Source organism: Lepisosteus platostomus, chromosome 3 (genome assembly GCF_059453375.1).
Source record: "Lepisosteus platostomus isolate fLepPlt1 chromosome 3, fLepPlt1.hap1, whole genome shotgun sequence".
In the NCBI taxonomy this organism is placed as follows: Eukaryota; Metazoa; Chordata; class Actinopteri; order Semionotiformes; family Lepisosteidae; genus Lepisosteus; species Lepisosteus platostomus.
The window spans coordinates 62,242,176-62,314,264 of record NC_142613.1 but is presented as its reverse complement, the minus strand read 5'-3'; the positions used below and the strand labels follow the sequence as shown (position 1 = coordinate 62,314,264).

General features: G+C 40.6%; 1 protein-coding gene across 2 annotated transcripts; it reads right to left on the bottom strand.

Annotated features, from left to right (window-relative positions):
• Positions 1-35,149: 35,149 nt before the first annotated feature.
• Positions 35,150-68,818, bottom strand: vash2 (vasohibin 2). Of its 2 annotated transcripts, XM_088626338.1 has the most exons (8): positions 68,687-68,818; positions 67,730-67,847; positions 57,101-57,189; positions 55,855-55,911; positions 54,897-54,971; positions 49,066-49,447; positions 46,699-46,817; positions 35,150-39,036 (listed from the first exon to the last, which is right to left on the bottom strand). In XM_088626338.1, the coding sequence occupies exons 1-8, from the start codon at positions 68,752-68,754 to the stop codon at positions 38,964-38,966; spliced, it is 981 nt and encodes a 326-aa protein (XP_088482464.1). In that variant the 5' UTR covers positions 68,755-68,818; the 3' UTR covers positions 35,150-38,963. The 2 variants fall into 2 exon arrangements, with proteins under 2 accessions (XP_088482464.1, XP_088482463.1); XM_088626337.1 differs by having other exon boundaries at positions 67,730-68,816.
• Between the last annotated feature and the right edge of the window lie 3,271 nt (positions 68,819-72,089).

The window sequence follows — 72,089 nt, the reverse complement described above, 5'->3', positions numbered from 1 at the left end:
AGGATCAGCATATCCACACTACTCAGAGAAATTTTATTTTCAGGGATGGATTTTTAACCCAATTCAAGTTGAAGAAAAGTGGTTTCGTGAAAATCGCAGAATTTTTTTTTTCAGAAACTCCGGGGTGCCTGGATGTCACGGTTCACCACGCGACAGTTGTATTCCAAATCTGAGTCACTCAGATTACACGAGTACCCAAGCAGGCTTGAAACTCATTCAAATGCAAGTGCTTCTATCCGTTGTTTTGATTGTTTCCCACTCATTCCATTTGGTTTGGCTAACATGTCAAAATCCCATGCCCAGAGAACTTCAGATAGAGTTTGCGGAAATGCTCAGTGGACACCCCAGCTAGGGTAAGGATCAGCATTTCCACACTACTCAGAGAATTTTTATATTCAGGGATGGATTTTTAGCCCAATTCAAGTTTAAGAAAAGTGGTTTCGTGAAAATCGCAGAAATTTTTTTTTCAGAAACTCTCTGGTGCCTGGATGTCGCGGTTCACCACGCGACAGTTGTATTCCAAAACTGAGTCACTGAGATTACACGAGTTCCCAAGCAGGCTTGAAACTCATTCAAATGCAAGTGCTTCTATCCGTTGTCTTGATTGTTTCCCACTCATTCCATTTGGTTTGGGGAACATGTCAAAATCCCATGCCGAGAGAATTTCAGATAGCGTTTGCGGAAATGCCCAGTGGACAGCCCAGGTAGGGTAAGGATCAGCATTTCCACACTACTCAGAGAATTTTTATTTTCAGGGATGGATTTTTTGCCCAATTCAAGTTGAAGAAAAGTGGTTTCGTGAAAATTACTGAAAATTTTTTTTCAGAAACTCCGGGGTGCCTGGATGTTGCGGTTCACCACGCGACAGTTGTATTCCAAAACTGAGTCACTCAGATCTCATGAGTATCCAAGCATGCTTGTAACTCATTAAAATGCAAATGTTTCTATCCGTTGTCTTGATTGTTTCCCACTCATTCCATTTGGTTTGGCTAACATGTCAAAATCCCACGCCCAGAGAACTTCAGATAGAGTTTGCGGAAATGCTCAGTGGACACCCCAGGTAGGGTAAGGATCATCATTTCCACACTACTCAGAGAATTTTTATTTTCAGGGATGGATTTTTAGCCCAATTCAAGTTGAAGAAAAGTGGTTTCGTGAAAATCGCTGAAAATTTTTTTTCAGAAACTCCGGGGTGCCTGGATGTCGTGATTCACCACGCGACAGTTGCATTCCAAAACTGAGTCACTCAGATCAGACGAGTACCCAAGCAGGCTTGAAACTCATTCAAATGCAAGTGCTTCTATCCGTTGTCTTGATTGTTTCCCACTCATTCCATTTGGTTTGGGGAACATGTCAAAATCCCATGCCAAGAGAATTTCAGATAGAGTTTGCAGAAATGCCCAGTTGACAGCCCAGGTAGGGTAAGGATCAGCATTTCCAAACTACTCAGAGAATTTTTATTTTCAGGGATGGATTTTTAGCCCAATTCAAGTTTAAGAAAAGTGGTTTCGTGAAAATCGCAGAAAATTTTTTTTCAGATTCTCTCGGGTGCCTGGATGTCGCGGTTCACCAAGCGACAGTTGTATTCCAAAACTGAGTCACTGAGATTACACGAGTTCCCAAGCAGGCTTGAAACTCATTCAAATGCAAGTGCTTCTATCCGTTGTCTTGATTGTTTCCCACTCATTCCATTTGGTTTGGGGAACATGTCAAAATCCCATGCCGAGAGAATTTCAGATAGCGTTTGCGGAAATGCCCAGTGGACAGCCCAGGTAGGGTAAGGATCAGCATTTCCACACTACTCAGAGAATTTTTATTTTCAGGGATGGATTTTTTGCCCAATTCAAGTTGAAGAAAAGTGGTTTCGTGAAAATTGCTGAAAAATTTTTTTCAGAAACTCCGGGGTGCCTGGATGTTGCGGTTCACCACGCGACAGTTGTATTCCAAAACTGAGTCACTCAGATCACATGAGTACCCAAGCATGCTTGTAACTCATTAAAATGCAAATGCTTCTATCCGTTGTCTTGATTGTTTCCCACTCATTCCATTTGGTTTGGCTAACATGTCAAAATCCCACGCCCAGAGAACTTCAGATAGAGCTTGCGGAAATGCTCAGTGGACACCCCAGGTAGGGTAAGGATCATCATTTCCACACTACTCAGAGAATTTTTATTTTCAGGGATGGATTTTTTGCCCAATTCAAGTTGAAGAAAAGTGGTTTCGTGAAAATCGCTGAAAATTTTTTTTCAGACACTCCGGGGTGCCTGGATGTCGTGATTCACCACGCGACAGTTGCATTCCAAAACTGAGTCACTCAGATCAGACGAGTACCCAAGCAGGCTTGAAACTCATTCAAATGCAAGTGCTTCTATCCGTTGTCTTGATTGTTTCCCACTCATTCCATTTGGTTTGGGGAACATGTCAAAATCCCATGCCAAGAGAATTTCAGATAGAGTTTGCAGAAATGCCCAGTTGACAGCCCAGGTAGGGTAAGGATCAGCATTTCCAAACTACTCAGAGAATTTTTATTTTCAGGGATGGATTTTTAGCCCAATTAAAGTTGAAGAAAAGTGGTTTCGTGAAAATCGCAGAAAATTTTTTTTCAGAAACTCCGGGGTGCCTGGATGTCGCGGTTCACCACGCCACAGTTGTATTCCAAAACTGAGTCACTCAGATTCCACGAGTACCCAAGCAGGCTTAAAACTCATTCAAATGCAAGTGCTTCTATCCGTTGTCTTGATTGTTTCCCACTCATTCCATTTGGTTTGGCTAACATGTCAAAATCCCATGCCCAGAGAACTTCAGATAGAGTTTGCGGAAATGCCCAATGGACACCCCAGGTAGGGTAAGGATCAGTTTTTCCACACTACTCAGAGAATTTTTATTTTCAGGGATTGCTTTTTAGCCCAATTCAAGTTGAAGAAAAGTGGTTTCGTGAAAATCGCTGAAAATTTTTTTTCAGAAACTTCGGGGTGCCTGGATGTCGCGGTTCACCACGCGACAGTTGTATTCCAAAACTGAGTCACTCAGATTACACGAGTACCCAAGCAGGCTTGAAACTCATTAAAATGCAAGTGCTTCTATCCATTGTCTTGATTGTTTCCCACTCATTCCATTTGGTTTGGCTAACATGTCAAAATCCCATGCCCAGAGAACTTCAGATAGCGTTTGCAGAAATGCCCAGTGGACAGCCCAGGTAGGGTAAGGATCAGCATTTCCACACTACTCAGAGAATTTTTATTTTCAGGGATGGATTTTTAACCCAATTCAAGTTGAAGAAAAGTGGTTTCGTGAAAATCGCAGAATTTTTTTTTTCAGAAACTCCGGGGTGCCTGGATGTCGCGGTTTACCACGGGACAGTTGTATTCCAAAACTGAGTCATTCAGATCACACGAGTACCCAAACATGCTTGAAACTCATTCAAATGCAAGTGCTTCTATCCGTTGTCTTGATTGTTTCCCACTCATTCCATTTGGTTTGGGGAACATGTCAAAATCCCATGCCAAGAGAATTTCAGATAGAGTTTGCAGAAATGCCCAGTTGACAGCCCATGTAGGATAAGGATCAGCATTTCCAAACTACTCAGAGAATTTTTATTTTCAGGGATGGATTTTTAGCCCAATTCAAGTTGAAGAAAAGTGGTTTCGTGAAAATCGCTGAAAATTTTTTTTCAGAAACTCCGGGGTGCCTGGATGTCGCGGTGTACCACGCGACAGTTGTATTTCAAAACTGAGTCACTCAGATCACACGAGTACCCAAGCATGCTTGAAACTCATTCAAATGCAAGTGCTTCTATCCGTTGTCTTGATTGTTTCCCACTCATTCCATTTGGTTTGGGGAACATGTCAAAATCCCATGCTAAGAGAATTTCAGATAGAGTTTGCAGAAATGCTCAGTGGACACCCCAGGTAGGGTAAGGATCAGCATTTCCACACTACTCAGAGAATTTTTATTTTCAGGGATGGATTTTTAGCCCAATTCAAGTTGAAGAAAAGTGGTTTCGTGAAAATCGCTGAAAATTTTTTTTCAGAAACTCCGGGGTGCCTGGATGTAACGGTGTACCACGCGACAGTTGTATTCCAAAACTGAGTCACTCAGATCACACGAGTACCCAAACAGGCTTGAAACTCATTCAAATGCAAGTGCTTCTATCCGTTGTCTTGATTGTTTCCCACTCATTCCATTTGGTTTGGGGAACATGTCAAAATCCCATGCCGAGAGAATTTCAGATAGCGTTTGCGGAAATGCCCAGTGGACAGCCCAGGTAGGGTAAGGATCAGCATTTCCACACTACTCAGAGAATTTTTATTTTCAGGGATGGATTTTTAACCCAATTCAAGTTGATGAAAAGTGGTTTCGTGAAAATCGCAGAATTTTTTTTTTCAGAAACTCCGGGGTGCCTGGATGTCGCGGTTCACCACGCGACAGTTGTATTCCAAATCTGAGTCACTCAGATTACACGAGTACCCAAGCAGGCTTTAAACTCATTCAAATGCAAGTGCTTCTATCCGTTGTCTTGATTGTTTCCTACTCATTCCATTTGGTTTGGGGAACCTGTCAAAATCCCATGCCGAGAGAATTTCAGATAGAGTTTGCAGAAATGCCCAGTGGAGCCCCCGGTAGGGTAAGGATCAGCATTTCCACACTACTCAGAGAATTTTTTATTTTCAGGGATGGATTTTTAGCCCAATTCAAGTTGAAGAAAAGTGGTTTCGTGAAAATCGCTGAAAATTTTTTTTCAGAAACTCCGGGGTGCCTGGATGTCGCGGTTCACCATGCGACAGTTGTATTCCAAAACTCAGTCACTCAGATCACACGAGTACCCAAGCATGCTTGTAACTCATTAAAATGCAAGTGCTTCTATCCGTTGTCTTGATTGTTTCCCACTCATTCCATTTGGTTTGGCTAACATGTCAAAATCCCATGCCCAGAGAACTTCAGATAGAGTTTGCGGAAATGCTCAGTGGACACCCCAGGTAGGGTAAGGATCAGCATTTCCACACTACTCAGAGAATTTTTATTTTCAGGGATGGATTTTTAGCCCAATTCAAGTTGAAGAAAAGTTGTTTCGTGAAAATCGATGAAAATTTTTTTTCAGAAACTCCGGGGTGCCTGGATGTTGCGGTTCACCACTTGACAGTTATATTCCAAAACTGAGTCACTCAGATCACACGAGTACCCAAGCATGCTTGAAACTCATTCAAATGCAAGTGCTTCTATCTGTTGTCTTGATTGTTTCCCACGCATTCCATTTCGGTTGGGGAACATGTCAAAATCCCATGCCGAGAGAATTTCAGATAGAGTTTGCAGAAATGCCCAGTGGACAGCCCAGGTAGGGTAAGGATCAGCATTTCCACACTACTCAGAGAATTTTTATTTTCAGGGATGGATTTTTAGCCCAATTCAAGTTGAAGAAAAGTGGTTTCGTGAAAATCGCTGAAATTTTTTTTTCAGAAACTCTTTGGTGCCTGGATGTCGCGGTTCACCACGCCACAGTTGTATTCCAATACTGAGTCACTCAGATTACACGAGTACCCAAGCAGGCTTGAAACTCATTCAAATGCAAGTGCTTCTATCCGTTGTCTTGATTGTTTCCCACTCATTCCATTTGGTTTGGGGAACATGTCAAAATCCCATGCCGAGAGAATTTCAGATAGAGTTTGCGGAAATGCCCAGTGGACAGCCCAGGTAGGGTAAGGATCACCATTTCCACACTTCTCAGAGAATTTTAATTTTCAGGGATGGATTTTTAGCCCAATTCAAGTTGAAGAAAAGTGGTTTCGTGAAAATCGCTGAAAATTTTTTTTCAGAAACTCCGGGGTGCCTGGATGTCGCGGTGTACCACGCGACAGTTGTATTCCAAAACTGAGTCACTCAGATCACACGAGTACCCAAACATGCTTGAAACTCATTCAAATGCAAGTGCCTCTATCCGTTGTCTTGATTGTTTCCCACTCATTCCATTTGCTTTCTTGAACTTGTCAAAATCCCATACCGAGAGAATTTCAGATAGAGTTTGCGGAAATGCCCAGTGGACAGCCCAGGTAGGGTAAGTTTCAGCATTTCCACGCTACTCAGATAATTTTTATTTTCAGGGATGGATTTTTAGCCCAATTCAAGTTGAAGAAAAGTGGTTTCGTGAAAATCGCAGAATTTTTTTTTTCAGAAACTCCGGGGTGCCTGGATGTCGCGGTTCACCACGCGACAGTTGTATTCCAAATCTGAGTCACTCAGATTACACGAGTACCAAAGCAGGCTTGAAACTCATTCAAATGCAAGTGCTTCTATCCGTTGTCTTGATTGTTTCCCACGCATTCCATTTGGTTTGGGGAACATGTCAAAATCCCATGCCGAGAGAATTTCAGATAGCGTTTGCGGAAATGCCCAGTGGACAGCCCAGGTAGGGTAAGGATCAGCATTTCCACACTACTCAGAGAATTTTTATTTTCAGGGATGGATTTTTAGCCGAATTCAAGTTGAAGAAAAGTGGTTTCGTGAAAATTGCTGAAAATTTTTTTTCAGAAACTCCGGGGTGCCTGGATGTCGCGGTTCACCACGCGACAGTTGTATTCCAAAACTGAGTCATTCAGATCACACGAGTACCCAAACATGCTTGAAACTCATTCAAATGCAAGTGCTTCTATCCGTTGTCTTGATTGTTTCCCACTCATTCCATTTGGTTTGGGGAACATGTCAAACTCCCATGCCGAGAGAACTTCAGATAGAGTTTGCGGAAATGATCAGTGGACACCCCAGGTAGGGTAAGGATCAGCATTTCCACACTACTCAGAGAATTTCTATTTTCAGGGATTGCTTTTTAGCCCAATTCAAGTTGAAGAAAAGTGGTTTCGTGAAAATCGCTGAAAATTTTTTTTTCAGAAACTCCGGGGTGCCTGGATGTCGCGGTTCACCACGCGACAGTTGTATTCCAAATCTGAGTCACTGAGATTACACGAGTACCCAAGCAGGCTTGAAACTCATTCAAATGCAAGTGCTTCTATCCGTTGTCTTGATTGTTTCCCACTCATTCCATTTGGTTTGGGGAACATGTCAAAATCCCATGCCGAGAGAATTTCAGATAGAGTTTGCGGAAATGCCCAGTGGACAGCCCAGGTAGGGTAAGGATCACCATTTCCACACTACTCAGAGAATTTTTATTTTCAGGGATGGATTTTTAGCCCAATTCAAGTTGAAGAAAAGTGGTTTCGTGAAAGTCGATGAAAATTTTTTTTCAGAAACTCCGGGGTGCCTTGATGTCGCGGTGTACCACGCGACAGTTGTATTCCAAAACTGAGTCACTCAGATCACACGAGTACCCAAACATGCTTGAAACTCATTCAAATGCAAGTGCCTCTATCCGTTGTCTTGATTGTTTCCCACTCATTCCATTTGGTTTGGGGAACATGTCAAAATCCCATGCCGAGAGAATTTCAGATAGCGTTTGCGGAAATGCCCAGTGGACAGCCCAGGTAGGGTAAGGATCAGCATTTCCACACTACTCAGAGAATTTTTATTTTCAGGGATGGATTTTTAGCCCAATTCAAGTTGAAGAAAAGTGGTTTCGTGAAAATCGCAGAACATTTTTTTTCAGAAACTCCGGGGTGCCTGGATGTCGCGGTTCACCACGCCACAGTTATATTCCAAAACTGAGTCACTCAGATTACACGAGTACCCAAGCAGGCTTGAAACTCATTCAAATGCAAGTGCTTCTAACCGTTGTCTTGATTGTTTCCCACTCATTCCATTTGGTTTGGGGAACATGTCAAAATCCCATGCCGAGAGAATTTCAGATAGAGTTTGCGAAAATGCCCAATGGACACCCCAGGTAGGGTAAGGATCAGCATTTCCACACTACTCAGAGAATTTTTATTTTCAGGGATGGATTTTTAGCCCAATTCAAGTTGAAGAAAAGTGGTTTCGTGAAAATCGCTGAAAATTTTTTTTCAGAAACTCCGGGGTGCCTGGATGTCGCGGTGTACCACGCGACAGTTGTATTCCAAAACTGAGTCACTCAGATCACACGAGTACCCAAACATGCTTGAAACTCATTCAAATGCAAGTGCCTCTATCCGTTGTCTTGATTGTTTCCCACTCATTCCATTTGCTTTCTTGAACTTGTCAAAATCCCATGCCGAGAGAATTTCAGATAGAGTTTGCGGAAATGCCCAGTGGACAGCCCAGGTAGGGTAAGTTTCAGCATTTCCACGCTACTCAGAGAATTTTTATTTTCAGGGATGGATTTTTAGCCCAATTCAAGTTGAAGAAAAGTGGTTTCGTGAAAATCGCAGAATTTTTTTTTTCAGAAACTCCGGGGTGCCTGGATGTCGCGGTTCACCACGCGACAGTTGTATTCCAAATCTGAGTCACTCAGATTACACGAGTACCAAAGCAGGCTTGAAACTCATTCAAATGCAAGTGCTTCTATCCGTTGTCTTGATTGTTTCCCACGCATTCCATTTGGTTTGGGGAACATGTCAAAATCCCATGCCGAGAGAATTTCAGATAGCGTTTGCGGAAATGCCCAGTGGACAGCCCAGGTAGGGTAAGGATCAGCATTTCCACACTACTCAGAGAATTTTTATTTTCAGGGATGGATTTTTAGCCCAATTCAAGTTGAAGAAAAGTGGTTTCGTGAAAATTGCTGAAAATTTTTTTTCAGAAACTCCGGGGTGCCTGGATGTCGCGGTTCACCACGCGACAGTTGTATTCCAAAACTGAGTCATTCAGATCACACGAGTACCCAAACATGCTTGAAACTCATTCAAATTCAAGTGCTTCTATCCGTTGTCTTGATTGTTTCCCACTCATTCCATTTGGTTTGGGGAACATGTCAAACTCCCATGCCGAGAGAACTTCAGATAGAGTTTGCGGAAATGCTCAGTGGACACCCCAGGTAGGTTAAGGATCAGCATTTCCACACTACTCAGAGAATTTTCTTTTTCAGGGATTGCTTTTTAGCCCAATTCAAGTTGAAGAAAAGTGGTTTCGTGAAAATCGCTGAAAATTTTTTTTCAGAAACTCCGGGGTGCCTGGATGTCGCGGTTCACCACGCGACAGTTGTATTCCAAATCTGAGTCACTGAGATTACACGAGTACCCAAGCAGGCTTGAAACTCATTCAAATGCAAGTGCTTCTATCCGTTGTCTTGATTGTTTCCCACTCATTCCATTTGGTTTGGGGAACATGTCAAAATCCCATGCCGAGAGAATTTCATATAGAGTTTGCGGAAATGCCCAGTGGCCAGCCCAGGTAGGGTAAGGATCACCATTTCCACACTACTCAGAGAATTTTTATTTTCAGGGATGGATTTTTAGCCCAATTCAAGTTGAAGAAAAGTGGTTTCGTGAAAATTGCTGAAAAATTTTTTTCAGAAACTCCGGGGTGCCTGGATGTCGCGGTGTACCACGCGACAGTTGTATTCCAAAACTGAGTCACTCAGATCACACGAGTACCCAAGCATGCTTGTAACTCATTAAAATGCAAGTGCTTCTATCCGTTGTCTTGATTGTTTCCCACTCATTCCATTTGGTTTGGCTAACATGTCAAAATCCCATGCCCAGAGAACTTCAGATAGAGTTTGCGGAAATGCTCAGTGGACACCCCAGGTAGGGTAAGGATCAGCATTTCCACACTACTCAGAGAATTTTTATTTTCAGGGATTGCTTTTTAGCCCAATTGAAGTTGAAGAAAAGTGGCTTCGTGAAAATCGCTGAAAATTTTTTTTCAGAAACTCCGGGGTGCCTGGATGTCGCGGTTCACCACGCGACAGTTGTATTCCAAAACTGAGTCACTCAGATCACACGAGTACCCAAGCAGGCTTGAAACTCATTCAAATGCAAGTGCTTCTATCCGTTGTCTTGATTGTTTCCCACTCATTCCATTTGCTTTGGGGAACGTGTCAAAATCCCATGCCGAGAGAATTTCAGATAGAGTTTGCGGAAATGCCCAGTGGACAGCCCAGGTAGGGTAAGGATCAGCATTTCCACACTACTCAGAGAATTTTTATTTTCAGGGATGGATTTTTAGACCAATTCAAGTTGAAGAAAAGTGGTTTCGTGAAAATCGCAGAATTATTTTTTTAGAAACTCCGGGGTGCCTGGATGTTGCGGTTCACCACGCGACAGTTGTATTCCAAATCTGAGTCACTCAGATTACACGTTTACCCAAGCAGGCTTGAAACTCATTCAAATGCAAGTGCTTCTATCCGTTTTCTTGATTGTTTCCCACTCATTCCATTTGGTTTGGGGAACATGTCAAAATCCCATGCCGAGAGAATTTCAGATAGCGTTTGCGGAAATGCCCAGTGGACAGCCCAGGTAGGGTAAGGATCAGCATTTCCACACTACTCAGAGAATTTTTATTTTCAGGGATGGATTTTTAGCCCAATTCAAGAAGAAGAAAAGTGGTTTCGTGAAAATTGCTGAAAAATTTTTTTCAGAAACTCCGGGGTGCCTGGATGTCGCGTTTCACCACGCGACAGTTGTATTCCAAAACTGAGTCACTCAGATCACACGAGTACCCAAGCATGCTTGTAACTCATTAAAATGCAAGTGCTTCTATCCGTTGTCTTGATTGTTTCCCACTCATTCCATTTGGTTTGGCTAACATGTCAAAATCCCATGCCCAGAGAACTTCAGATAGAGTTTGCGGAAATGCTCAGTGGACACCCCAGGTAGGGTAAGGATCAGCATTTCCACACTACTCAGAGAATTTTTATTTTCAGGGATGGATTTTTAGCCCAATTCAAGTTGAAGAAAATTGGTTTCGTGAAAATCGCTGAAAATTTTTTTTCAGAAACTCCGGGGTGCCTGGATGTCGCGGTGTACCACGCGACAGTTGTATTCCAAAACTGAGTCACTCAGATCACACGAGTACCCAAGCAGGCTTGAAACTCATTCAAATGCAAGTGCTTCTATCCGTTGTCTTGATTGTTTCCCACTTATTCCATTTGGTTTGGGGAACATGTCAAAATCCCATGCCAAGAGAATTTCAGATAGAGTTTGCAGAAATGCCCAGTGGACAGCCCAGGTAGGGTAAAGATCAGCATTTCCAAAGTACTCAGAGAATTTTTATTTTCAGGGATGGATTTTTAGCCCAATTCAAGTTGAAGAAAAGTGGTTTCGTGAAAATCGCAGAACATTTTTTTTCAGAAACTCCGGGGTGCCTGGATGTCGCGGTTCACCACGCCACAGTTGTATTCCAAAACTGAGTCACTCAGATTACACGAGTACCCAAGCAGGCTTGAAACTCATTCAAATGCAAGTGCTTCTAACCGTTGTCTTGATTGTTTCCCTCTCATTCCATTTGGTTTGGGGAACATGTCAAAATCCCATGCCGAGAGAACTTCAGATAGAGTTTGCGGAAATGCCCAGCGGACAGCCCAGGTAGGGTAAGGATCAGCATTTCCACACTACTCAGAGAATTTTTATTTTCAGGGATGGATTTTTAGCCCAATTCAAGTTGAAGAAAAGTGGTTTCGTGAAAATCGCTGAAAATTTTTTTTCAGAAACTCCGGGGTGCCTGGATGTCGCGGTGTACCACGCGACAGTTGTATTCCAAAACTGAGTCACTCAGATCACACGAGTACCCAAACATGCTTGAAACTCATTCAAATGCAAGTGCCTCTATCCGTTGTCTTGATTGTTTCCCACTCATTCCATTTGGTTTGGGGAACATGTCAAAATCCCATGCCGAGAGAATTTCAGATAGCGTTTGCGGAAATGCCCAGTGGACAGCCCAGGTAGGGTAAGGATCAGCATTTCCACACTACTCAGAGAATTTTTATTTTCAGGGATGGATTTTTAGCCCAATTCAAGTTGAAGAAAAGTGGTTTCGTGAAAATCGCTGAAAATTTTTTTTCAGAAACTCCGGGGTGCCTGGATGTCGCGGTGTACCACGCGACAGTTGTATTCCAAATATGAGTCACTCAGATCACACGAGTACCCTAACATGCTTGAAACTCATTCAAATGCAAGTGCCTCTATCCGTTGTCTTGATTGTTTCCCACTCATTCCATTTGGTTTGGGGAACATGTCAAAATCCCATGCCGAGAGAATTTCAGATAGACTTTGCGGAAATGCCCAGTGGACAGCCCAGGTAGGGTAAGGATCAGCATTTCCACACTACTCAGAGAATTTTTATTTTCAGGGATGGATTTTTAGCCCAATTCAAGAAGAAGAAAAGTGGTTTCGTGAAAATTGCTGAAAAATTTTTTTCAGAAACTCCGGGGTGCCTGGATGTCGCGTTTCACCACGCGACAGTTGTATTCCAAAACTGAGTCACTCAGATCACACGAGTACCCAAGCAGGCTTGAAACTCATTCAAATGCAAGTGCTTCTATCCGTTGTCTTGATTGTTTCCCACTCATTCCATTTGCTTTGGGGAACGTGTCAAAATCCCATGCCGAGAGAATTTCAGATAGAGTTTGCAGACATGCCCAGTGGACAGCCCAGGTAGGGTAAGGATCAGCATTTCCACACTACTCAGAGAATTTTTCATTTCAGGGATGGATTTTTAGCCCAATTCAAGTTGAAGAAAAGTGGTTTCGTGAAAATCGCTGAAAATTTTTTTTCAGAAACTCCGGGGTACCTTGATGTCGCGGTTCACCACGCGACAGTTGTATTCCAAAACTGAGTCACTCAGATTACACGAGTACCCAAGCAGGCTTGAAACTCATTCAAATGCAAGTGCTTCTATCCGTTGTCTTGATTGTTTCCCACTCATTCCACTTGCTTTGGGGAACGTGTCAAAATCCCATGCCGAGAGAATTTCAGATAGAGTTTGCGGAAATGTCCAGTGGACAGCCCAGGTAGGGTAAGGATCAGCATTTCCACACTACTCAGAGAATTTTTATTTTCAGGGATGGATTTTTAGCCCAATTCAAGTTGAAGAAAAGTGGTTTCGTGAAAATCGCAGAACATTTTTTTTCAGAAACTCCGGGGTGCCTGGATGTCGCGGTTCACCACGCCACAGTTGTATTCCAAAACTGAGTCACTTAGATCACACGAGTACCCAAGCATGCTTGTAACTCATTAAAATGCAAGTGCTTCTATCCGTTGTCTTGATTGTTTCCCACTCATTCCATTTGGTTTGGCTAACATGTCAAAATCCCATGCCCAGAGAACTTCAGATAGAGTTTGCGGAAATGCTCAGTGGACACCCCAGGTAGGGTAAGGATCAGCATTTCCACACTACTCAAAGAATTTTTATTTTCAGGGATTGCTTTTTAGCCCAATTCAAGTTGAAGAAAAGTGGTTTCATGAAAATCGCTGAAAATTTTTTTTCAGAAACTCCGGGGTGCCTGGATGTCGCGGTTCACCACGCGACAGTTGTATTCCAAATCTGAGTCACTCAGATCACACGAGTACCCAAGCAGGCTTGAAACTCATTCAAATGCAAGTGCTTCTATCCGTTGTCTTGATTGTTTCCCACTCATTCCATTTGGTTTGGGGAACATGTCAAAATCCCATGCCAAGAGAATTTCAGATAGAGTTTGCAGAAATCCCAAGTGGACAGCCCAGGTAGGGAAAAGATCAGCATTTCCAAACTACTCAGAGAATTTTTATTTTCAGGGATGGATTTTTAGCCCAATTCAAGTTGAAGAAAAGTGGTTTAGTGAAAATCGCTGAAAATTTTTTTTCAGAATCTCCGGGGTGCCTGGATGTTGCGGTTCACCACGCGACAGTTATATTCCAAAACTGAGTCACTCAGATCACACGAGTACCCAAGCATGCTTGAAACTCATTCAAATGCAAGTGCTTCTATCCGTTGTCTTGATTGTTTCCCACGCTTTCCATTTGGTTTGGGGAACATGTCAAAATCCCATGCCGAGAGAATTTCAGATAGAGTTTGCGGAAATGCTCAGTGGACACCCCAGGTAGGGTAAGGATCAGCATTTCCACACTACTCAGAGAATTTTTATTTTCAGGGATGGATTTTTAGCCCAATTCAAGTTGAAGAAAATTGGTTTCGTGAAAATCGCTGAAAATTTTTTTTCAGAAACTCCGGGGTGCCTGGATGTCGCGGTGTACCACGCGACAGTTGTATTCCAAAACTGAGTCACTCAGATCACACGAGTACCCAAGCAGGCTTGAAACTCATTCAAATGCAAGTGCTTCTATCCGTTGTCTTGATTGTTTCCCACTTATTCCATTTGGTTTGGGGAACATGTCAAAATCCCATGCCAAGAGAATTTCAGATAGAGTTTGCAGAAATGCCCAGTGGACAGCCCAGGTAGGGTAAAGATCAGCATTTCCAAAGTACTCAGAGAATTTTTATTTTCAGGGATGGATTTTTAGCCCAATTCAAGTTGAAGAAAAGTGGTTTCGTGAAAATCGCAGAACATTTTTTTTCAGAAACTCCGGGGTGCCTGGATGTCGCGGTTCACCACGCCACAGTTGTATTCCAAAACTGAGTCACTCAGATTACACGAGTACCCAAGCAGGCTTGAAACTCATTCAAATGCAAGTGCTTCTAACCGTTGTCTTGATTGTTTCCCTCTCATTCCATTTGGTTTGGGGAACATGTCAAAATCCCATGCCGAGAGAACTTCAGATAGAGTTTGCGGAAATGCCCAGCGGACAGCCCAGGTAGGGTAAGGATCAGCATTTCCACACTACTCAGAGAATTTTTATTTTCAGGGATGGATTTTTAGCCCAATTCAAGTTGAAGAAAAGTGGTTTCGTGAAAATCGCTGAAAATTTTTTTTCAGAAACTCCGGGGTGCCTGGATGTCGCGGTGTACCACGCGACAGTTGTATTCCAAAACTGAGTCACTCAGATCACACGAGTACCCAAACATGCTTGAAACTCATTCAAATGCAAGTGCCTCTATCCGTTGTCTTGATTGTTTCCCACTCATTCCATTTGGTTTGGGGAACATGTCAAAATCCCATGCCGAGAGAATTTCAGATAGCGTTTGCGGAAATGCCCAGTGGACAGCCCAGGTAGGGTAAGGATCAGCATTTCCACACTACTCAGAGAATTTTTATTTTCAGGGATGGATTTTTAGCCCAATTCAAGTTGAAGAAAAGTGGTTTCGTGAAAATCGCTGAAAATTTTTTTTCAGAAACTCCGGGGTGCCTGGATGTCGCGGTGTACCACGCGACAGTTGTATTCCAAATATGAGTCACTCAGATCACACGAGTACCCTAACATGCTTGAAACTCATTCAAATGCAAGTGCCTCTATCCGTTGTCTTGATTGTTTCCCACTCATTCCATTTGGTTTGGGGAACATGTCAAAATCCCATGCCGAGAGAATTTCAGATAGACTTTGCGGAAATGCCCAGTGGACAGCCCAGGTAGGGTAAGGATCAGCATTTCCACACTACTCAGAGAATTTTTATTTTCAGGGATGGATTTTTAGCCCAATTCAAGAAGAAGAAAAGTGGTTTCGTGAAAATTGCTGAAAAATTTTTTTCAGAAACTCCGGGGTGCCTGGATGTCGCGTTTCACCACGCGACAGTTGTATTCCAAAACTGAGTCACTCAGATCACACGAGTACCCAAGCAGGCTTGAAACTCATTCAAATGCAAGTGCTTCTATCCGTTGTCTTGATTGTTTCCCACTCATTCCATTTGCTTTGGGGAACGTGTCAAAATCCCATGCCGAGAGAATTTCAGATAGAGTTTGCAGACATGCCCAGTGGACAGCCCAGGTAGGGTAAGGATCAGCATTTCCACACTACTCAGAGAATTTTTCATTTCAGGGATGGATTTTTAGCCCAATTCAAGTTGAAGAAAAGTGGTTTCGTGAAAATCGCTGAAAATTTTTTTTCAGAAACTCCGGGGTACCTTGATGTCGCGGTTCACCACGCGACAGTTGTATTCCAAAACTGAGTCACTCAGATTACACGAGTACCCAAGCAGGCTTGAAACTCATTCAAATGCAAGTGCTTCTATCCGTTGTCTTGATTGTTTCCCACTCATTCCACTTGCTTTGGGGAACGTGTCAAAATCCCATGCCGAGAGAATTTCAGATAGAGTTTGCGGAAATGTCCAGTGGACAGCCCAGGTAGGGTAAGGATCAGCATTTCCACACTACTCAGAGAATTTTTATTTTCAGGGATGGATTTTTAGCCCAATTCAAGTTGAAGAAAAGTGGTTTCGTGAAAATCGCAGAACATTTTTTTTCAGAAACTCCGGGGTGCCTGGATGTCGCGGTTCACCACGCCACAGTTGTATTCCAAAACTGAGTCACTTAGATCACACGAGTACCCAAGCATGCTTGTAACTCATTAAAATGCAAGTGCTTCTATCCGTTGTCTTGATTGTTTCCCACTCATTCCATTTGGTTTGGCTAACATGTCAAAATCCCATGCCCAGAGAACTTCAGATAGAGTTTGCGGAAATGCTCAGTGGACACCCCAGGTAGGGTAAGGATCAGCATTTCCACACTACTCAAAGAATTTTTATTTTCAGGGATTGCTTTTTAGCCCAATTCAAGTTGAAGAAAAGTGGTTTCATGAAAATCGCTGAAAATTTTTTTTCAGAAACTCCGGGGTGCCTGGATGTCGCGGTTCACCACGCGACAGTTGTATTCCAAATCTGAGTCACTCAGATCACACGAGTACCCAAGCAGGCTTGAAACTCATTCAAATGCAAGTGCTTCTATCCGTTGTCTTGATTGTTTCCCACTCATTCCATTTGGTTTGGGGAACATGTCAAAATCCCATGCCAAGAGAATTTCAGATAGAGTTTGCAGAAATCCCAAGTGGACAGCCCAGGTAGGGAAAAGATCAGCATTTCCAAACTACTCAGAGAATTTTTATTTTCAGGGATGGATTTTTAGCCCAATTCAAGTTGAAGAAAAGTGGTTTAGTGAAAATCGCTGAAAATTTTTTTTCAGAATCTCCGGGGTGCCTGGATGTTGCGGTTCACCACGCGACAGTTATATTCCAAAACTGAGTCACTCAGATCACACGAGTACCCAAGCATGCTTGAAACTCATTCAAATGCAAGTGCTTCTATCCGTTGTCTTGATTGTTTCCCACGCTTTCCATTTGGTTTGGGGAACATGTCAAAATCCCATGCCGAGAGAATTTCAGATAGAGTTTGCGGAAATGCTCAGTGGACACCCCAGGTAGGGTAAGGATCAGCATTTCCACACTACTCAGAGAATTTTTATTTTCAGGGATGGATTTTTAGCCCAGTTCAAGTTGAAGAAAAGTGGTTTCGTGAAAATCGCTGAAAATTTTTTTTCAGAAACTCCGGGGTGCCTGGATGTTGCGGTTCACCACGCGACAGTTGTATTCCAAAACTGAGTCACTCAGATCACACGAGTATCCAAGCATGCTTGAAACTCATTCAAATGCAAGTGCCTCTATCCGTTGTCTTGATTGTTTCCCACGCATTCCATTTGGTTTGGGGAACATGTCAAAATCCCATGCCGAGAGAATTTCAGATAGAGTTTGCAGAAATGCCCAGTGGACAGCCCAGGTAGGGTAAGGATCAGCATTTCCACACTACTCAGAGAATTTTTATTTTCAGGGATGGATTTTTAGCCCAATTCAAGTTGAAGAAAAGTGGTTTCGTGAAAATCGCAGAATTTTTTTTTTCAGAAACTCCGGGGTGCCTGGATGTCGCGGTTCACCACGCGACAGTTGTATTCCAAATCTGAGTCACTCAGATTATACGAGTACCCAAGCAGGCTTGAAACTCATTCAAATGCAAGTGCTTCTATCCGTTGTCTTGATTATTTCCCACTCATTCCATTTGGTTTGGGGAACATGTCAAAATCCCATGCCGAGAGAATTTCAGATAGCGTTTGCGGAAATGCCCAGTGGACAGCCCAGGTAGGGTAAGGATCAGCATTTCCACACTACTCAGAGAATTTTTATTTTCAGGGATGGATTTTTAGCCCAATTCAAGTTGAACAAAAGTGGTTTCGTGAAAATCGCTGAAAATTTTTTTTCAGAAACTCCGTGGTGCCTGGATATCGCGGTTCACCACGCCTCATTTGTATTCCAAAACTGAGTCACTCAGATTACAAGAGTACCCAAACAGGCTTGAAACTCATTCAAATGCAAGTGCTTCTATCCGTTGTCTTGATTGTTTCCCACTCATTCCATTTGGTTTGGGGAACATGTCAAAATCCCATGCCGAGAGAATTTCAGATAGTGTTTGCGGAAATGCTCAGTGGACACCCCAGGTAGGGTAAGGATCAGCATTTCCACCCTACTCAGAGAATTTTTATTTTCAGGGATGGATTTTTAGCCCAGTTCAAGTTGAAGAAAAGTGGTTTCGTGAAAATCGCTGAAATTTTTTTTTCAGAAACTCCGGGGTGCCTGGATGTTGCGGTTCACCACGCGACAGTTGTATTCAAAAACTGAGTCACTCAGATCACACGAGTACCCAAGCATGCTTGAAACTCATTCAAATGCAAGTGCCTCTATCCGTTGTCTTGATTGTTTCCCACTCATTCCATTTGGTTTGGCTAACATGTCAAAATCCCATGCCCAGAGAACTTCAGATAGAGTTTGCGGAAATGCTCAGTGGACACCCCAGGTAGGGTAAGGATCAGCATTTCCACACTACTCAGAGAATTTTTATTTTCAGGGATGGATTTTTAGCCCAATTCAAGTTGAAGAAAAGTGGTTTCGTGAAAATCGCTGAAAATTTTTTTTCAGAAACTCCGAGGTGCCTGGATGTTGCGGTTCACCACGCGACAGTTGTATTTCAAAACTGAGTCACTCAGATCACACGAGTACCCAAGCATGCTTGTAACTCATTAAAATGCAAGTGCTTCTATCCGTTGTCTTGATTGTTTCCCACTCATTCCATTTGGTTTGGGGAACATGTCAAAATCCCATGCCGAGAGAATTTCAGATAGAGTTTGCGGAAATGCTCAGTGGACACCCCAGGTAGGGTAAGGATCAGCATTTCCACACTACTCAGAGAATTTTTATTTTCAGGGATGGATTTTTAGCCCAATTCAAGTTGAAGAAAAGTGGTGTCGTGAAAATTGCTAAAATATTTTTTTCAGAAACTCCGGGGTGCCTGGATGTCGCGGTTCACCACGCGACAGTTGTATTCCAAAACTGAGTCACTCAGATCACACGAGTACCCAAGCAGGCTTGAATCTCATTCAAATGCAAGTGCTTCTATCCGTTGTATTGATTGTTTCCCACGCATTCCATTTGGTTTGGGGAACATGTCAAAATCCCATGCCGAGAGAATTTCAGATAGAGTTTGCAGAAATGCCCAGTGGACAGCCCAGGTAGGGTAAGGATCAGCATTTCCACACTACTCAGAGAATTTTTATTTTCAGGGATGGATTTTTAGCCCAATTCAAGTTGAAGAAAAGTGGTTTCGTGAAAAACTCTGAAATTTTTTTTTCAGAAACTCCGGGGTGCCTGGATGTTGCGGTTCACCACGCGACAGTTGTATTCCAAAACTGAGTCACTCAGATCACACGAATACCCAAGCATGCTTGAAACTCATTCAAATGCAAGTGCTTCTATCCTTTGTCTTGATTGTTTCCCACTAATTCCATTTGGTTTGGGGAACATGTCAAAATCCCATGCCGAGAGAATTTCAGATAGAGTTTGCAGAAATGCCCAGTGGACAGCCCAGGTAGGGTAAGGATCAGCATTTCCACACTACTCAGAGAATTTTTATTTTCAGGGATGGATTTTTAGCCCAATTCAAGTTGAAGAAAAGTGGTTTCGTGAAAATCGCTGAAAATTTTTTTTCAGAAACTCCGTGTTGCCTGGATATCGCGGTTCACCACGCCTCATTTGTATTCCAAAACTGAGTCACTCAGATTACAAGAGTACCCAAACAGGCTTGAAACTCATTCAAATGCAAGTGCTTCTATCCGTTGTCTTGATTGTTTCCCACTCATTCCATTTGGTTTGGGGAACATGTCAAAATCCCATGCCGAGAGAATTTCAGATAGAGTTTGCGGAAATGCTCAGTGGACACCCCAGGTAGGGTAAGGATCAGCATTTCCACACTACTCAGAGAATTTTTATTTTCAGGGATGGATTTTTAGCCCAGTTCAAGTTGAAGAAAAGTGGTTTCGTGAAAATCGCTGAAATTCTTTTTTCAGAAACTCCGGGGTGCCTGGATGTTGCGGTTCACCACGCGACAGTTGTATTCCAAAACTGAGTCACTCAGATCACACGAGTACCCAAGCATGCTTGTAACTCATTAAAATGCAAGTGCTTCTATCCGTTGTCTTGATTGTTTCCCACTCATTCCATTTGGTTTGGCTAACATGTCAAAATTCCATGCCCAGAGAACTTCAGATAGAGTTTGCGGAAATGCTCAGTGGACACCCCAGGTAGGGTAAGGATCAGCATTTCCACACTACTCAGATAATTTTTATTTTCAGGGATGGATTTTTAGCCCAATTCAACTTGAAGAAAAGTGGTTTCGTGAAAATCGATGAAAATTTTTTTTCAGAAACTCCGGGGTGCCTGGATGTTGCGGTTCACCACGCGACAGTTATATTCCAAAACTGAGTCACTCAGATCACACGAGTACCCAAGCATGCTTGAAACTCATTCAAATACAAGTGCTTCTATCCGTTGTCTTGATTGTTTCCCACGCTTTCCATTTGGTTTGGGGAACATGTCAAAATCCCATGCCGAGAGAATTTCAGATAGAGTTTGCAGAAATGCCCAGTGGACAGCCCAGGTAGGGTAAGGATCAGCATTTCCACACTACTCAGAGAATTTTTATTTTCAGGGATGGATTTTTAGCCCAATTCAAGTTGAAGAAAAGTGGTTTCGTGAAAATCGCTGAAAATTTTTTTTCAGAAACTCCGGGGTGCCTGGATGTTGCGGTTCACCACGCGACAGTTGTATTCCAAAACTGAGTCACTCAGATCACATGAGTACCCAAGCATGCTTGTAACTCATTAAAATGCAAGTGCTTCTATCCGTTGTCTTGATTGTTTCCCACTCATTCCATTTGGTTTGGCTAACATGTCATAATCCCATGCCCAGAGAACTTCAGATAGAGTTTGCGGAAATGCTCAGTGGACACCCCAGGTAGGGTAAGGATCAGCATTTCCACACTACTCAGAGAATTTTTATTTTCAGGGATTGCTTTTTAACCCAATTCAAGTTGAAGAAAAGTGGTTTCGTGAAAATCGCTGAAAATTTTTTTTCAGAAACTCCGGGGTGCCTGGATGTCGCGGTTCACCACGCGACAGTTGTATTCCAAATCTGAGTCACTCAGATTACACGAGTACCCAAGCAGGCTTGAAACTCATTCAAATGCAAGTGCTTCTATCCGTTGTCTTGATTGTTTGCCACTCATTCCATTTGGTTTGGGGAACATGTCAAAATCCCATGCCGAGAGAATTTCAGATAGCGTTTGCGGAAATGCCCAGTGGACAGCCCAGGTAGGGTAAGGATCAGCATTTCCACACTACTCAGAGAATTTTTATTTTCAGGGATGGATTTTTAGCCCAATTCAAGTTGAAGAAAAGTGGTTTCGTGAAAATCGCTGAAAATTTTTTTTCAGAAACTCCGGGGTGCCTGGATGTTGCGGTTCACCACGCGACAGTTATATTCCAAAACTGAGTCACTCAGATCACACGAGTACCCAAGCATGCTTGAAACTCATTCAAATGCAAGTGCTTCTATCCGTTGTCTTGATTGTTTCCCACGCATTCCATTTGGTTTGGGGAACATGTCAAAATCCCATGCCGAGAGAATTTCAGATAGAGTTTGCAGAAATGCCCAGTGGACAGCCCAGGTAGGGTAAGGATCAGCATTTCCACACTACTCAGAGAATTTTTATTTTCAGGGATGGATTTTTAGCCCAATTCAAGTTGAACAAAAGTGGTTTCGTGAAAATCGCTGAAAATTTTTTTTCAGAGACTCCGGGGTGCCTGGATGTTGCGGTTCACCACGCGACAGTTGTATTCCAAAACTGAGTCACTCAGATCACACGAATACCCAAGCATGCTTGAAACTCATTCAAATGCAAGTGCTTCTATCCTTTGTCTTGATTGTTTCCCACTCATTCCATTTGGTTTGGGGAACATGTCAAAATCCCATGCCGAGAGAATTTCAGATAGAGTTTACAGAAATTCCCAGTGGACAGCCCAGGTAGGGTAAGGATCAGCATTTCCACACTACTCAGAGAATTTTTATTTTCAGGGATGGATTTTTAGCCCAATTCAAGTTGAAGAAAAGTGGTTTCGTGAAAATCGCTGAAAATTTTTTTTCAGAAACTCCGTGGTGCCTGGATATCGCGGTTCACCACGCCTCATTTGTATTCCAAAACTGAGTCACTCAGATTACAAGAGTACCCAAACAGGCTTGAAACTCATTCAAATGCAAGTGCTTCTATCCGTTGTCTTGATTGTTTCCCACTCATTCCATTTGGTTTGGGGAACATGTCAAAATCCCATGCCGAGAGAATTTCAGATAGAGTTTGCGGAAATGCTCAGTGGACACCCCAGGTAGGGTAAGGATCAGCATTTCCACACTACTCAGAGAATTTTTATTTTCAGGGATGGATTTTTAGCCCAGTTCAAGTTGAAGAAAAGTGGTTTCGTGAAAATCGCTGAAATTTTTTTTTCAGAAACTCCGGGGTGCCTGGATGTTGCGGTTCACCACGCGACAGTTGTATTCCAAAACTGAGTCACTCAGATCACACGAGTACCCAAGCATGCTTGTAACTCATTAAAATGCAAGTGCTTCTATCCGTTGTCTTGATTGTATCCCACTCATTCCATTTGGTTTGGCTAACATGTCAAAATCCCATGCCCAGAGAACTTCAGATAGAGTTTGCGGAAATGCTCAGTGGACACCCCAGGTAGGGTAAGGATCAGCATTTCCACACTACTCAGAGAATTTTTATTTTCAGGGATGGATTTTTAGCCCAATTCAACTTGAAGAAAAGTGGTTTCGTGAAAATCGATGAAAATTTTTTTTCAGAAACTCCGGGGTGCCTGGATGTTGCGGTTCACCACGCGACAGTTATATTCCAAAACTGAGTCACTCAGATCACACGAGTACCCAAGCATGCTTGAAACTCATTCAAATACAAGTGCTTCTATCCGTTGTCTTGATTGTTTCCCACGCTTTCCATTTGGTTTGGGGAACATGTCAAAATCCCATGCCGAGAGAATTTCAGATAGAGTTTGCAGAAATGCCCAGTGGACAGCCCAGGTAGGGTAAGGATCAGCATTTCCACACTACTCAGAGAATTTTTATTTTCAGGGATGGATTTTTAGCCCAATTCAAGTTGAAGAAAAGTGGTTTCGTGAAAATCGCTGAAAATTTTTTTTCAGAAACTCCGGGGTGCCTGGATGTTGCGGTTCACCACGCGACAGTTGTATTCCAAAACTGAGTCACTCAGATCACACGAGTACCCAAGCATGCTTGTAACTCATTAAAATGCAAGTGCTTCTATCCGTTGTCTTGATTGTTTCCCACTCATTCCATTTGGTTTGGCTAACATGTCAAAATCCCATGCCCAGAGAACTTCAGATAGAGTTTGCGGAAATGCTCAGTGGACACCCCAGGTAGGGTAAGGATCAGCATTTCCACACTACTCAGAGAATTTTTATTTTCAGGGATTGCTTTTTAGCCCAATTCAAGTTGAAGAAAAGTGGTTTCGTGAAAATCGCTGAAAATTTTTTTTCAGAAACTCCGGGGTGCCTGGATGTCGCGGTTCACCACGCGACAGTTGTATTCCAAATCTGAGTCACTCAGATTACACGAGTACCCAAGCAGGCTTGAAACTCATTCAAATGCAAGTGCTTCTATCCGTTGTCTTGATTGTTTGCCACTCATTCCATTTGGTTTGGGGAACATGTCAAAATCCCATGCCGAGAGAATTTCAGATAGCGTTTGCGGAAATGCCCAGTGGACAGCCCAGGTAGGGTAAGGATCAGCATTTCCACACTACTCAGAGAATTTTTATTTTCAGGGATGGATTTTTAGCCCAATTCAAGTTGAAGAAAAGTGGTTTCGTGAAAATCGCTGAAAATTTTTTTTCAGAAACTCCGGGGTGCCTGGATGTTGCGGTTCACCACGCGACAGTTATATTCCAAAACTGAGTCACTCAGATCACACGAGTACCCAAGCATGCTTGAAACTCATTCAAATGCAAGTGCTTCTATCCGTTGTCTTGATGGTTTCCCACGCATTCCATTTGGTTTGGGGAACATGTCAAAATCCCATGCCGAGAGAATTTCAGATAGAGTTTGCAGAAATGCCCAGTGGACAGCCCAGGTAGGGTAAGGATCAGCATTTCCACACTACTCAGAGAATTTTTATTTTCAGGGATGGATTTTTAGCCCAATTCAAGTTGAACAAAAGTGGTTTCGTGAAAATCGCTGAAAATTTTTTTTCAGAGACTCCGGGGTGCCTGGATGTCGCGGTTCACCACGCGACAGTTGTATTCCAAAACTGAGTCACTCAGATCACACGAATACCCAAGCAGGCTTGAAACTCATTCAAATGCAAGTGCTTCTATCCTTTGTCTTGATTGTTTCCCACTCATTCCATTTGGTTTGGGGAACATGTCAAAATCCCATGCCGAGAGAATTTCAGATAGAGTTTACAGAAATGCCCAGTGGACAGCCCAGGTAGGGTAAGGATCAGCATTTCCACACTACTCAGAGAATTTTTATTTTCAGGGATGGATTTTTAGCCCAATTCAAGTTGAAGAAAAGTGGTTTCGTGAAAATCGCTGAAAATTTTTTTTCAGAAACTCCGTGGTGCCTGGATATCGCGGTTCACCACGCCTCATTTGTATTCCAAAACTGAGTCACTCAGATTACAAGAGTACCCAAACAGGCTTGAAACTCATTCAAATGCAAGTGCTTCTATCCGTTGTCTTGATTGTTTCCCACTCATTCCATTTGGTTTGGGGAACATGTCAAAATCCCATGCCGAGAGAATTTCAGATAGAGTTTGCGGAAATGCTCAGTGGACACCCCAGGTAGGGTAAGGATCAGCATTTCCACACTACTCAGAGAATTTTTATTTTCAGGGATGGATTTTTAGCCCAGTTCAAGTTGAAGAAAAGTGGTTTCGTGAAAATCGCTGAAAATTTTTTTTCAGAAACTCCGGGGTGCCTGGATGTTGCGGTTCACCACGCGACAGTTGTATTCCAAAACTGAGTCACTCAGATCACACGAGTACCCAAGCATGCTTGAAACTCATTCAAATGCAAGTGCCTCTATCCGTTGTCTTGATTGTTTCCCACGCATTCCATTTGGTTTGGGGAACATGTCAAAATCCCATGCCGAGAGAATTTCAGATAGAGTTTGCAGAAATGCCCAGTGGACAGCCCAGGTAGGGTAAGGATCAGCATTTCCACACTACTCAGAGAATTTTTATTTTCAGGGATGGATTTTTAGCCCAATTCAAGTTGAAGAAAAGTGGTTTCGTGAAAATTGCTAAAATATTTTTTTCAGAAACTCCGGGGTGCCTGGATGTCGCGGTTCACCACGCGACAGTTGTATTCCAAATCTGAGTCACTCAGATTATACGAGTACCCAAGCAGGCTTGAAACTCATTCAAATGCAAGTGCTTCTATCCGTTGTCTTGATTATTTCCCACTCATTCCATTTGGTTTGGGGAACATGTCAAAATCCCATGCCGAGAGAATTTCAGATAGCGTTTGCGGAAATGCCCAGTGGACAGCCCAGGTAGGGTAAGGATCAGCATTTCCACACTACTCAGAGAATTTTTATTTTCAGGGATGGATTTTTAGCCCAATTCAAGTTGAACAAAAGTGGTTTCGTGAAAATCGCTGAAAATTTTTTTTCAGAAACTCCGTGGTGCCTGGATATCGCGGTTCACCACGCCTCATTTGTATTCCAAAACTGAGTCACTCAGATTACAAGAGTACCCAAACAGGCTTGAAACTCATTCAAATGCAAGTGCTTCTATCCGTTGTCTTGATTGTTTCCCACTCATTCCATTTGGTTTGGGGAACATGTCAAAATCCCATGCCGAGAGAATTTCAGATAGTGTTTGCGGAAATGCTCAGTGGACACCCCAGGTAGGGTAAGGATCAGCATTTCCACCCTACTCAGAGAATTTTTATTTTCAGGGATGGATTTTTAGCCCAGTTCAAGTTGAAGAAAAGTGGTTTCGTGAAAATCGCTGAAATTTTTTTTTCAGAAACTCCGGGGTGCCTGGATGTTGCGGTTCACCACGCGACAGTTGTATTCAAAAACTGAGTCACTCAGATCACACGAGTACCCAAGCATGCTTGAAACTCATTCAAATGCAAGTGCCTCTATCCGTTGTCTTGATTGTTTCCCACGCATTCCATTTGGTTTGGGGAACATGTCAAAATCCCATGCCGAGAGAATTTCAGATAGAGTTTGCAGAAATGCCCAGTGGACAGCCCAGGTAGGGTAAGGATCAGCATTTCCACACTACTCAGAGAATTTTTATTTTCAGGGATGGATTTTTAGCCCAATTCAAGTTGAAGAAAAGTGGTTTCGTGAAAATTGCTAAAATATTTTTTTCAGAAACTCCGGGGTGCCTGGATGTCGCGGTTCACCACGCGACAGTTGTATTCCAAAACTGAGTCACTCAGATCACACGAGTACCCAAGCATGCTTGTAACTCATTAAAATGCAAGTGCTTCTATCCGTTGTCTTGATTGTTTCCCACTCATTCCATTTGGTTTGGCTAACATGTCAAAATCCCATGCCCAGAGAACTTCAGATAGAGTTTGCGAAAATGCTCAGTGGACACCCCAGGTAGGGTAAGGATCAGCATTTCCACACTACTCAGAGAATTTTTATTTTCAGGGATGGATTTTTAGCCCAATTCAAGTTGAAGAAAAGTGGTTTCGTGAAAATCGATGAAAATTTTTTTTCAGAAACTCCGGGGTGCCTGGATGTTGCGGTTCACCACGCGACAGTTGTATTCCAAAACTGAGTCACTCAGATCACACGAGTACCCAAGCATGCTTGTAACTCATTAAAATGCAAGTGCTTCTATCCGTTGTCTTGACTGTTTTCCACGCATTCCATTTCGTTTGGGGAACATGTCAAAATCCCATGCCGAGAGAATTTCAGATAGAGTTTTTAGAAATGCCCAGTGGACAGCCCAGGTAGGGTAAGGATCAGCATTTCCACACTACTCAGAGAATCTTTATTTTCAGGGATGGATTTATAGCCCAATTCAAGTTGAAGAAAAGTGGTTTCGTGAAAATCGCTGACATTTTTTTTTCAGAAACTCCGGGGTGCCTGGATGTCGCGGTTCACCACGCGACAGTTGTATTCCAAAACTGAGTCACTCAGATCACACGAGTACCCAAGCAGGCTTGAAACTCATTCAAATGCAAGTGCTTCTATCCGTTGTCTTGATTGTTTCCCACTCATTCCATTTGGTTTGGGGAACATGTCAAAATCCCATGCCAAGAGAATTTCAGATAGAGTTTGCAGAAATGCTCAGTGGACACTCCAGGTAGGGTAAGGATCAGCATTTCCACACTACTCAGAGAATTTTTATTTTCAGGGATGGATTTTTAGCCCAATTCAAGTTGAAGACAAGTGGTGTCGTGAAAATCGCAGATCATTTTTTTTCAGAAACTCCGGGGTTCCTGGATGTCGCGGTGTACCACGCGACAGTTGTATTCCAAACTGAGTCACTCAGATCACACGAATACCCAAGCATGCTTGAAACTCATTCAAATGCAAGTGCTTCTATCCGTTGTCTTGATTGTTTCCCACTCATTCCATTTGGTTTGGGGAACATGTCAAAATCACATGCCGAGAGAATTTCAGATAGAGTTTGCAGAAATGCCCAGTGGACAGCCCAGGTAGGGTAAGGATCAGCATTTCCACACTACTCAGAGAATTTTTATTTTCAGGGTTGGATTTTTAGCCCAATTCAAGTTGAAGAAAAGTGGTTTCGTGAAAATCGCTGAAAATTTTTTTTCAGAAACTCCGGGGTGCCTGGATGTCGCGGTTCACCACGCGACAGTTGTATTCCAAAACTGAGTCACTCAGATCACTCGAGTACCCAAGCAGGCTTGAAACTCATTCAAATGCAAGTGCTTCTATCCGTTGTCTTGATTGTTTCCCTCTCATTCCATTTGGTTTGGGGAACATGTCAAAATCCCATGCCGAGAGAATTTCAGATAGAGTTTGCGGAAATACCCAGTGGACACCCCAGGTAGGGTAAGGTTCAGCATTTCCACACTACTCAAAGAATTTTTATTTTCAGGGATGGAGTTTTAGCCCAATTCAAGTTGAAGAAAAGTGGTTTCGTGAAAATCGCTGAAAATTTTTTTTCCGAAACTCCGGGGTGCCTGGATGTCGCGGTGTACCACGTGACAGTTGTATTCCAAACTGAGTCACTCAGATCACACGAGTACCCAAGCATGCTTGAAACTCATTCAAATGCAAGTGCTTCTATCCGTTGTCTTGATTGTTTCCCACTCATTCCATTTGGTTTGGGGAACATGTCAAAATCCCATGCCGAGAGAATTTCAGATAGCGTTTGCAGAAATGCCCAGTGGACAGCCCAGGTAGGGTAAGGATCAGCATTTCCACACTACTCAGAGAATTTTTATTTTCAGGGATGGATTTTTAGCCCAATTCAAGTTGAAGAAAAGTGGTTTCGTGAAAAACGCTGAAATTTTTTTTTCAGAAACTCCGGGGTGCCTGGATGTCGCGGTTCACCACGCGACAGTTGTATTCCAAAACTGTGTCACTCAGATCACACGAATACCCAAGCATGCTTGAAACTCATTCAAATGCAAGCGCTTCTATCCTTTGTCTTGATTGTTTCCCACTCATTCCATTTGGTTTGGGGAACATGTCAAAATCCCATGCCGAGAGAATTTCAGATAGAGTTTGCAGAAATGCCCAGTGGACAGCCCAGGTAGGGTAAGGATCAGCATTTCCACACTTCTCAGAGAATCTTTATTTTCAGGGATGGATTTTTAGCCCAATTCAAGTTGAAGAAAAGTGGTTTCGTGAAAATCGCTGAAAATTTTTTTTCAGAAACTCTGGGGTGCCTGGATGTCGCGGCGTACCACGCGACAGTTGTATTCCAAAACTGAGTCACTCAGATCACACGAGTACCCAAGCAGGCTTGAAACTCATTAAAATGCAAGTGCTTCTATCCGTTGTCTTGATTGTTTCCCACTCATTCCATTTGGTTTGGGGAACATGTCAAAATCCCATGCCGAGAAAATTTCAGATAGCGTTTGCGGAAATGCCCAGTGGACAGCCCAGGTCGGGTAAAGATCATCATTTCCACACTACTCAGAGAATTTTTATTTTCAGGGATGGATTTTTAGCCCAATTCAAGTTGAAGAAAAGTGGTTTCGTGAAAATCGCTGAAAATTTTTTTTCAGAAACTCCGGGGTTCCTGGATGTCGCGGTTCACCACGCGACAGTTGTATTCCAAAACTGAGTCACTCAGATTACACGAGTTCCCAAGCATGCTTGAAACTCATTCAAATGCAAGCGCTTCTATCCGTTGTCTTGATTGTTTCCCACTCATTCCATTTGTTTGGGGAACATGTCAAAATCCTATGCCGAGAAAATTTCAGATAGAGTTTGCGGAAATGCTCAGTGGACACCCCAGGTAGGGTAAGGATCAGCATTTCCACACTACTCAGAGAATCTTTATTTTCAGGGATGGATTTTTAGCCCAATTCAAGTTGAAGAAAAGTGGTTTCGTGAAAATCGCTGAAAATTTTTTTTCAGAAACTCCGGGGTGCCTGGATGTCGCGGTGTACCACGCGACAGTTGTATTCCAAACTGAGTCACTCAGATCACACGAGTACCCATGCATGCTTGAAACTCATTCAAATGCAAGTGCTTCTATCCGTTGTCTTGATTGTTTCCCACTCATTCCATTTGTTTTGGGGAACATGTCAAAATCCCATGCCGAGAGAATTTCAGATACCGTTTGCGGAAATGCCAAGTGGACAGCCCAGGTAGGGTAAGGATCAGCATTTCCACACTACTCAGAGAATTTTTATTTTCAAAGATGGATTTTTAGCCCAATTCAAGTTGAAGACAAGTGGTTTCGTGAAAATCACTGAAAATTTTTTTTCAGAAACTCCGGGGTTCCTGGATGTCGCGGTTCACCACGCGACAGTTGTATTCCAAAACTGATTCACTCAGATTACACGAGTTCCCAAGCATGCTTGAAACTCATTCAAATGCAAGCGCTTCTATCCGTTGTCTTGATTGTTTCCCACTCATTCCATTTGCTTTGGGGAACATGTCAAAATCCCATGCCGAGAGAATTTCAGATGGAGTTTGCGGAAATGCCCAGTGGACAGCCCAGGTAGGGTAAGGATCAGCATTTCCACACTACTCAGAGAATTTTTATTTTCAGGGTTGGATTTTTAGCCCAATTCAAGTTGAAGAAAAGTGGTTTCGTGAAAATCGCTGAAAATTTTTTTTCAGAAACTCCGGGGTGCCTGGATGTCGCGGTTCACCACGCGACAGTTGTATTCCAAAACTGAGTCACTCAGATCACACGAGTACCCAAGCAGGCTTGAAACTCATTCAAATGCAAGTGCTTCTATCCGTTGTCTTGATTGTTTCCCTCTCATTCCATTTGGTTTGGGGAACATGTCAAAATCCCATGCCGAGAGAATTTCAGATAGAGTTTGCGGAAATACCCAGTGGACACCCCAGGTAGGGTAAGGTTCAGCATTTCCACACTACTCAAAGAATTTTTATTTTCAGGGATGGAGTTTTAGCCCAATTCAAGTTGAAGAAAAGTGGTTTCGTGAAAATCGCTGAAAATTTTTTTTCAAAAACTCCGGGGCGCCTGGATGTCGCGGTGCACCACGCGACAGTTGTATTCCAAAACTGAGTCACTCAGATCACACAATTACCCAAGTATGCTTGAAACTCATTCAAATGCAAGTGCTTCTATCCGTTGTCTTGATTGTCTCCTCCTCATTCCTTTTCTTTTGTTGGATATGTCAAAATCCTATGCCCAGGGAACTTCAGAAAGAGCTTGCAGAAGTTCTCAGTGGACACCCCAGGTAGGGTAAAGATCAGCATTTACACACAACATAGAGAATTTTTATTTTCAGGGATGGATTTTTGGCCCAAGTCAAGTTGAGGAAAAGTTGTTTCGTGATCCTAGCTGAAATTTGTTTTTTCAGAAACTCCCTGGTGCCTGGTTGTCGCGATGCACCGCACGGCAGTTGTATTCCTAAACTGAGTCAGTCGGATCACACGAGTACCCAAGCATAATTGAAACTCATTCAAATGCATGTGCTTCTATCCGTGGTCTTATTTGTTTCCTACTTATTCCTTTTTGTTTGGGGAACATGTCAAAATCCTATGCCCTGAGATCTTCAGATAGAGTTCGGAATTGCTCAGTGGACACCACAGATAGTGTAAGCATCAGCATTTACACACTACTTAGAGAATTTTTATTTTCAGTGTTGGATTTTTGGCCCAAGTCATGTCGAAGAAAAGTGGTTTCGTGATCCTAGCTGAACGTTTTTTTTCCGAAACTCCTGTCAACCCAGATATCTTCAGATAGAGTTATCGGAATTGCTCAGTGGACACCCCAGTTAGGTTTAGGGTTAACATTCACACACTACTTAGACAAGTTCAGGTCTTGATTTTGGGGCCAAGATCAGTTTTAGGAAGAGTGTTTTTTTTGCTCCTAAGTGACATTTTTTTTCCGGAAACTCTCTGGGGCCTGGATGTCGCAATGCACAAATCAAAATCTAATCAAAGTTTATTTATCAAATGCACACCAATACAGCATGCAGCAGTAGTTGCTGGCAATGAAATGTCTGTTCCACGAGCTCACAAAAATTACAGCAATCACAGAAATCACAAAAACAGAAAAATCACAAAATTGAGGTTATGAAAATAAGTTTACATAATAATAGATGTAATAGTAATTGAATAAAACTCAATATGAGTAGAGCTGCTATGTGTCCATGGTGTATGCAATATATACAAGTAGTCCGGTTATGCTGAATACAGTGAAAACTGTGTGTCCATGTAGCAATTACAGGTGATTTACTAAAGGAGCTGAAGGTTGTCTATTTAGCAGTCTTATTGCCTGGAGGTAGAAGCTGTTCTGTAGTCTGTTGGACTTGGACCGAATGCTTTGGTACCGTTTACCAGACGGTAGGAGGGAAAACAGTTTGTGACTGGGATGACTGGCCATCTTCAGACATCTAGCTGAGTAGATATCCTGGATGTTTGGTAGCTCACAGCCGGTAATGAGCTATGCTGACTTCACCACCCTCTGCAGTACTTTGCGATCCCGGGCGGAGCAGTTCCCATACCAGGCAGTGATGCAACCAGTCAGGATGCTCTCAATAGTGCACCTGTAGAAGTTGGCCTGGATATTTGATGGCATGCCAAACCTCTTTAGCCTACGGAGAAAGAATAGGCGCCGCCGTGCTGTTTTGACCACGATGTTGGTGTGGTGGGTCCAGGTTAAGTCCTCTGAGATGTTAACTCCCAGGAACTTAAAACTGCTGACCCTCTTCACTGCAGTCCCATTGATGTAAATAGGTGTGTGGTCTCCTCCCTGGTGTTTTCTATAGTCCACAATCATCTCCTTAGTCTTACTGATGTTCAGAGAGAGGTTGTTCTCCTGGTACCATGCTGCCAGGGTTTCAACCTCCTCCCTGTATGCAGACTCTTCACCATCTGTGATCAGGCCGATGACTGTGTATCGTCCGCAAACTTAATGATGGAGTTTAAGTTATGCCTGGCTACACAATCATGAGTAAATAAGGAGTAGAGGACAGGGCTAAGCACGCAGCCTTGGGGGGCTCCAGTGTTTAGAGTCAGGGTAGAGGATATGTTGGTGCCCACCCTCACCACCTGTGGACGTTCTGTCAAGAACCATGCGCTAATTGTAACCCAAAAATGACTCAGATCAAAAGTTGTAACCAAGCATTATTGAATCTCTTTCACTTGAAAGAGCTCTGATCGATGGTTTAGATTGTTTCCCATTCATACTTTTTGGTATGGGGAACATGTCAAATTCCGATGCCCAGAGAAGTCCAGATAGAGCTTGTGGAAATGCTCAGTTGACACCCCAGGTAGGGTTAGGGTTAACATTCACACACTACTTAGACAATTTTTAAGCTCAGGCATGGAATTTGGGGCCCAAATCAGTTTTAGAACAAATGTTTTTTTGATCCTATCTGAATTTTATTTTCGGAAACTCTCTGGGGCCTGGATGTCGCAGTGCACCGTGCGCTAATTGTAACCCAAAAATGACTCGGTCGGATCAAAAGTTGTAACCAAGCATTCTTGAGTCTCTTTCATTTGAAAGAGCTCTGATCAATGGTCTTGATTGTTTCCCACTCATACTTTTTGGTATGGGGAACATGTCAAATTCCGATGCCCAGAGAAGTCCAGATAGAGATTGCGGAAATGCTCAGTTGACACCCCAGGTAGGGTTAGGGTTAACATTCACACACTACGTAGATAATTTTTAAGCTCAGGGCTGGAATTTAGTGCCCAAATCAGGTTTAGGATGAGTGTTTTTTTTAACCCTATCTGAAAATGTTTTTTTCAGAATTTCTCTGGGGCATGGGTAGCGCAGTGCATTGCGCAGTAATTTTATCCCAAATGTGATTCAGTCCAATCAAAAGTTGTAACCAAGCATTATTGAATCTCATTTAATTTTAAGGGCTTGGATCAACAGTTTTGATTCCCACTCATACTTTTTGGTATGGGGAAAATGTCAAGATCCAATGCCCAGAGAGACTCCGATAAAGATTGCTTAAATGCTTAAATGTTTTTTTTTCAGAATTTCTCTGGGACCTGGGTGGTGCAGTGCACTGCACTGAAACTGAATCCCAAAACTGAGTCAGTCTGATCAACAGTTGTAAACAAGCATTCTTGAATCTTTCACTTGAAAGAGCTTTGATCAATGGTTTTGATTGTTTCCCATTCAGACCTTTTGATTTGGGGAACATGTCGAATTCCAATGTCCAGAGAGGCTTAGTTGACACCCCAGGTAGGGTATCTATACTCAGAGCTGGATTTTGGGTCCCACGTGAACTTTAGGACGAGTGGTAATTTGCTCGTATCTGAATTCTTTTTCTGAAACTTTTCTCTGCTTATATCTTATATTGCACCGTTCAGTAGTTCCATTCCAAAAGGGAGTCAGACCAAAAGTTGTCAGAAAACATGTTCTACTCGATAAACTCTCTTAGGTTTGTTATTTAATGTGCGGATAGATGTATAGCTGGAGTCAACATTTAATCTTTTTTTGTAATCCAAATGATGCTCTGGCCTGAAATCCTTGCTCATGTAAATATCATTTTCACAGCATTCTCAGTAGACTATAAAACATTTTCAAGGAAGATATGGTATTGAAGAAAATACATTTCCAATACTTTTTTTAAGTAGTTCTAATTGTTTGTCTCATATGTCCTGGTTTGCAGAACTTTTTAACATTTTGTAGAACAAAACTGACAATTGTAGGGCTTCATAGATTCATTGTAGAATTTCTCTGTAGGTATTTAAATTATTCTAAGTTTATAATTGTAAAGCATCTTCCACAGTAGCTATTTCAGGACAAATATCTTAACCAGGTGATCTGAAGCCCACGGCTACATGTGAACTGAATGTTACAACTCTTAGCAATGAAAAGCTTGCTCACACCATCTGAAACATGCATGCGAGAAGTACCAAAGATGAGGGGCTGTCAGGGAAACACCTCATCTCAGATCCAGTTAGAAAATAGTCTCTAACCCATCTGAAAGATAAAGGAGCATTTGGGAAGTTTGCCAAAAAATGTGTTTTAATTCAATAACATTAATTTGTCTTTTTTAATTATCATATATTTCTTTTATCTTTCTCACCTTATTTTACCTTTTTTACATATTGTATATTTTCTTACTCCATTCTTGTTTTCATATGTATTTTTTCATTGTCCTTTGTATTCTTACCTTATATCCTTTGTCTTTTATAACATATCTTTCTTATGCAAACAAACACCTTCTTAATAGAAGAGTTTTCTATTATTCAACAGTTAATCAACCACAACAGTGGTTACTTTGATTAAAAACATGCATTGCAGTGATTATAGTGAGGATATATGGGGACAAATGAACATTAAGTTAACTAACACTACCACAATACAAGCATGACCAACAGTCAGGCTACAAAATACCAAAGGAACTCTTGAAATCAGCAACACCAGGATGTGGTTAAACAGAGGGAGAAACAAGCAAGTTACAAAGAAAATTCCATTGTTTATTAAAACACATGCTAGGTAAAAACATTACAGTCATCTGTTGCATTGAGGGATTCTAATCTACCAAGTAAATACTTCCAATGATTAGAGAAAAGATAGAGAAAATGTAGCTGTTTACAGTGCAGAACAGTAAAAAAAAACAATCAAGAGTAGTATTTGTACTAAACCACATTCCACAGCAATACCAGGAGAAGAGATGAGCATTGAAACAGGCTTTAATTTGCTCAGCATATTTAGGTAAAGTATTGCAGCCCGAATAAGGGCAATTTTCACTATGAAAAACACAATCTTCATAGGTACACCTTTGAAGAAAACATAACAGGAAAGACAACAGTATTTCATATGTTGTAGATAGTTACAGTTTAAAGTGAATTTCTCCAGATGCTTACAAAACACTGAAATTCAGTTTTGCATTAATAGTATGTCAAGGTCCTCACCAAAATCATGTAAAACGGCCTACCCATGATGGGCAAGAGTGCTATTAATTAGCAACTAACAAATTTCAAAAAGGTTAAATTTAACAGTATTGAAGTATCTTCACTGGTAAAATACAAAACATTGGGTCTAATACTTCCACAAATGTTACCAAATCATGTCTGTTAATGACGTTTTTAAGTGTTGAGGTTACAGGTTCTGCTAGATGGATATTAACAGCACACAACACAAGTTGAAAAGAATGTGCCAGGCTAACAGTTATACGAGATACCAGTATGTTTAAAAAAACATTCATGATTCCTGCAACTACTTTTCCTTGTGTATACTAAAGACATTTTGATTTTCCTTTAAAGACTGCAAAGATTCCATTCTGGATATGAAATCTTAAAATGGGTATTTTTATTTTAGAAAACTGGCACCCAACACCTAGCCAGTGCTAAATAATTTTAGCACTAAAATGTCTGTGTGTTATTGTGAAAAGTGTGCATTATTTGTGCACTCTGACTGCTTTCAAAAGAATCATTCCAAACTGTAAAAAACAAATTAAATCAGTCCTTAGAAGTCATTAATAGTGTGAAATTTACCAATCTGTAGAAAACATCTTCTGTGTGCTCACACTGAGGAAGGTCCAGTGAAGAGGACATGAAGTAACTTAAATGCTAGCAATTATCTTTGTGCTGAAAGTGAAAAATGAGTTCCAATCAATATCCACATTAAACATAAAAATATCACATATAATTTTTCTGTCACACAAACTCAGTTACACGGTCATACCAAACTGTGCTATTAAATTACCAATCCAAAAGACCTTTGTGTGTGCACCTTGACTGCTTCCCCACTCATAACAGAGTGCCGTTAAAACGAGGTATGTTTCGATTTTAAACTTTCTGCCTAGATCAAAGCAGATGAGACTTTGGTAAAAGTAAAATCAGACACTAAAATAATAGTTTAATTGCAAAGTAAAGTTTCACATCATTTTTCTTGAGCAGCTACAGCTGTAGCATATTAGAAAAATTGGTGCTGAGACATATTGTGAACAGCAGTGCTTCTCAATGCTGAGCAAGTGTTTAAAGACCTGTTAATATGAAACTGGCTCCTGCTGAAAGCTTTGCTAATTTATTCCAAAATGCTAAAGTGTAATATAAAGGTTTGAATCCTTGCATTTCTCTTCAGATTTTCATTAAAACCATCCTCTTAATTCGCATTCAGTATATATATATACACACGCATGCTGTGGATCAGAACAAATGTGCCATTTACAAAGCACTGATACCAACCCCAAAGGCCATGTCACACTAAAATGAGAATTATCCTTCTTACACATTCTGCATACAATGTAATTTCTACACCCACATACAGAGGTAATCAATTCACCAAGGGATTAGAAATATTTGTCGACAATTTACCTTAACTCAGTTTCGAATTGTAGCTAGCCCTCTTTTGTAAGTTGCCATCATAACTCCATTAAAAATTACCTCTGGGCTGAATATTGAATGCTAAAGTACTTAAACATGGTTAGAATACATTTATGAAGCCATTCCTATCCAAGAAAGTGTTTTGAACCATATTAGGCAACAACAATACTAAAATTAGGAAAATACTTTGTGCATTGGAATGGACAGTGTAGCAATTAGTAGCATATTTTATGCCATTATGATACCTCCAATTACCTGATCCCTTCTATATCTGTCGTTACTGCCATGAAAAGCCCTGGGTTACAATACACTGACACTAATTTTGTTTCTTGTGGTGGAGATAAGAATTATATAGCTGATTACTCACAGGTTGCTGCATCTAGCAGTTTGAAGGTATATTCAATAATGTAATTAATACTTTTAGAAAAACTATGTGCCAACACTAAGGGGCCTTCCAGAACCACATCACATGATTTTAGAGAGCCCTTTTTAATTTATATTGCTACTCAATTAGTACTGTATATCCATGTGCTTAGTGACTCTCGTGTCAGTTTTTTTCAGATTCATTCTGGATTTCTCAGTGATTAAACAAATGGAAAACGCTCAGTGATTAAACAAATGGATTCTACTGTAGCTAAACCAGTCGCAGGATGAGTGCAGATCTCCTGACCTTCACATGACATTATACTCACTCCCTCACCATTCCATACAAACTAGAACTGCTAATTTAGGATTATGCACAGCTTCTCCTCTTCTGTAATACAGGAATCCTTTCAAAAAGGACTCTTGAAATAAAAGATGCAGTGCTTGAATACCTGTTAGTCTTTGAAACAGTTTTATAAAGCATCACAAACACTTGAAAGTCACATGTTCATCACACCTGAAGCAGCCAAGTGTCTTTCTTTTCTTTACCTTTCAGCACGGAATGGGCTGTTACCTATTCCTTTGAGCCTACATGTGCGGACACAGCTCCATACCTGAATATCCCAAACGCTTATTGTATTTGCATTTTAATGGCTCCCTATTAAGTAAGTGATGAGTTCATAGATGTCTTTACTAAGGATGCTCTTGGGAATGAAGTGAAGGCATACAGAAATGAAAAATCAGCCTGACAGGAGCAGAGGCTTGTGTTTCTGTCCCACAGAACATATTGTTTTCTTTTCAGCCTTGTTCATTGGTTGGCTTATATTCCAAGCGTATTTTCTTCTCAGAACCACTGGCTGTTCAGAGCTCACCAAGATTCTTCAGGGGAGACGTTTGATCTCAAATGCTGGGCTAATCCACTGGTACTCAGCTGTCTGAAAATATACTTTTCAAAGAATATTGTTTAAAGATAAGTTATGCTACTTCACAGATTACAACAGAAACATTTGGAGAACACATTGTCCCAACTGTACACTCAAAGGGCATCCCTTAAAGGAATCCTCTACTGCAATATACATATATATAAATAAAATCTTAAAACTCTTTGTTTGCTACATAATTACTCCACTTAAAGGACAGTCTATGGAGTGTACAGTTTTGACTTTTGTTCATGCTGAAGAGTCCTGTAATCTCTTAATACTGCCCAATGCTTCCTGATCCAAAACACAAGTTCCTTCTTCTTAGGGTTACACCTGAAGAATTTGTTCATGTCTTAAAGAAGATGGTAGCTCAAAACAAAATGATAACCTCTGTCAACATAAATGTAGACATGGGATAATCACCAAAAAGGTGATTAAAATCTTCACCTCTCACTTCCTTTTCAGTGACCTATTTTCATTGTGCACTGTACATAATCGCATGTCCTTTTGAGACCTTTTAAGAACGATAAAAATATCAAGTATATATAAATTTGCACAGTGTCCATTAAAAAGATAAAAGATTAAAAACAGATTTCGAGATAAAGTGCAAAAAAAGAGCACCATAGAAAGAAAAAGAATAGGCAGTTCCTATGGCTTCTTCAGATCCGAATTTGGTAGCCAACATCATTCAGGGTGCTGAGCTCAGCAGGTTTCCTATCCAGTGCCGCAGGCCTGCAAAGAAAACATAATTCACTATGTTTCTGGATTTATCTAGAAGCCATATCACCCAGCAGCCATATCACTCTGCAACTCACAACTGGCAACCCACTGAAGCTAAGCTGAGCCTGGTCAGTACCTGGATGGGAGACCTCCTGGGAAAAACTAAGGTTGCTGCTGGAAGAGGTGTTAGTGGGGCCAGCAGGGGGCGCTCACCCTGCGGTCCATGTGGGTCCTAATGCCCCAGTATAGTGACGGGGACACTATACTGTAAAACAGGCGCCGTCCTTCGGATGAGACGTAAAACCGAGGTCCTGACTCTCTGTGGTCATTAAAAATCCCAGGGCGTTTCTCGAAAAGAGTAGGGGTGTAATCCCGGTGTCCTGGCCAAATTTCCAATTGGCCCTTACCAATCATGGCCTCCTAATAATCCCCCTCTATGAATTGGCTACATTACTCTGTAAAGTCCCCATTACCTGTAAAGTGCTTTGAGTGGAGTGTCCAGAAATTATTAATTATTCATCTAATTTCACTAGAATGGTAGCTGCAAAGTTATTAGGACGGCTATGAGAAGGGCATATCAGAGTGGGCTATCAGAGTGGCCAGTGGGTCAAAGGACTCAAAGCCTCTGGAAATCAAAGCCCTGGCAGTGCTGCTCACAGACTCTAGACCCTAGATGGAGCTCAATAGTGGCTGCATGAATGGGCAAAAGGCAATCAAGATCAGGTAGGAGTACAGCCAAATGGTTAATCCTTCACTTGCTGAGTAATAGTGAAGAATGCTGACAGTAAGTGGGTGTCTGTGGGTTAAGGCTATATTTAAAGGATAAATGTAAATCTAAGAACACTGCTCCAGAGCAAATACTAGCAGATCTTGTCAGAAACAAAGTGTGCCTCTACTGCTCAGTGCCAATATGCTAGTAGAAACAGCAATTAGCAATTTCACAGGGGTTTTAAATGCTATTTTTGATACATAAAATAGAAATAAAAAGGAACTACAGAATTCTGTGAATCACTACTTAATCCCCTGGACAAAATCATAGCCCCTTATGGCAGGATCCACTCTGCTTTGTGTTTTCAAACACAGAGAATTGAAGAAAGTTCATTGACTGTAGCAGGTTTCCAAATGGCATAAAGACAATACAGTCTGCTGTTCTGTCACATGAGAAAATCTCTGAATCTTTTTTTTTTTGCTTACTGGCCTTTTGTAAGCCTAGATTCCACTTTTCCATGAATATCTAATTTCATTCATGAATATGAATGAAAAAATGCTATATTCATAATCACATCAGTATAGATTGAGAGTAATGCTACACTTTGATCTGAAGTCCTTAAATTATCTCGCCAAACAATAAAACAGAGAGCAGTGCTGAATGAAAGCCTTAAAAGTTTACTTTTTCCAGCATACCCTTCAGAGAAATACTATTGTGTTCTTTTAATTGAAGGAAAATAATTTTTCTGTGACAGGTAATCATGAATTGTGACTTGTAATTAACCATCTACTGTATAGATCCTGGAAGACAACTGTTTTATCAGAGCCAAATATATTAAATATTTTTCTCCCCTGTAAATTTTGTTCACCATATTCATCTCAGTTCAGAGAATGAGCAGAGTGAGAGGAATTTCCCAGCTTCTCCCACCTGCTCCTCCAATTAAAATAAACTAAGTAAAATTTAAATAAGATATTTAGAGCACTGCAATGGCAAAAGAACCATCAAGGATGAAGTCACATACTGTGTATCTAGGAGTACAATGTAAGACTTTTAAACAATGAAAGGGAAACAGCTGATATACTAAATTTGTACGTAATTCACGAGTTCCTTCAAGGAAGAAGTCAATATGTCTCAGGCAGGGGAAGGACAAAAATATGTATTAAATAGTTTTGGCACAGAACAGGCAGACATGTTTTGGGTACTAATGCACTAACAAAGTAAACCCATTAGATTTCTTAAGAATAAACAAGGTGAAAAACAAACCAGAGGGCACAAGTGGAAATTCTGAAGAACACAATTTAATACTGAGAACAGGAATACTTCTTTATCTAAAGGGATGTGGGAGTGGAACAATACCCAGACATGTTGTTGAAGCCGATACCCTAGCATCTTTCAAGAGATTGCTGTGTAAGATCCTTGGATGAATTAACTGCTAACCAAAACAAGCTAAATATGTAAAATGGCCTCCTCTCATTTGTAAACTTTCTTATGCTTCTTATTTTACTTTATAATTATACTTCTCAACTGCTTTCCACTGTACAAATACTGAGGGACTGCTCAGCAGAAACAACCTGAGACAAAGATATACTGGTATCCTCCTTTTATAAACCTAATGACTCATAAAAATAGGTCTATGTTGTCAAGGTGCATAATCAATGGCTTTATATATCCCCTAATAATTGCAGCACTTATAAGCCTTTTAATGTAAGCAGTTCTTCAGTGGGCACAAATTAATTATATATTCCATTACTCATTTCTCTTCCCTGAACATTTTTAGACATTAGTTTGAATGAAGCTAATTTGAAATTGGTCATCCTGCAGTCAAAGACCACAACTGATTGTATTAATGTCTGTTTCCACACATGCGGATGTCATTCCCGAATTCCACTGTAAGGTGATTCATTCTTCCTTAGAGGGTCACCTCATTGCTGAGGGTAAGCTCAGTACAGCAGGGGATTTTCTAGTTTCTATCACCCCATTCCTCTCATTTCCAAGAGGAACCAAGTGAATGTTCTTTTGTTTCTTGTTGACCAGGGAGGATATGACAAGATACTGTGGAAAGCAGCCCATGTCTATCTATGTGGATGCTTTGGGACACTTGGGAAGTGGAAACCAAAAGAAAGAATGTGTCATGCGAGACAAAGGCCGCCAAACAACAATTTCCCATCCGAGGTCAAAATGAAACAGTGTCTTTGTTGTGGAAGGCTGGTATTCCCATTGTCTTTTTTCCCCACACTGTTCTAGACTGTTGACCCAAAGTAAAGCACAACATTCTCACTCTGCACACAGCCCCTGAAGCAGCTGTAAGCAGTAATGCACTGCAAAAATGTCACAGAGCAGACAGACCTGGGGCTGACTCAGCTCTGCTCACTCTGCCATAGATTAAGACTAAAGCAATCCTACTATTCTTGCAAACAGGAAAAATCCTTTCTTTAAGAAGAAGTGTGTGTAATACAAAATCAAAAACTTTGATGCCTCTTTATATTAATCCAAGTGAAAAGCCAAACTGCATTACACATATGATTTGGTATTTTTTCATGAAAACTAAAACCTAAAAGTAAACTTTCATTGTAAAAAATGAGGTATAACAATTTAACTGTACCTGACATTAGCTGTATTTTACAGAAACAAACTCAAGTGATAAAAAACTGCAAGCTGCTAAACAGTGCCACAGAGCACACACCAAGGCTATGCCCAATAAACATTATCATCATTCAGCTGTCCTTACAACTGACTAACAGCAGTTATGTTCTTTAAACCCAAGCAATGCATTTTCTAACTATTGAATCTTCACAGCTGATCCCAAAGGGACATTTAAGAACACCGCAACTATACATTTTGTCATTTTACAGAAAGCTATTCTTAGCATTTTTATTAACTGGTTTACACATATGATTTGATATTTTTTCCATGAAAACTAAAACCTAAAAGTAAACTTTAATTGCAAAAAATGAGGTATAACAATTTAACTACAGTTGTCACTTGTGCTAAAATACAATGTGGAGGTTTATAAACATGTTTAGAAAATGCAGTCTACTACGACATTAAAGTGAAGCCCCAGTGAAAGGTGCAGTGCTGACAGCTTGGTATTAAATAAATCTGAAGACTGGAGCCTGCAAGCCAACAGCTCCCAAAGCAATAGTCTGGCTCATGGCACACTCTAAAACAAAAAAGCTCCTGAAGGATACTCATGCCAGTTTGGAAACCTGAGCAAACCTGAGATTTTAAACTCTTTTCTCTTAAACAAAATTATTTTCTCACTGCTAACATAAGGATATAAATAAGCACGTGTTGTTGATTGTTGCCTCTCATGTGAGACTCTTCTATTGTTTTCAAGCAAGGCTCAAGCAGAACAGAGGTAAAACTGAAATTTGACCCAGGTTCTTATTTTGACCATAACAATCACCTGTCTAAAATGCAGCACACTAACCAAAGGGATAAAGGCCAAGTTGGTTCGAAGTTGGCAAAGACTTATCAATAACCGTGGATTGTAACAAAAGAACCATACCAGAGACTAACGGAAACACTACCATCTATGCTTCAAGAGCTGCTTGGAAAATAAAAGAAAGAAACCTTTTTTCATAGTCTAACTTCAGGATTCGTTTCTGTAATGGCACAGTAAGGGAATGATGTCTCAGTGACTGTCTGGGACTCTGCTTGCACTGAAATAATGTATTATTAATGAATGATTACACAGCATTGCCCTTGGCTGCATTAACAGCACAATTTCAAATGCTGGCAACCTACATTTTAATACTCTACAATCATTTGAAACGACATCTGTGTATATTTGTACTAGTAAGGGTCATAGCAACACAGAATCTATCCTAAAAACACAGAATGCAAGGAATGATTACACACCGCTCAGAACACCCGTCCAGTCAGTTAAATACTGACATGGAGTTTATGTTCTCCCTGTGCTTGCATGGGTTTTCTCCAGGTGCCCCAGTTGCCTCTCACAGTCCAAAGACATACTGGTAGGTAAATTTGGTTCTGGGAAAACTGGCCCTGATGTGAATGTATACGTGTCTGTGTGTGCCCTGCAATGGACTGGTGTCCCGTTCAGGGTGTATCCCACCTTGAACCCACTGCTTGCTTAGTTAGGCAATGGCTCCCACAAGCCTGCTTTGGATAAAGTGGTTAGAAAATGGATGGATGGAAGATGAGTGTGGAAGGTGGGAGGAAACCAGAGCTCTTAGCAACAAACCTACATGAGTACCATACAGACGCACCAGCTTCCAGGACTAGGAATACCCATTCCTGTTTTTTAGCGAGTGCCCACAAGACTAGGCTCTAAACTGAAGCACAGGTTTCAATGTGACCACATGCTCGCATTCCTTCACACTTTTAAATATGAAACACTGACCACTACCCATGTTCCTTCCTTGCCGTAAATATCAATGGAGGTTTTTGTCAAAGTCTCTCGATTGTTTCCAAAACTCTCAACAGAGGTGACAGCCGATTGAAAAATTAAATACTACAATTATTTCATTCACTTTAACATCTTTTCTTCCTACATCACTTTGAATGCCTTTTCTTCTTCTCATAATACATTTGGAATGTACTGTATCATATCCTGTACCTGACATTAGCTGTATTTTACAGAAACAAACTCAAGTGATAAAAAACTGCAAGCTGCTAAACAGTGTCACAGAGCACACACCAAGGCTGTGCCCAATTAACATTATTATCATTCAGCCTCCCTTACAACTGAGTAACAGCAGTTATGTTCTTTAAACCCCAGCGATGTGCTTTCTAACTATTGAATCTTCACAGATGATCCCAAAGGGACTTTTAAGAACACTGCAACTATACATTTTGTCATTTTATAGAAAGCTATTCTTAGCATTTTTATGAACTGGTTCATGTATTAATAGCATCCATTCTACCCAAATGAAAAGCTCAAAATGCTTTTCGAGCTCTAAAAACAATTCTGAATTGCTGATAGACTCCTTTCATTATGTATTTTTAATTCGAAAAGCATAATTGCTTACAGGCATGTTTTGTACTTTTTAAACTGTTCCAGCAACAAAGCAATTATGGACAGTAGGGTAATACTAAACCACAGAACAAACAAAGTGTAAAGATTTACAAACAGCCAGAAATATTTATTGTTTTCAGTTTTCTGTGCATTTCTTGAACCCCAACTCTTCATGATATATTTTACAAAGAAGTGTATTTAGTGTCTTAAGTCTTGAGGCAAGGTACTAATGACAGGTAACTTCGAACCTGGAATTAACTTGAAGATGATGCCCAGCTGGAAGCCAGAGTTTTAAAGAGGTGAAGATTTTAGAGTACTTATGGGGGAAAAAAAAGACTGCCTGTTGATTAAAGGGGATGCAGCTCTTTTGTGACATCTTGCTTTCATGCCTGAGCTATGATTAAGTGGGCTCAAATTATCTCCCTAATTAACATCTCTGAAAAGATGACAAGTGGAATGCTTAATGTGTGTTGAAGAATAGCTTATAAATAATTACAAGCAGGTGGGGAAGAAGGAGACAGTCACAGACTTCGGCCTCTTTGTGCTATCTAGCATGGCGAGGTACCATTAACATGGCATCACTAGATTGCTGGGACTGCTACCCACTAATTTTGCTGTCAGCATCTGAGAAGTATATGTCTCTGTTTTGTGATTGCCCCCATTATTGTAATACACTGTCCGTATCAGAAACCACTGAAGAACACCACTTGGACGAGTTTCAGCAACTAGCAATTATATGTGCACTGTACATCTCTTAACTCAAACCTGCAATAAAAGATTTAGACCTGCAATGAATGAATTAACTACCATCAAGCAACATGTATTTAGCTCCTTGGGGAAAAACAATGAAGCACTCCTTTCAGGCATTACCTGTACACTGTGACCCACAAGTGTAGTGTGACCCACAAGGCTAAAAGGTCTAATTGGGACTTGACTAGTGACATTTATTGCAGCTTGTAAATACTACTGCTGTACTGGAGGACAGAATGGTGGAGCAGTGGTCAGAGCTTGAATATTTCAAGTTCTGCAATTTTTCAGTTTAAAAATCCTCAAGTTCATCAACTGTTACATTCTTGACATTCCTTTAATGCAACATCCTGTATTTGACGTCACTTGTTAATGCTAAAGTCTCTTCCTCACACACGTACTGATGTTCCAAGCACTAGACATGCATGTGTGCAAACATTAGCATAGCAAGAACCCCAACACCCAACTCCAGGCACCCTATTCTGGCCTTGACCTCCCCGGGTCTCCACCCTGACCTTCATGGACATGACAGACCGAATGTAAGACATAGAAATTCAAGAGTCTGAAGTGAAAAGCAGGAGAACAAAAAAAACAGCTACAAAGGAAAGGAGTCGATCGGCCCATCTAGCTTGTTTAGTGGTTAATCTAGCCAATAATCTCTTCCAGCTGTTTCTTGAAAGAAGCCAGGGTATCGGCTTCAATACCATGACTGGGTAGGTTGTTCCACACTCCAACAACCCCTTGGGTAAAGGTGTTCCTCCTGTTCTCATTTTTAAATGCACTCTGCATTTAGTTTCCACTTGTGCCTTCTGGTTTGTTCATGAATGCCCTCATCTACAAAGAACGGGTCTGAGAAAAATTCTCATTTGCATTACCATATAAAACAAACAAATGATCACCTATTTGTGTTTGATTTTTCCCCTCTGTAGTTTTGTCTGCAATAGTGAAGTACTTAAACCTAAAAAACACTAATAATACTGCTATATGCTTTAATTTTCCAAATCACATTAGATGCGTCTAAATTTAATGAGAATCTGACAAATGTAAATGTCTCCACTCATTCCGAAAGCAATGTAATTAATAAGAAATAAACTGACTCACAGAAAACTCACTTTATACTTTAGGAGCAAGAGGGTTGCTCATAAATAATGAATTTCAGTGCCTGTGAGCCATTTGTTTATTTAATTTAGTATTCTCAAAGACTGAAACACCTGAAATCAGCAGTGAAATGACTTACGATTTGTCGCGCCTGTGTAGGTGGCGTCTTTGGGGGCTTAACTGCCTCCGGCATGGAGACAGAGACTTGCCTCTGGTACGTTCTTTGACTGGAGACTGTGCTATGGAGGACTTCAGGATCTGTCAGGGAGAAGAACAGGTGCTTTCAGCAAGTCCCCTCACACATCGCGACGAGCCGAGGAGAACGCTAGCCAACTCCAGTCCCCTCACTGCAGTAGCGCAGGCTTCACGGCCACAGACATGCCTCAGGCTTGCACTTCAGATGAACTCGCATTTCCCTGTGCTTCAATAAAGCTTTACTAGAAATTAGTTTCTGTCTTAAAGGGGAACTGCAGTGCTATTTTCACATTTCAGGGTTATAATGAATCGGCAATGATGAGTGCATTTCAGACCACAATGAAACTACCAAGTACACAGTAATGTGTACAACCACAAATTTACATCACAAGTAACGAGCTGACGAAAAGGCTAGAAGTTTCAATGAGTGCATAATGCCATATTGCTGTCATTGCCTCCTATTCAGAATAAGACTACACAATTTCCAGTGATGTGAAAGCAGCCCTATTACATTGTAAACATGCTTTAGACCATGCGTATTTTGCTGCTATATTGATAGTAAATATTTTCATTAATCAACACAAAAGTATCTAAAAAACATGTCTCCTTGTATAAGTATTGTAAAAAAGAGCAATCACTCAAATACACTCAAAATAATTAACATTGTTAGGAAACCGCGGTTCTCATTTGCTTACAGTGACTAGTGAGCAGGAAGGGCTGCTTTCACGTTGCAATTCGCGAGAATTGTTGCTCTCGTCCAAACATGGTGACCATACAGTACTTTCACAAAGTTCACAATTTTACACTTAATTCAAAATTTGTAAAATTCTGTGACATCATCTTTTAAATTTATTTTGTTACCATGATTTAATAACCAGTCTGAGAAATTGGGACCCTTTTAAGATGTTTGCTTACTAGCAATTGTTCTGTAAGCACAGTCAATTAAAAACCGTTGTACGCTAAAACAATCCAGTCAAGAGCAGTTCATGTTTATGTGGGAGTAAATGAAGATGTGAAGATGGCTGACAAATACAACCTAGACCTCCAAATTCATCACTCTAGTGTGAACATTAGAATGCTAGCGGTATACACATGATCCTAATAACACTCAACTGCAAGATGAAAAATCGCCTGGGGAAAAAATTGATCTGTTTTGGATGCAAAGTGTTCAATGGAGAGACATTTTCAAAAGGCACTTGTACCGATCAGCCTTAACATAAAAGTTTCCTCCATACTCAGCAGTTAACCCTGGAATTAAACCAAGGATAATTTGAAATTGCACTACAAAACTGATTCCTTGCTATTTTCATCAGGAATAACAGAGTGCGCTGTTACATTCCCAGACCCTTAGAAGGGCTCCCTTACCATTACCAAATTCTGAGAGCTTGGAAGTTTGTCAGCAGTTTGACAGTTAATGGCTGATATACAGTGCAACAGTACTAGCAGGATTTGTTTTGCTTGCAAGAAACAAGCAGCAGCCCAGAAATGACAGCTTGCCACTCAATGATTTGTTAATCCAAAATAAACTGTGAGCTTCAAGTTACCTTCCTGAAGACAGCTGGCACTAGGCAGCCACTGAAATATATTTCTGATGATCATTATTCGCCGGAAGCACTTTTAAGAGTCATCTAAGAATCATTGGAATTTGAGGATTTTTATCAAATAGATATTAAAGCAGTGAACGACATGACAATTTTATGACTGACTTAATGATCAGACTAAAACCTGTATGTTTTATATTTTGGGATTCCTGAAAAAACGCTGCATCTCAGATGTTTTAAGGAGCCATTGAATTGCCCAGGTCTTTATGACTTCAAAAACAATTATTTAAAATGAGTGGATATGTGTGATCATAACATATTTTCAGATAATCATTTTTCTTTTTCAGATACCTTTGGAGAAAATCTTCTGTATTCCCCCAGTAGCACCCCTTTGATGAATTACTGGGTAAATACTTTTTTTCTGAAAACAAGAGGGTTTATCCACAAGCTAAGAAGAGCTCATGCACTGGTAAATAAGCATCTACAGAGACAAGATCTTAATTTGCTGCAAGATTTGCTTTCATTTAAACCAATATGTCACAGCTTTTTTAGTTCAAAAGTTCATCTGCTATACTAATATTCAATGATGGTCATGAATGTGCAAGAAACAAAATTGCTTTTCTCTGGTGGGGAAAATGAAAACATGATAACTGCAGTCTTGGGGTTTATATATAACCAAAGTTGAACAGAACCATCAAAGCCACTCCTGAAAAACTTCCCACAAATTCATACCTCTCTCTATTTTTCTCTGGTGGCAAAGTCTCACTGACCTTCATCCTCATGTCCCTGGCATGCTTCTCCAGCTCCTTGCGCATGTCCTCCCGGCTCACCTTGCTGGAATTGAGCACCAGATATTTCCACTCGATGGGCTGGAAGACGTGGGGGTCATGGGGCACGTAGAGGCCGATCTTCACCTTCTTGACCGTGTGCAGGTAGCGCCGGTAGGACTCCTCGAAATCAAAGACTAACTCGGACAGCGTGCGGAAGACCAGGGGCTTGTCCATCAGGTCAGCCCGCCGGCTCATGCCCAGAGACCCATAGCGCCCGTTGCAGTACACGCCCAGCACCACGTGGTGGAAATAGTTCCCTGAGAACTGCGTCTTGAAGCTGATGGGGAAGCGCTCCACGGACGTCAGTCCATTGGTCAGGTAGCTGTCAGTTCCTCAGGGTTAAGGGTTTCATAAGCCTTCTGTGCGTGAGGATCAATCGACTGAACAGCATGGACAATAAGAACACTGTACCAGCAACTAAAGAATTGTAAAATGAGAAACTGAATTAAGTAAAAAGGGTGCATCATTCTGTATGCATTAAAGGTCTGGCTTTTGAAATATTTTTATGATTGCAGTTTGAGAGGTGGTCAGGAAAGTTACTGGGATTGATTATTGTTATGACAATCAAATTGAATACTGTATTAGCTTCAAATAGTCTTGATTATTAATATGAATTCTCAGCCCTGGTTCTGTTGGTTTTGTGCCCCTTGGCCCTATAATCACCACTGCTTACTGATGCCTGTAATTGATATGCATGCTTGTTTAGGTTTTTGTGCACCCAGGCCTGGGTTTCAGAAGATGTTGCTCCCTTATGTCCACTCTTCATAACTGCTCATTGTATGATAAATGGACATAGATAGGAATTATAAGAAGTATCTGATATGTAGACAGGGAGTATGTACTTTTGCTTAAATCCAGTGAGCCACATTTTAATTAACACTCCTGAATGAGGACAATTATGAAATGGATTAATACATTGGGATTTTGCGGACACCAACTACAAATCCCATTCACCTTTTTAAGAAATGAAAATAAATTACTCATATGGAAAACTGAAGTCAATTTGCGTGCAATTAGGAGCTCAGCTAGTGCAACAGAGATAACCAAGTCCTGAGTACGAGCTCCAATCTATGCCAGACTGAGGAGTTTTACAAACTCTGAAGTCCAGAAACAAAGCACTGCTAACTAGCTCCCTAAAATACAAGTATCAGATCAAGCTTACATTGTTAAATGTTCAAGTAAGCAAGGTGCCCTTTACACGCAAGTGCCAGAATCAATCAACTAAAGAATTCAATCAATAAAAGGTCTTGGGAGTCAAGTGAGAGTGTTCTAATTAACCCTGAACTTCAATGCTGACTTACCAAGAACCTGACATGCATATTAAAATGAGACATTCAATCATGTATGGTCATAATTTCAACATTTTCCTAGATTTAATGTCAAACCCTCACACTCATAACTTTCTCACAGTGCATTTATACATTACATAATTCATTGGACTAATACACGTCTTGAACATTTTTTCCCCCAGAAAGTAAGTGCAGTTCTGACAAAGAATGAAGTATTAATTCCTGAGACAATCTTATCTATATACTGCATATAGATTACTATACAGTACATTGCAGGAACATCTACTTTATATCAAACATTTATTCTATTGATTACATTTACTCCAATGGTCATGTCTTCTAAATCTTTCAGATCTAAAATATAAATAACTATAAAATAAGCAACATACTATTTTTAGCCTTTTTCCCCCCAATTTTTAAGTGCATTTTAAAATCTTAATTATACTTGTGTGTACAAGCTTGTCACACTCTAATAATCTTCTAAGGATAGATTTGCCATTGTGTTGAATTCTCCACACCGACATTGGTGAACCATGACAAGCCAAAAATATAGATCCCAAAGCCTTGTCAATAAAATTATTACTGCAAATCAATAAGACAAAAGATTTTTGAAAAGAAAAACATTCAGGCTGCATTCACTTGAAAGCCATTGAATTGCACATCTAGGAGCTGCCTGATGCTCCCTTTCATTTGGGGGAAGCGGTGGTTCTGTGGCTAAGGATCTGCGCCTGTGGCTGGAAGGTTGCCGATTCGTATCCCACAGCCGGCAGAGGAATCCTACTCCGTTGGGCCCCTGAGCAAGGCCCTTAACCCCAGCTGCTACAGGGGTGCTGTACAACAGCTGACCCTGCACTCTGACCTCAGTCTTCTCTCTTCTTGTCTGTGCGTCTGTGCGTCTGTGCGTCTGTGCGTCTGTGCGTCTGTGCGTCTGTGCGTCTGTGCGTCTGTGCGTCTGTGCGTCTGTGCGTCTGTGCGTCTGTGCGTCTCATGGAGAGCAAGCTGGGGTATGTGAAAAGACAAATTCCTAATGCAAGAAATTGTATAGGGCTAATAAAGTGATCTTATCTTATCTTTGTTCTGTGTCTGAAACCTGATTAAAGACCTGCTCTGGGAGTGAGCTTTTGTAAAAATCATAATTAAAGCAAAAATGTATTGGGTTTGTGATGAAACATCACCTCTAACACAAGAATATATCAAGAGCAACAGCCATTTTATAACAACCCAGTGGCTTCTTAAACTTCATCTCAGCAACACGAGACAGGGGACATGTGTGTTGTCTTTTCCTAACTGGCACAGGTTTCCAGGAGCAAGATGGATTAAAAAACAATTAGCTACTCTTAACAGGGAGTGTTAAAATAATTTGAAATCTTTTGGTCTTTGAGCAAGACTATCTCATGTTCCACTCGCATAGAATGGTGATTCCAGACAGAAGGCCTTCAACATTCCTTATTCACTTCTAGTCCTTTTCACTGCCTTCCCTGCATATCAACAATTTGAGACCGTAACAGCAATAGCTCCTCTGCAATTTTGAATAACCATCTGTTCATCGGGCTGAAGCCATGCTCCACAGAACCCCTTCCCCCACAGAGACTCCAAATGGATGCCTTAGTGTACTGACTTCCAGATCTCTCTATTACACCATGCTCATTAAATAATTATACCAAAGAAAGAATGCACAGTAAGATAAGGAAGAGCCCCACATGCAAGTAAACAGCTGTTATGAATACTGCATTTCAGGAGACAATGGAAAGCACAAAACAGTAGCTTTTTCTTCCTCTTCATGTAGTCAGCACAAGACATTTTAAGACTGAAGACGTAATGCCTAAGTCTATGTGTACAAGTGTGATACAGTCTTATGTGGGTAGGTTTAGCACCACATGGAAATAAAACTTCACATAGATAATTGTTACCCTACAAATAAGGCTATTCCCTGGCCTTCAAAGTTGTTGTTTCCTGCAATGCATCTGTATAAACACACAGCCAGTCAGGGAGACAACTGAGTATTTTTACTATTATTCGGCACATATTCACTTGCTTTGTAATTTTTGTTGTATGCTTGATGCCATCATTGCCATAGCATACACCTAGAATTACAAATTCATTAAAAAAAATTGAAGGAGTCAGTCTGGTTAAAGTTTTAACCCATTCAATGTGAAGCTGTCCCATGAAAACCAATGGGGACCTCAATCATCTTTTAAAAATGTTAGACTATGACAAAGAACAGAAGGCTGATAATTACAACTACATTTTAACATTGAGCTGCAACAGGTAATTTACATTCACATTTCCTAATTTGCAGTAAGAATTCCTATTTCACTTTAAGCTTATTACCCTTTTAAATAATGATCAAGTTACTGTGCACACTCTTGAGGGGCAGGCAAGTACACTGTGAAGGTTAGCTTGCCTAATCACATGGAATAAAACAGGAACTTTGAAGAGAAGGATGCACACTCTGATACACTCACATTAGAAATCCCAGTTTTGAGAGAGGTCAGAGCTCTCTTCGGTAATGCGTTGTAGCTCTATTTCTCTGAGAAAGCATAGAGTTGAGTGATGATTTTAGGACTTCTAAAGTTCATCCGCTCCTCTGCTACTCATTCCTGATCCTGGAGTGCTGCTGGGTCTTCTGTATTACATTCCACCCTGATGACTTCATTTACATTGATTGTTCACTTAGCTGATTCATATTAGTTCTGGTCTTTACTCAATTGAGGATTGTGAGTTACCTAAAAAACTGGTGGACTGGGACGCTTTGGGCCCTGGAGTGAATATCACTGATCCACTATCTTTGAAACCATATCAATTCAGTGGGAATTTTAATTTCAATCAATCAAATTTTTATCTTGTACTGCCATTCGCAAACAGTTTCCACAGAATCCATTACAGAAATGTGAACAGCAGATGTTTTAGGTTCAGATATCATAAACCAACCATTTGACAAACAAACTCCCAAAGGGACAAAATTAATCTTTGGCATCCAAGGCTCCATACATTTCAGTTTGCCATAGAGGGTCCAGAAAATTGGCAACCTAATGCCCTTTAAAACAACTTTCATAATCAAACTTTTAACTTTAGATCATCAACCCTGTTTGATCTAAATATTTGAGAGTATATAAAAGAAACGGCAACAAATGTAACTCTGTTCTTAGAGCATCTGTCATGAGGTTGGTGATTAAGCAGTAAGACAGCAAAAACAGCTGTCTCAAAATGCAGCAGCTGTGAGTAACCCTGTTAGTCACTGCTATCAAATTAGTTGCATATGATTTGACTGAACTGTATCACAATACATACAGAATGGTAATCAATGTGTAAGTGTGAATGGTGGAACAGATATCTAAAGAGTTTGAATTCTAATCTGCCAAGCAAGGGCTATGTTACCTGGAAGCAATGGAGTTGCCACGGAAACGATCTTGAAACTGCATGGACTAGAAGGCCAAAATAATTGAAAATGTCTCCATATATTAAAAGGATCTTGAGGTGGTCTTATTCTGACAGCTGAACTCTTCTACTTTCAAAGCAAGTAAAATAGCACTACATGTTTCCAGTTCATTCTTCAAAACAAAATCTGGTTATTTTGTGGGAATGTGCTGTGGGACGTCTCTTGCACAGAGATGAAGAGTGCATCTGTGAAGTCAGATGAGGTAGTGCCTATTGTAGAGAAGATTGGCTCACAACTGACATCTATGCCTCATGAAATATTCACAATTAATGTGCAGGGTCGAGTGGTTGGATACCAATTTACACTCGACATACCATCTGTTTCAATTCTCAGAAAAGGTTGGTATATAAAGATACCAAATTTTAAATTATAACTTTTAAATTATTCATCTGTTTTTGTAAACATCACAGCAGACAGCAGTGCAGAAACCTAAATATGTAGTTCTGACCTATATAAAACTTATTCAAATATTAATGCTGTAGAAAATCAGTAGTAGACAGTAGTAGATACAGTAGTGAGTATAGTCTTAAATATGAACTGAAAATGCAAACCATGATAGTAACTTCAACAGAAAAGTCCCAACAATGCAATGATATTCAACAAGTCAGTAATCTGTGTCACTTCAGAAACAAATGTCTCATGCTTGCGGATTTAATATTCTGACTCTTGGTTTCCTAGCAACCAAGAAGCCTGTCACGGGATGTAGACTAAATGGATAACATCTACCAAATCCAATCGGATTTTCATTCAATTTAGAAGCTGTACCAAGAAAGTACTCTCCCCTTTGAAAACTTGTGGCTTCTACAAAATGAGTTCATGGTAGAAGCCTTTCTTTTTTACAACAGCAAAACTTACCTTTCTCCAGAAATGAGCATTATAAGTCCAGCACAGAAGAGGCTGTAAAGGTTTGTCCTGAGCCATATAAAACAATCAGTGAAATATATGGTTACAGAAAATGACATATGCATAAACTTGGCCAACAATCCATTTTCTAACCGTTGATCTAATTTAGAGTCACAAGCAACAGACACAAGGAAGGATACATTCCAAGAATAACAGCTTCAAGGCATTTAATTGGGAGGGATTCTCTGGTCATCTCTCTTGCAGTCTCCATTAACCTGGAAAAATAATAGAAATGTGATTGTGAATAATAACATACCACTGTTCGCAATATTTAGTTGTTTAAAAAATGACTCAAAAGATACATAGATCCTAACTATTGACACAATTTATTGAACTTGTGGGCTTGCCAAGTTGGTGTTAAATGAACACTTAAAGGAATAGACTACATTACAGGGCTGTAGACAACACACTTAGGCAGCTTTGTAAAGCTGTTATTCCTTGAGATTAAACAAAGCAGTTAACATGGAGCAATAAGATCACTACAAGCAAGTACTGGAACACTACATTCATGTGATTTTTTTTATATATTATTTTATATTTAGATATATTAAATTTAGATTTTATTTTCACACAGGGAGGGCATTTAAGTGTTATGAGCCATCTTAGTTGGAGGTTACAAGAGATACAGGTTTTCTACGAACAGTGTTTGAATGATTTGCTATATTGTAATTCACTGTGAATAGGGGCATCAGTTTAGCAGACAGATCAGACAGATGGACAGTAACTGATATAATCAAATCATGGGGCACTGTCAGTCGTGATTTTCACACATTCATTCATTATGGCTTGGCAACAAACGAGGAGCTCAATTAAAATGAGACTTGAAATTACTCCTTTCCCTCCAGATTTTCTTTCAATGTGCCACTCCTAGATAAACCACAGAACTTCATGGGCCTAAGAACAAAATGAAAATACTTACAACCAGGGAAAACCTCTTATTTTAAAGATTTCACAATCAAATATTTGGAGTAGTACCTATCAAACTGAATCCCTTAATGCTGTTCGGATTGAGGTTTCCCTACTATAGAGAATTTACACTGCCAGTGAAACCAATACATTTGATAAGAGAGATGAATGCACTGAAAAGGCCTTACTCACCCACTGAGAGGTCTCGTCTTTCTAATTTCAAAGAACTGCGTTCCTGTGTGGTTGTATCTGTCAGCAGAAAAGCTAACGAAATTAAATACATTGGGAAGCAAGCCATTTTACTGCCAATTTCACAGGGTCTCAGTTATAAAAGTTCAATAAGAGTGCCTCTCCAAAGTATTCAGACCCTTGCAGTTTTCACATTTTGTTGCTTTAAAGTCTGCAGTGACACTTTAAAAGTAGCAACTAATTCGTTAGAAAACTTACTCTATGCAAGTTACACTCTACACATTCAAAGCAAAAAACGAATGACAATTATGGAAAAAGATAAGAATGAACACTCAAACCCTTTGCAGTGACAAACCTAAATGTAAGTACACAAAATTAGCATAAAGAGCCACACAATTAGCTGAGTAACCTGTCTGTGTGCAAACATGGTGGTTCCCTGATTTCACAATATCATGCATGGTTTCATGTTTGCAGAGCATGTAAGGCAAGCCTTAAGAAAGAAGACAATTATGTCACCAAACCATTTCTGGCGATATAATCAATGACAACAGAAAAATCTGATTTCTGGAATTTATTATTTTAATTATTTAGCTCACATACAAATTGGAGGTAAACTTCCTATAAAAGATTAAACCTCTGCACTAGGACTAGATTTTTTGGTTTTCACTTCTGATATTGGAGCTTTTTTAGAAAAATAATTTTAAAATTGAGTTTTGCAAAACTTAGTAAAAGAGATTAAATGTGAATAGGTGTAAATTGTGAGTTAAGGACAGCAGTGTGGCACAGTCGTTAGGGATTAGTAACTGGAAGGCTGTGGCTTCAAATCCCAACTGTAACACCACTGTTATAACTTCGACCAAGGTACCTCACCCACACTGTTCCAGTAAAAACCCCAGCTGCATCAAGTTTCTTGCCACAAAACCAAAACAAATTAGGAAAAGGACAAAATGAAGCAGGGCTATGCATGAAATCTTCATGAAACTGGCTAGAGGGAGGCGGTGAAGGGTAAATTTATTATACCACTGAATTTATCAAACATCAATGAGTCAATAGCCTTAAACTCCTAGTTATAAGAATTTGTCAAATTTGATAGCACCCAAATAAACGAACTCCAAGCAATATATCAATTCAATCTAAATAAATGAAGGTATTCACACAAAATCCTTGCCTTTTCCTCAAAGTTCCATAATGGTCAGTCTAGAATGGTAAGTCTGGAATGAACAGATGAGAAACAGTGCAAAAAGGATACTGCAGCATCTTCATGTAATTCTGGATGGCCTGCAGCCAGTCTGGGACAGACATAGACGGCTTAAAGTTCGGTACTGATGGCACAGGAGGCTGCAAGAAAAGAAGGACTCCAGTAACTCTTTGCTCCATGGACACAAGCAGAACTTTAGATCTGAACATCTGCTTAGGTACTTGGGAAATTAGTAGTAAATTCTTGCTCAGTGTAGCATCTCAAACCACAATCGGTGTGCCAAGCTTATTTACTGGTATCACTGTCAAATAAGCATAGTTTAACAGATAATATAATTACACTGAGATTAATTAATAACATGGTTTAAGTGGGAGATTGGCAATACTGAGTCCTGTTGCTATATATACATGCACAATGAATTAAATGGTACCTATATACAGTACAGTATTTTCAAAGTAACACATTTACAGTGTAAAGAAGATTTTTTTTTTCATTTCAGGCTGTTGGACCACAAACTGTTACTTTGGACAGGGTGTGTAGACTTTCTGCAGGCACTGTATATTCTAAAACCTAAAGACCTCGTTGTCGAAACAGTGGCTAAAAAAAAAGGTTAAAGAAACGAACAGGAATGATTCCAGTATCTCATTGCAAACATCACTCTGAACAAGAAAAATCAGTTTTGATGGAAGATATCAGAACAAAAATAAACCAGTTACTGGAAAAAAAAATATTTTAATGTTATTAAAGCAACTTAGCCAGGGTGATGATGAGTGTTACAACAGCACAGCACCAGAAACACATTCAGTGTTAACACTTTCCCAATATAGCACATCTCCCGATAATTCTATTCCTTCCCAACAGATGCTTCCTTTGGCTTGAGTGTCAGCTATTAGATTTAAATATTAACCATTTCCTTCCTCTGGCTGCATCCAATTTAAGTGACATCCTGTAGACAGTAAACAGACTGGCAGGCTCCTGTGAAAACAGTGTCAAGGCTATGATTTCCTGTGAAGCACACAGCAGTGTAGGAAGCTCGTTTCAGGATACTATTTTTATGCAGAAAATGAAAGTGAATGTCTGAAATGTACCAGAGAGAGTGTTCCTTCTTTTGTACTGTTGTATGTATTATTCCAGGGTAGAGGGAGAGTTTTTGTCCAAATCTCCACACTGATGATAATTTGTTTTTGGGATACTACATTATGTAAGAAAAACATGTTATGCTTAAAAAAAACCATTAGAATTCCTTTACCCTTCTCATCAGGTGCTGTATTGTTTTATTTTTGAAGGATTTAAATAAACCTCTTTAAATCTCTGCACAATGCAGGTGATGTGAAGTGGAAAGACTTTTTTTGTTTTTACCAGATACCTTCTAGGAGCAGATTTTACACAAGTGGAAACCAGATGAAAGTGCACTGGCGATAGGGAGAACGGAAGGCACTTCTTCACCTAAAAGGGTTGTGGGAGTGTGAAATGAAATACAGTCATGTGGTAGAAACCTGTTCTAGAGACGTCTGTAAAGCAGTTTAAAGTGCAGAAAAAGTGTACAAGCAAATCACAAATTTAAAAAAAAATGAGGAGACAGAGGTGAAGCAGTGCATTGGTTAAGGCTCTGCACAGTGAAGATTCAGGCCTGGATCAAGTCCCTGTTCTGCTAGGGATTCAGTTTTACCGAGGAAGGTTACTGAACCTTCTCTAAGATATAACTAAAAAAAATCAGAAGGAGCAAAGCAGGAGAAAAGCAATAGTAGACGAAGGAACCCTCAATGTGGATATATCATGTTTCCTTCTCTACACCACTCTCTAAGCATTGTGGAAGTGTGGTTAAGATCTGCAAACCTATGAGCTTTTCATGAACACACAAGATTTCTTACTTCCTATGTATTGTCATGCTTTGGGTCACACTCAGCAGGTAACAAGGAGTGAATCAACGGGACACAAGATCTTGTGTTCTCCACATAAGAAAGCATCAGGATCAAAAAGGTTAATCATTTGTTTCCTTAATAAATGAAGAGGAAAGTAGTGGTGTACTTCTAGATTGGTCCAACAGACAATGGTGATACATTCCGTTTCCCCAAAGGATAGTATACCATCACTGGGTATAGTGTCTTTGGACAGACACTGTTGGTCTAACCTTGAATGAGGTACTTCACACCAGTTGCTCCAGTCCACCCAGTTACAAAAATGGGAACTAGAGTTGCTGAGGGTAATTTCATGCAATGCACCAGCAACCCATCTGGGAGCCACATCTCTCTAGTCCACTAAACGCTGCAGAAACCTGTATGTGCTCTGACCTAGTGAACCAGTGTGGCTTCTTAAGACATCCAGAAGGCCTGTCCATTGAATTCTTAAAAGCATACAACTTATACAGCACCTACAAGATTGAATAATATGCCCAATGAGGTAGGAACACAAAACAGCTGTGATCATAAAACTAAACGATAATGCCTTTGCTTAAAATAATTAAATAATTGTTCAACTGCAATCCGAATAGCATCGCACAGGGCAAAGTCAAATGTCATTAATATATTATAAAGAAAGAAGCTTCATCCTTGAAACAAGGACATGAAACCCAGGGTGGCAAGAAACACTTGCCCCCACTTCCTGCAAAGTTGCTACTCTACAAGTAGCCTTTTTTTAAGTAATGGACACTAAAGTAAAAAGTAGCACATTCAGCTTTGTGTAAATTCTGTTCTAGCCATCTCACAGTTTATAGAGATCCAGACTTTTGTCAAACATCTATGAAGCACTAACTGCCTTATCATGATGAGCCACGTTACTAATTTATGTCTTCCATGTGTTACCTCTTTCCATACCCCAGGGAAACAAGAAACCTTCGGGGCCTTTATATGGTTCCATTGCACTTTCAAAGAGCTGGATTATTATTCACTGTAGATTTATTTTGGTAGGAATTTTGTTTTAGCAGTATGTAGAAGTGTAAATAAATGTAACCCTGGGTTTTTCTGGAATTCATTATAATAACTGCTTACACTTACAAAGCGCTTTTCTGGACACTCAAATCAAAGCGCTTTACAGGTAATGGGGACTCCCCATTTATGACAAATGACTTTGCCCTGTGCAATGCTATATTGAATACAATGCAAGATTGCTTGTATTGTTTTTAAATTTATAGAACTCATTCCATTAAATATGTTTTTGTTCACATTTCATTGGCAGTATGAAACAGAGGGCACTTTACATGTACAGTATATAAAACATACAATATCTGTGTAAAGATACAGTAGAAGCAGAAGTTCATACACGAATGGTTTCCAAATTAATTAGAGTAACTGAAAACAGGCTTCATTCGGCAGAGTGTGAACTAATTTATCAAACCTAAGATACAAACAAAAAACAAGAGATTTTAAAATCTACAACAGAATATCTGCGATTTGTTTTAACTGTTTAGCATCAGTCCAGTATAGTTTAAATTTTGTATTCTCAATTCCCAAGCAACAAATACTGCTCCTCTGCAGTTAACAAGACTCAAAGAGGCGAGACAAACACTCTGCAGAGATGAGAACAGCACTGAACTTGAGCCTGATGGTGCTGTGCACTATAATTTAGATTAATAGCATTTGGGGGGAAAAAAATCTCAATTTCCATTACAGAACACATTAAACATTATCATCTTCAGATGGGAAACTTCAGTGGAGCACAACTGCTGAGCACATTTGAGTTTTTGATACCTCAGCATTCATTTGAGCTATAAATGGTTTAAACATGGGCTCTTACATTTGGACTGCCATTTGCAACACAAGTGTTAACCCCAGGCACCGCCCAGTGATATCCGAGTATTTCTTTTGGGGTCTCCGGCTGTTTGGAATGTGACTCTCTGCACTTCAGCATGTCAGTGCTGGAGGTCATATCCATGTCCTTTTGAGCTATGATCTAAAGCGAGGGTATACATTACCCAGGCAAATCACTAAAATCAGAGAATGACATACTGGATGAACAACAGCCTGACCAGGCACATTTTGTTCAGAGCCAAATTTGACTGTGATATTTGATCAAACTGCCACTATATACAGTGGCTCACTTAGCAAAACAGATACCACTTATTCGCAGTTGGTTCACTTGGGTCCTGTCCCATGTGACCATATGCACTGTAAAAAACCCAACAGATTCATGGAATGTTCAGATGGTTCTGTGGCATAATGCATCAGCTGGTAACACTGGAGAAAGCCGTAATGCTGGAATAGTCTCTTATTAAAAGAAACAGGCATGTCCGCATGATTTTCGCACAACAAGCACAAGTCTCGTTTCTCTCTTGTTGCCCTCTTCCCTGTGGATTCCCCAGTCATTAGCTCACACCCAAGAGACAAATATTTCCTGGAGTAGAAAGGCTCTCTTGCGTTTCACAAATACAAAACTAGCCCTCTGAAACAAATTCATAATTAGCTGGGTGAATACTAATTTAATTCTCTCTGAATGGGTTGAAATTACTCTTGCCACCAAGAGATTACTCCATTTTAAACACACAAGTTAGGAAGCCGTTAATTAATCAAGTACACTGGATGTTGCTGACCCCATCATTTAACCGTGGTTTACTTCCAACAATACCTCACAAGATTATAGGCTCCGTTTGCATGAATACAACATATACCTCTGACCTATGCATTTTGTGCATATTATTAAACACATAAAACACTCCTGTACCTGTTTTTTATCCGCCAAAACATTTTAATTTCCTGTCGAGGTCAAAATGACAGCCCCTTCTGAAAGTTTTAACCTTTTTCCACCTTTTTCCTATTCTAGTATTAGTTTATACTATATTATTAGTTTTTTCACCTTATTTTCATCTTATTGTTCATCCTATTAATCTAATAATATTCTAAGCAATACAATAATCTTATCTATAATCGAAACAGTAAAAAATTAATTTCAACTAACCACTACTGTGAACTGAACTATAAAGTTAACTTGTTAATTTCCTAGATACCTACACGTCATGTGGGGTCTTAAGGCACTGGCTTTCCTGCAGTTCCCACAGGAGAATCCAGGACCCCAACCCCCATCCCCTAACACGGCAAGTCCAGCAGCTCCAAAGCTGCAGAAGGATCTCCCTGTCCATATCAGATCCCTCAGCAAGGCAGTCAGCACTTTCAAAAGCCCCGCCTTAAAACCCATTTACACTATATACACGTGTTTAACATCTTTTAACTCTGTTTACTGTTTCTCTACAGCCATCTCTTTTATTTGTGTCATATACTGTAGTACCTTGAGATGATACCGTAAAAGGAGATATACACTGAGTGGCAACTTTATCAGGTACATCTACCTAATAGCGAGCTGGTCCCCCATTTGCCCTCAGAAAAGCCTGAATTTGTCGGAGCATGCACTCAAGCTGTTGAAAGTGCGGCACAGGGATGCTGGCCCATGTCGACTCCGATGTGTCCCATAGTTGTTGCAAATTAGCTGGCAGTGGATCCCTACTCTAAACAGCTTATTCCATCTCATCCCACAGATCTTGTGACTGGGGAGGCCACTTCATTAAGCTGAATTTACAGTCACGTTACTGGAACCATTCCAGGGTTTTCCTAGCCTTGTGTCATGTAGCTAATCTGGCTGAAAAAGCCCCTGCACAGATGGGCACACTGCTGCCATGAAGGGATGCACCTGATTAGCAATGATGTTCAGACATCCTGTGGCACTCAAATGTTGCTCTACTCATATCAAGGTACCCAATATGTGCCACAAAAGCACAACATACATTATCACACTGCCACTACCAGCCTGCATTGTTGACACTCAGCAAGATGGATCCTAGTCTTCCCATCAGTGAAAACAGCAGGAACATCATCAGACCAGATAAAGTTTTTTCAGTCATCGAGTGTCCAGTATTTGTGCTCCTTATCCCACTGCAACTGCACCTTTCGTTTTTCCCCGAGAAGCAGAACCTTGTCAGGTTATCAGCTGACATACAACATCTGTGACAAAGTACTACAAGTTGTACATTGGGTCCACTGTAGTATTTAGCTGTTGGTTGACTGACTGTAGCCCATCTGGTACTGTGCACAGGCTGTGTCAGTCCCATCAGCCCCTTTTATCAACGGTCTGTTTTGAACCACCGGGCCGGATGTTATTTGGGTGGTGGCCCATTCTCTATACACCTGTGACTCTGTCATTCATGAAGACCCCAGCACTCGTGTTCCTGATGCATTCATGCCAGCACGATACTAAACACAGTATCATGACGCGATCAGATTGCACACACACACACGACCCAAATGAGTACATTTCAGACTACAGTAACAGTAAAATGTACACAGTAACTTGTAAAACCTCCAAACTACATCACAAAATTGATGGAATTTCCAGGTACGTGCGGCGCCAAGTTCTGCGATTCAGAACTAGGCAACAAAACTTCCATTGATGTGTGCGACATTATAAACAAGTAGGCTTGTGAATACATCTTTTAAATCAATTGAAATATTGGCTTTGATTTCGAGAGTTGTGTTAACATGGTGACTTACAGTGCTTTCACAAAGTTCACGATTGTGCTTAATTCAAAACATGTATTTCTTTTTCTATAACATCAATTAATTTGTTACCAAGATTTAAGAACCAGTCTGAGAAATTGGGAGTGCAGTTTGCCTTTAAGGCTGATGATAAAGGCCAGTGGCTAGGAGGTACAGAGTGTTACACCCACTGCTTTGCATCAAACTCAACCAACTGGCTCCAGGACAAGACTAATTTTCCTCCTCACAGCACTGTTGCAAAAGACAGATTCTGATATTCAAGAACAAAAAAACAAACCTAGACAGAGCATAAAAAATTTAAAAAAGTAGTAACTACATTGTAAATTTCCATCCTTCCTGCACAGAAGTAACATTGTTAACTAATAGAAGTTAGAATAACATCCATTTTCTAATTGCTTTATCCGATACAGGGTCATAGGGTGATAGGGTACAGCCTATCCCAGCAAGCAACTGGCACGTGGCAGGTTACACTCTGCATGAGCCCCCAGTCCATCACAGGGCACACACCGACACAGACATTCATACCAGGGGCAATTAAGCTACCAGTGTCTTTGGACTGTGGGGAAACCAGAGTACCCAGAGGAATCCCACAAGAGCACAGGGAGACATACAAACAGCACCCCAGTAATTGAAACCAAGGCCCCAGCTCTGTGAGAAATAACTACTGCACCACCATACTTGTGGGAATTCCATTTCTCACAATACATTACACTCTCCTTTCATCCGTCTTAAGCTTCTTCAATAATCTTAATATGTTCAATCCTTGAAATCTCTAGCTCACAGACCCATAAATACAAACGCATTACATTCCTTAGAAAGGCCAGAACCTTACTTTTAGTTTGCTGCTGCAGTCTGTTACCACTGATTTTCCAAAACAATGAAAGATCTCAACTGGGATTTTAAAACAAAATGATCAAAGTGCACTGACCTATTTTTTCCTGGCTGCGAAATTTCCATTTGAAAAAAAATATATAAAGACATAGTTGACTGTAAGAAATGTTTGTTTAACTGGGTTAAATAAACACATGCTGATGCAAAACATTTAATCCTCTACAACCACACAAAAACACAAACTTTATTTAGGATTTAAGAAGAAACATTCTTTTACAGACGTGCATAAAGGTGTTTTTCCCCCCTAAGTAATGTGCTTAACAAAATAATGAAACACTAATGATTAAATAAAAATTAGACAACACTCTTTTAAGATGAAGCCCACAACAGTAATTTATTGATCCTCATTGTTCAACTTGATCTAATATGTTTAAACCAGATTATGACTTAAATTATTTGACTCCTAATGTCAAGTTACCGTGCTCTTCCCAAACACCACTAGTAATGTCAAATAAAACAAAAGATCTCAGAGTGGAAGGCCTTATGTATCTTCATGAAAATGTTGTAGGGAATTAGAAAGACTTAGTCTTTCACATGGCCACAAAGCAGTAAATTAATCTTCACTGGAGAAGCAGGTGTTTGAATTACTAACAAGTTAAGGCACAGATATTCATTCCAAGTCCTGTGGGGCTGTAGTATCTACTGGATTTTGTTCAGTTCCAGGATACTTCATGATGTGATCGGAATCAATTGTTTAATTGGGCCATATAACCAATTTCCTGGTATTTATTCAATAAGACCTGTATGCATTCCATGCTGGTGTTTAAAATGCATCTATATCACTTATGCCCTCTCACAATCTGTGTGTAAATGTACAGTGTCCTTGCCCTAAAAGTGACATTCATGGCAACAGAAGAGATTGACCATAGCTGTGCTTGAAAATGAGTAGACAGCGCATATGTTCTGCCCTCTGGGTGGCCAACCAAACCAGCCTGCTTCAAACCACCAGTGAGTTGTGCTGCGACCTCCGGTATCCCTACATTAGTTACCTGTAAAATCTGGTGGACCAAGTTCCTCTGGGACCAGGAGTGAAATCACAGCACTAAGGCTAAATCGTGGATTTAAACAGCTCACACAGAAAAGCGCTCTACAAACCTACAGTGTCATCACTGAGCAGAAAACCCAGGACCTAAACTAAAGCTCATATTTAAAAGTTAATAAAAGGATGCAAGAGGGATATATTCACTTTCAGTGATATTGCAGTATTCTGGCTATTTGGTTAGGGGCACAAAACATTTCAATAGGTTCTAAATTCCTGTGTGAAACTCAATAAGCATTCTTGAAACTCATGATCAGCCATGTAAAGTCTCCTCATTTACATAATCTGACAATGTGTATGTACCAGGTATGTCCATCTTGTAATGAAATACACCAAGTGAGATGGATGTATATACCAAGACAGATAACATTTCACCAGGAGCATGCAAGGCATAATGCAGCATGGAATGAACCTGTACCTGTCCCATTGCAGCCAATACATGCTAAAGCAGCTCCCTACTTGAACATATACGATGTATGTCAATTATCTTTTTTAAGCCACCCAACTGCTGTCTTCTCCACAAACAGCTCTGAAAAGAGTCCGGACTGTTCTAGAGCTCTTGAGCAACAAACACATGATTAAATCTGATTATACATTGTATTTATCTCCCAGGGACAGCCAAGCCTGGCTCTGGAGAGTCAAATTCCAGCAGGGTTTATGGTTTACCATTAAATCTTCCATTTCTAAACCCTCGAAACGATTTTGATTTGACCAATTAAGAAGATGATTTGTTCAGTTTACTTAGGTTTTGAGACCATAAGAAATGAACATGTCAAATCCCTACAACGTTTAAGGTGCACAGGTGGCCACCCAAGATTGAAAATCTACTTACTAAAATGATCAAAACCTTGTTCTCAGTCTTGATGTTTGGTAACTACACGGACTGAATGCCCCAGCTGCTCACAAGCCTTTCAAATACAGTATGTGCCGCCCTTTCTCAACTGTCATGTAGATCAGGAATCCCCAGTCCCTGTCCTGGAGGTGCCTACAGGTTTAACCAGCTCATTACGGTTTAATAGGGCAGTCCTTACGGTGCTTTAGAGAGACCTGGAAGGACCAGGTTTGCACCAGCCCTGCAGGGACTGGATGTGGATCCTCTCACTTGTTTGGATAGGTTTGTACTTCCACCTGAACTAATCACCATCATTCATACCTTACCCTGCATATTTAGACCATATAAATGGCCATCCTCTGTATGGGGGAAGCATGTAAGACACAGAGTAAAGACGCCGAGACAAATGCACAGGCAGTTTCATTGACAGGACTGCAGTTTCACACGGTGTATAGCAGCACGCTGGCAGTGTCTAGACTCAAGAGCCGCAGCGGTGTTGTAGACGGCAATGGAGATTCGTGTAAATGGCACACTGAGGCTTTGAGAATCCATTCTCAAGCCTGGACCGCGGTAAGGGAAAGAGCCAAAAAGACTGTAGACTGCTTTGATGGGATCAGCAGATTCTCATAGTTACGGACCCCCTAAAACGCAGAATAACATTAAAGACGATACGTTTTAGATAGTCTCTTTCCAATAATAGCGGAGTGAAGGTCATATTAAACCACCGACACTCAACTACCTTGTTCAGGGCTCTACCATCGTCCGTTTTTTTTTTCCGCAACCCCCAATTAGGTTGTTAATCCAGGAGAAATTTTCAGATACCTTACGGGATTTTGCCCCCAAAAGGTTTTCAACCCGAAACGGTTTTTGGGATTAAGAGTGTGGTGATCATTCATAAGAGAAATCATTTGTTGACAATAATCCCAGGTTTACGAGCTAGCCCGCTCAATCCTCGTCCTGAACAAGATTTAATACATAGTGATACAAATACCACAACCCCCCCCTGCACAAAACAAACACACACACATACAAGGTGGACGTTTTAAAAACGTTCAAATATGGTAACCATTGCCTTGTTCCCCGTCACAGAACGCCTTTTTCGGGTGACTTCGGTTAGTGAGCTAAATCTTTTGTAAATTAACTTCCCAATTGCCCTGAGTGATCCCATGGACAATATCTTTAAAAACGTCCTCACCTGGAAGCGGTATACCAGTAGGTCGTTTCAGGATATTGAACTCGGGGGTTTTGTTGTATTTACAGTAAGGAAATCCAACTTACGTCTAGGAGCGCATACTCGAATCGCACGTTTCAAAAATGAACTGTGAATCCCATCGATCAAACTTCACCACAGGACTAGAATCGCCGTGACTTCATGCAAGAGAAGCTTATCGGGATGCACAGAGATGTAACAAAAGCAGTAACTTGTAGCCTTCACTTACTTTGGGGAGATATGCAGCGTTCCTAATTTTGTCCACCATCTCCTTTCCATCGGGGTGAATTTTGGCCACGTGAGTCCACATCCTCTCCCAGGTGAGACCCTCGATGGGAAAGCCGGTTCTGTTCACATAAAAGAGCACCCCTCCGTCTTTCTCCTCTTCCTCCCCAGAAGACCTGCCCGTGTTGCTGGCGGTACCGCTGGAAGAGGCGGACTCCGCACCCGAACCCGAGCTGCGGCAGTTGGTGCTTTTCGAGCGGCCGTGCCTGGCGAGTTGGGCTGCTGGTTTGCAGGTGCCGTTTGAGCTCGACCCAGTCATTTTGCACCCTTATTACTGGCGTTCTCGCCGACACCGTGCTTGTCCTTTTAAAATCACAATCCACTTTTATACTATTTCTCCATTGAAATATATATATACTGTATACTACCACTTACGTGTACATAAAACCACTTTTAACTTTGGCACGACGAACTTCACGTTTGCATTGACACTAAAACACTCCAAAATGGAGAAAAAATAAATAACAATGAACAATGTAAAAGTAACATGCGTCGCTTTGCTTTTTAAAACACGAAAAACTAAAATCCTGCTTAAACACTTGACCCCCTTGTACAAAATATATCCCACATAAAAAACGAATAATCGATATTATTTTCGTTTTTATCCATTCACAAACTTTATACTTGGGAAAACAAAAATACGATACAAAACGATGTGTTTAATCGTTTTACAAACGGCATACAAACCGAGCCCGAACCGTGTACAGGCAAGAGAGCTGGGCTGCATGAACACGCAAGGATCACAGGAGATTCGTTCAATAACGTTTTGATTTCAGGAGTCCCTCTAGTTTAATTGCCAGCTAATTCAGACCCGTCCGCTCGACCAGCTGCTTCCCTGCGGAAGAAAGAAAAATCCTTTTGCTGCTGTCGACTCCGTTTCAAAGCTGGATTTTCTCCCCACCTGCGTTTCCTCCGGGGTCTCCTTCGTAGCTGTTTTGTACTGCACCGTATTGTTAAAACTCCTTTCATCTGGCGTTCCAATCCATCAGATGGTTAAAACTGTGAATGTTATTCTGTTTCATTGTAACCCGGCAGCCAACAACGTTCCCTCGTATCCTATTGGCTGCGGCAACAAAGAGAGGCGGCACATGTTGCCACTTAAAGGTGTAGATTCCTTATTAGGAAAACATCCCGGGTTGTCATTGGAGGCTGTCCCGGAAGGGGGCGGGGAAACAGGACCCTGGCCTGGTTTGGACACACCAGTTGAGTGAGTAGTAGCGTTAGGAGGCAGAGCACTTCTGAGCGGTTAGATGTGTTAGGTTTGCAATATTGAACGTTTGCCCAAAACCTACTCACGCCTCTGAGTTGGCAGTTTCATTTTAATGTCTAGGTTCTTAATCTTGATTGTGCGATTTATCCCTTTTATATCAGAACCTTTGTTTTAAAGTTATTATTCGCGCTTCTGTTTTTGCGGGTTGCAACCTTAGAGTCTCTTATTGTAATAACTTTGTGTGACATTTTAGTTATTGTACTGTATATAATTATGTTAGCCGGTCACTTTTTACATAACGTATTTCTAAAGTTTGGATACGTTTCGATGCTTTGGATAACGGTGTTTTAAATGGATGATTCTAAACAGACGAATTAAAATAATATTTAGAAATATGAGTTTTCGTTAATTAATATTGTATTATAATTGTATATCCAGTCTAAGAAGTTACATATAGCTGACTTTTGTGTTGAATAAAGAAGACTAACTCAAACTGTAGTTTAGCTCCTTTCAATTGGGTTATTTTCCGGAATTTTTGGTAACATTCTAAGCAGCTTTTCCAAATGATCCATGAAGAGCTCGAGATGGAAGAGCTAGGGTCACGCACTCAGGGTTGTTATTTGCACCACGCCGTTTCGTCCAAGTGTGAACTGACCCATCGTTAGGCTGTTACAATACTACCAGGGTAACACTAGTTTTAGCAGCAAGGCCGACGGCTGAAGCCTGGGAATGATTGCTTTGTCAGTCTTATTCTTATTCTGCAGCACAGAAAACGACAAGGGGATCTGATGCATAAGTACTGTATGCAAAATCCTCTAAGGGACTGACAAATATATGTATTCAAAATTGAATTTTCAGCATAGTGTATGTCAGTAGTTCACATTTTTTAAAGTGTTTTAAAATATGTTGGTTGTAAATCTAGTCAATTTCAAATGCTTGCATTTGAAAAAATACCTTAATCAATGGCAAAATGTGTTCTTGCATGTTATTGTAAATGTAAACATGTGCCATTATTGGGACCTTAACTAGTTGCTGATAATACTGTGCTAATGAAAGTGTAAGGAAATATATGCTGTATATGAAAATACACTTCTATATAAAACATTAAGGAGGTTGATTAGACTCCACTTATATGTATTTATGGTAAACGGCTTCACTTTCTTCCTATATGAGTCTCACAATTACCTCAAACCTATTTCACCAGCTAAGACAGTTAAAAAAAACCTTTAAGAGCCCAATCAAGGGTGAAACAGCTGTCTGTGGTTGCTTGCTTGCCTAAACAGCCAGACGTGAATACACTGCTCTTCTTAATCCATTGACCTCAGCTCTCCTGACACACTGAGGGATGTGTTTTCAGCAGCATTCTTTGGCATCCTTTCTCAGATGTCCTTATCTAGTTTGTTCCAGCAAAGGTTTTGAATTAATGTGGTCATCCCGTAGAAGGTCTTCTTAAAAGTTTGTGCTCGTCTCATCAGATCCTCTTTTATTTTATGTAACAATGTGGTTTCCTCACAGCCCTTTTATTGCCCTTGCGAAACTGACTCAAAGTCTTCTAACAGGATTCATTCATTTCCTTTTTTTATTATCTCATGCAAATACTATGTTCTTCCCTGTGCAGTTTCTTTGGGTTGTCTGGAGATTTTGTATAATTTTTCCTTTTCTTGTCTAATTGCATGCCTTGCTTTCATGTATTAGTAGTACAGGGAGCACACAAAGGGTCGGTATCCCTCAATAGATATCATTTATTGTGCAGGGCTATCATACAAGTGATGGAAGTGTTGTTCATTGTGTGCAGAGACAAACAGCATCAGTGGTCTTATTGAAGGACTTAGACATCTTTTCTTCCACTACATTATTTCCAATGGTTTCAATGTTTCTTGCTGTCCAAAGTCCTGTACCAACTAACTGAAATACTGGTGTTCAACAGTGCTCTTTTGTCTTTCTTTTTCACTCAGCTGTCTCAGTGAACAAGTAAGATTTAAAAGTACTGAATAAAATAAGCTCATTACGAAGCACAATGAACGAATATGATCTGATCTCTTGGTAACACCATTCATTAAGCATAAAACATTTATTATATAGTTTACTGAGATGGTTTCAAAACTATTTACTTTAGTTAGGTCAGTAATTCATTAACAGTACAAAAGCAGTGAAATAATTAAAGAGTAGCACACATCTGTCTCTGTGATATAAGTAGCCTTTTGCATTTGTTACTATTCCATGTCTCCATTTGCGTCATTCCCATTGGGGTGAGTCAGGTTGGAAAGTTACGATCTCTGATGAAGGTAAGATTTATACTTGCTGGTAAGATTAAAAAAAAACCTTTTATGGGCTTTTCTTACTTAGAAGTTTTGAGTCATAATACTGCAGACGGGAGCTTTGCACTACTGGCTCCTCAGCCAAACACACACACCAAATGTCTGAAACTGTGGTTTCTCTCATATTAAGCCAGATCTCTGTTGCAACAATACTTCTTCAGCAGGGTAGAACATATCTGATCAAGAGAGTTTTTATCAGAAAACATTTTAGGGGAAAAAAAATACCTCTGCTAATTATCGTGCTGGGGGATGCTGCATACCTGTTTTTTTTCTTAAATTTACTTCACCCTGATTCATCAATTCAACTTGTGATTCTACTTATTTGTGTATTAGGTGTTTGTTTCTGGCCCTTCTGTATTGTTGGGAGTGATGCCAAGTGGGTAGATCAGACGAGTGTGAAGATTCTCACCTCATCAAGGAGAAAAATACTGCATCACACAGGAGAGATGATGGATGGCCTCTGTTTTGAATGTGAACAGTGAAACATTCTATATTTGGACATTGTACACTCGTTTTACACAATTATTATTGGAAAAAGTATTGCATTCAAATCCAGACCTTTTGAGTTGTTTGAACAGATCTTGTGAAGAGAGTACATGTATAATATCAATTCACTTGGTAGCAGTTTTGTGCTTCCAAGTAACATTTTCCTGACCTGGGCACTACACATTCCAAAGATCCCTCCCCCCTCCCCTTCCCCAAACCAGGAAAGTTAATCACAAATTGCTCCCAGATTTGAAACAACACTTTCATTTTAGTACAAAGAAACTGCATCT

Coding starts and splice junctions, on each gene's coding strand:
- vash2 (XM_088626337.1), bottom strand. CDS start 68,044: ATGACTGGGTCGAGCTCAAACGGCACCTGCAAACCAGCAGCCCAACTC. Junction 54,972..55,854: donor AAGACGAGACCTCTCAGTGG/GTGAGTAAGGCC, acceptor TTATTTTTCCAG/GTTAATGGAGACTGCAAGAG. Junction 39,037..46,698: donor CTACACAGGCGCGACAAATC/GTAAGTCATTTC, acceptor TTTTCTTTGCAG/GCCTGCGGCACTGGATAGGA.